General features: G+C 36.1%; 1 protein-coding gene across 4 annotated transcripts; it reads right to left on the minus strand.

The window, feature by feature from the left end:
- Positions 1-3,159: 3,159 nt before the first annotated feature.
- TSC22D2 (TSC22 domain family member 2) lies at positions 3,160-51,614 on the minus strand. 4 transcript variants are annotated; one of them, XM_046002163.1, is made up of 4 exons: positions 49,470-51,614; positions 37,731-37,802; positions 5,677-5,728; positions 3,160-4,706 (listed from the first exon to the last, which is right to left on the minus strand). In XM_046002163.1, the coding sequence occupies exons 1-4, from the start codon at positions 51,449-51,451 to the stop codon at positions 4,446-4,448; spliced, it is 2,367 nt and encodes a 788-aa protein (XP_045858119.1). In that variant the 5' UTR covers positions 51,452-51,614; the 3' UTR covers positions 3,160-4,445. The 4 variants fall into 4 exon arrangements, 2 of the variants coding, with proteins under 2 accessions (XP_045858119.1, XP_045858120.1); XR_006818017.1 differs by lacking the exon at positions 37,731-37,802 and adding an exon at positions 16,619-16,740 and having other exon boundaries at positions 4,631-4,706; XR_006818018.1 differs by lacking the exon at positions 37,731-37,802 and adding an exon at positions 25,496-25,654 and having other exon boundaries at positions 4,645-4,706.
- Positions 51,615-72,089: the final 20,475 nt, after the last annotated feature.

Below are 72,089 nucleotides of genomic sequence, written 5' to 3' on the forward strand. Positions count from 1 at the left end.
CTGAATTGAACTGTGTCAAAGAATGAAGAAAAGTTGAAGCCAGCAAAACCATTTTGACTTGGGTTTCAGTATCTGCAATGGAGCCAGAACCCCTGTTGTCTTTTCTGGGGAGGGATAGACCTGAAAGACAGGCTTTGGACTCATGCTTCTGGGCTCTTCTAATCCTAGTCACCATAAAAGGACAAAATTTGGTTTACCTATAGGGCTGAATTTATAGAGGCGTAAATGTGATAGCCAGGGCTCCTCCGATTCTCTTACCCTTTTGCCGAATTTGTGAAATTAATTAATTGAACAAAGACTTTCATTTCATAGAGGTATATGGCTGTTGGAAGTAAAAGTTTTGACTAAAACATTGTTAAGACTTGGGGTTTCAGATCTTTCTTTGGAAGCAGAAAAATAGGCACCTGACATTGGGAATGGTACAGAAAGATCCAAGACAAACTTCCTAATGAGCATCACAAACCTGCCTATCTATCATTTTGTAATTCTGCCTGTTCATTTCTGGATTATTGTCTCTCCTAAATTACTTCTCCACTTCCAGTTTCAGCTCACCCATCTATTGCCCATCATTGATAACTAGAACGATTAATTTTTCTAAAACACTTATCTGATCACAATCCCACTGCCTAAAATTATTCAATAAATTATTTTTGCTCTAGATGCCAACCTACTAAGGTGGGTGAGTCAGTCTGCCTGTTTGTCTCCTGGGAAACAATTTTGTGGCTATCCAAAGAGCTTTGTTTATGCTCTCCTCTAAGCCTTTGAGCACCTTTCTTACCAGGTGTCTCCTCTTCCTTAACAAAGCCATCCTTGACTGTTTTTATTATTGCATTGTACATGTTGGTTTGTCTATGCACTCAAACTGAATCTTTAGAGCTGGGGTTTGTCCTTTTAACAAAATTACTGAAGAGAATTGAGTCATGTCACAAAGTGCCTACTACTGGAAACTCCTTTAAAAAAAAACTCATGCCTTCAGATCATCTTAAAAATTTATTCCCCCCAAATCAACTGGTAAGTTATTTCTGGTTCTACAGAGATAAGTTCCCATGAAGAACAGGTATTTTTGTTACTCTAATTTTAAGTATTTCCCCTCGCTCTTTTTAAAAAGGTCTAGGAGTGACTATAGAGTTTCTAACTTGGAGAAACATCATAATCTCTTACCTGTGAAAATTCTTTGTGAATAAAAGCAGTTATGATTACCCCTCTCTGGGGACTTGATGGTAAAACAGTCTGTTTTAATACTTCTACTCAACTCGTAATTTAACAGAATTGGAAATATTCAGTTATTTTGAATATACAGCAAGTTAAAGTAACTGCATACTTAATATCTTATAACCTTTTGGGGGGGGAGGGGATATAGCAAGCTGTAAAATCTCATTTTCTTTAGGGAAAATTAGGTATGTATTGCAGACACATAGCCATTACCAAAAACAAAATTTTCACCTATGATTTTCTGGTTGGCTAGAGTAAACCAACAGAAAATTTACATGGCACCTTGGTCTATGGGCATTACACTGAGAGAATTATAGATGGCATTCCTATTAGACGGTGCCCCCAAACTGGCATCTCAATAAATATTCCAATTATGTGGAGCAAGAGACCTTAAATCTCCCGAGGTCACACTTAAAATTTACTTACATTTCTAAACAAACTAGCCACTTGGGGGAATGTCTGATGTTGTTTCCAAAAGTGTATCTGATTCTGAAAAACAGTAGCTCTTGGACCTCTAAGTCTGTCCCTGACGTTAGAGTGGGGGCATGCCGCATGAGAGTAGGTTTGGACGTGAAGACTTCCTTTCACAGCTGTTTTCAGGGGTAGATACTGGGAAGGGAGATCCACAGGGAAGTGGGGGAGATGGGAGAGCAAAGGACAAGCCCTATGGTAATTTTGTATTTTTTGAACACTGCACCATGAGTTATCTTCTTCTATTATTAAACTGAAAAGTTTATTAATATTTAAGGCTCTTGATACATATTGCCAAATTACTTTCTAGAAGTATGCAAGAAAGCTTGCCTTTTCTACATTAGGTCCTGCTATTTAAAAGACAAATGATAATTTGTTAACTATTGATTTGCATTTCTAAGGTTACTAGAGGCTGAAACTTGAGAAACTGCCATTTAGTTCTTCTGTGAACTACCCATATTTTCTGTCATGGTGGTCTTTTTAAAATGTAGAAGTAGTAAAAATTGTTTTTAATTACCATTTAAAATTAACGTTATCATTTCGTGATTACTATAAAGTGTTTTCCTATCCCAAGAACCAAAACTTATATTTTCACAAAAATCCCAACCTTTCCTAATAACTAATTTTTCTTTGCCTGTATTAAATACCCCACTGTTTACATTTAAGCGGCATACCTGGTGAGCCTTCTGGTTAACATTCCAACATTCCATGTTGGAAATTTCATTTTCTAACGTATCTGTGGAGGACTCTACTTAAAAATCTCACTCCACATCTATAGGACTGCTGCTTCAAGCATATGTCGTTAGTTCCTTAGTTACTTCTAGTGTTATTCATTAAAATTTTGTTTCTATTCGATATATCTTCCAGCACAACAGCAATATAAAATATCTGGTGATCCCACATACGCCCCAATTTATGCATTTAGGCTAAATCTAATGAAGTTTTAATTTTAAATAGTAAAGAACACTTATTTATCCTCTTTTAACAACACGGAGAGCTATTGGTTCTTGTTAACTCCTGATTAACTAGCTGGCTATAGACACAAAGCATGTTAATTTTCTACAGGCACCTTTCTGAATTCAAGTAAAAGTTTTGGTAGACAAGGATTTTACTTAAATGTCACTGACATAATATGAATCTTGAGTACAAATATTGCTCACCATTCTTGCATTCTTTAAGTTATTTTACTTTGAAAATTTAAGAACTATCATTAAGTCATTAATAACACAGGTTTTCATTTAAGGAATATCTTGAACTGTGAAAATACAAATCTAGTCAAATTAAATTTTGAACACATATAGAGCCAAATATTTCAACAAAACTGCAGTTTAATTTCAGAAAATGTGTTAAAATATATATTTATACATCAATTTCTGACATACACTTAATGTGTTAGTATACACAAAATGATGCTTTCTCTTGAAACTGTATTTATGAAATGTACATTTTAATTTAAATACTCAGTATACACTGCACTTAATCTGCATGTTGCATTTATTAAATACATTAAAATCTGCAATGTAACAAAACGTTTTCTGCATACGAAATTCAAAACACCATTTTAAATGAACAAAAGATGGCTCACTTCATTTTTTTTTTTTTTTTTACAACTAGTGTATACTACACTAGCTCAGCTCCACCATACTACCTGTTCGTTCTTTTTTATTTGACATTGTTCACAGACTAGTACATATTACAATAAGAGTGCTGGATAAAAACATGAGGTACGAAAGTGGTTCAAAGATTATAGGTCATGCAGATCATGCTAGACAGCAAAGAAAATTGTGACCGAGAAAACACTAAATAAAAATACATAAAGAATGTGCATTATAAAAAAAACTCCATTACACAGCTTTGCTTCTTTGGTTACAAAGTAGGTTGAACAATTTCACAGCTTTTTATTCCCACCCGAAAAAAGAAAGTCATACGAAATGTCAAAAAGCAGAGGAATCGTGGCAATTTCTCTATTAGAAAGTAGAAACAAATGAACAAAGTTTTCTTCATCAAAATAGCCCAATTATTTATTATATCACAATAACTGGTGACTACCTGTACAGTTGCACTATGTTCTTCATACTTACACTATACAAAATTTACATTCAAGCTGGGTCTTTACTACTGAAAATAAATACCGAAGGTAAATTGCCATTAGTGTTAGAAATATGCCAGGATTCTTTTGTTCAATTATTGCCCAAATGTTTTATCTATTAAATGCAATCCTGTCTTTCAAATCCTTTACTGACACTTACAATTATTCAAAAAAAAAAAATTAAAAAAGTTCTGTGACATTGTTCATGTACATTATGAAAATAGCAGCCCTGTAATAAATAAAACACAAATAAATGAAAACTTACGTAGGCAAATGTTACTGGTATTGAAAGAAAAGTGGCTCTTTAGATGAACTGTTATTTAGAATGTGATAGGAAGGCTCAGGGTAAATCCATGGATGATAGGAAAAACGAGAGAGCCACCAAAGCTCTTAAAAGACCCCACTCATGCGCACCAGGTAAAATGCAGACTTTGCTTGCTTTAATAAACCCCATCTAGTATACTCGTGTACTGATGACATAAAACTGGACACCAACAGCGCTGCATGACATCTCAAAGGGAGGAAAAGCTCCTGAAGAATGATTGTCTAATACTGAAAAGGCCAAACACACAACCGAAGCATGGCTACTTGCTTTCGTATAAAGTGGAAAGAATACCAGTGGCACACAAGGATAGATTGCTTTCAGTTTTTTTCTTAATGAGGCAAGAAAGCTTTATGCTGAGGAGACATTCGGCTGCTGTGGAGGTTGCGCTGGCTGCGGAGGCTGTGCTATCACTGCTTGCTGTTGAGAAGTGCTACCAGGATTGGCCTGTTGGGCTGGGAGCTGGGATAATTGATCATTGTTGGAAAGAGATTTTAACAGTGCATTTTCTCGTTCAAGTAAAGAGTTTCTTTCAACTAATTCTTTTATTTGTTCCTTTAGAACTTCCACTTCTTCTCTTACTGCATACATCAAATGGCTTTTCACCAGATCCTGTGAAAAACAAAATTAGCAATGTCAAAAAGAGTGAAAAGAGAAAGGTGCTGCTATCCGGTTCTGGCCTATCTGGGGCTTTCTTAAATATGAAGCATTTTTATATTGGTTTTCCTGCTCTTCTTGCTTTAATGTTTCTACTGTATCTTGCCTGGCCCTAAGGGAGGGAAGGATGGAAAAAAATCCTGTTTCCAACTAGGCAGCAAGCCCAGGATTTCTTTTCAAAGCTGGAGTGATTTCCTAAAATACTAGGTTCCTTAAACTGTCAATTAGAAGCTTAAAATTAGAAAAAAAAAGTTTAAAATCACATGCTTAGAGGTTAGACCAAGACAGCAAAGGATATTAAATTAATATTAAACTAGTTACAGCATTTCTTTAAGAGATAAAGCAACCTATAATTTCCAACTCTAAAACTTTAAAGAAAAATAGTTTGAGACTAATGGTCCTTACTCATAGTCCATAGTTTTAATATGCCTCAATCAAAATATTTTATATAATGTGAACAGAGTATATTTAAGGGAACAAAAAAATTGATAGTATAGCAGAAATCAGAAACAGATTCAACAAGTTCTATTTATTAGAGCTGACTAAAATAGCATTTATAAAAAGGAAGCCTTCCAGCTAAAGTTTTCATTTTAATACTCTTTGATTATAAACTATTGTTAATGCTGAAATATTTGAAGGCACATAATGCATTCTGATTATACGCCCCTCAAAATGGCCCTGATTTATATCAATGGTAATGCACGAAATGTGAGATGCTCAAATGGGAGGAAATAATTAACTCCACTGGTATTACCAGACTAAAAATTCTCCATGTTCTAGCATCTATAATTAAATCTGATTATCAAAAAATATATTTTGGTTATCTTATTTTAAAGAAATTAGGTGTTTTTTAAGAACTGAAAAAACCAACTGCTTCCTAAAACCAACAACCAATGAAATGAGAGAACTATAAACTTTTACTTACCATTGCTTGTTCTATTTTGTTGTCAATGGCTACACCACCTCCCCCAGATGCACTGGAAAAAATTAGAATATTTCATTAAATTATTCTAAAAATGTAAAATTCTTTCCAACTCTTCAAATAATTAAAAACATTTGTTTTACTTAAAACCAAAAACAGTAACTTAAAATAGCTTATTAAAGCCTATTCTCATAATTTCAGTATACTCAAAGCTCTCATTTTAAAGATGAGGGATCTCAGTTAATAGACGACTTCCAAAAATCCTTTGTGGCTCCAACATTTCTATTTCCTTATGACATACATATGCTTTTTAAAAAATAACTCCCAATTCTATTCAGGAGCTTTTAACTCCATGAACTTTTAGAGATACCCTTTGAATGACCAGTATACTCTTCCCCATCTTTTAAACTTCTTCATTTACCAATTTTGTATTCTAATTGACTTTCATGTGGAAATTCCAGTGTTCACTTATTGCATTAAAATTCAGATGATGACTTTCCTTCTATAGATTTTACTTCTGGGTTAAAAATTTCTAGAACCAGCTTCTAAAGGGCCTTTGCGCAAATGATACTGGCAGGGTTGGTTAACACCAATCTCAACATTCTGGCAAATCTTCATACTCTCAGTGTGGGTTACTGGCAAATATTGCCTACAAAGGTATGTGGTTTAGACCAGTTTTTCCTGGAAATATTTGGAAGCAGTCTAGCTAGTAAGTATGTCCCAAGTTCAACTATCACCTTAGCATCTGTATGATAATAACCAAAGGTTAATTGTCCTCTTAAATAGTAAGAATAACAAATATCTATATCCTTTTCTTGGTATTTTTGTAAATTTTGAATAGTTATTAGATTTTCTTATAAAGATAAACCTGACAATTTTAATCTACTTTATCAATACAAAAAAGAGGTCTTTAAATAACTGATATAAAACTGCAAAATACTCTTCATAAAGTATATTCCAAGAAAACTTAGATGCTAATATATTTGAAGACTATTCTATTTTAGATGATGCAGGGCCTCAGACTGATATCATATTGAGGGATAGGAATATACTGTCTTATGTAGTGATGCCTTTTATACTGTAATCTAAGTAGATTAGGTTATAATCCTGGTTCCGTTACTCACTACCTGGGTGACCATCACCAGATCAAGTCTTTAAAACCAGTTTCCTCACGTGTAAAATGAAGGGGTCAATGCCTCAGTGGATTTCCTACTTCTAAATCCTTGAATCAATACACAGAGGACACAAGCTTGTTTATGTGAGCATTAGTCACATTAATTACAGCATATACCTTTACTTCTTGCTGCTATTTCTAAGATGCAAACAGATTTTATATACCTAGTAACTAGAAAGGATATACAGATCGTTAATACATACTTATATATGTTAGGCTTTAAATAGCTGTAGAGGTGTGTAAAACAAAGTATGGCTATGTGTAACTATAAACTGTAGAACAACTACATAAACCATAATGCTCTGGTGTAAAGTTCAGTTCAGACACCACGTGGATATGTTACCAAATACTGGCTGCAATTTGTAAAAAGACAGTGCCAAGCATTCAGAGTTTGTCTGACCATCCTATATTATACTCTCAATATTTTTTATTTCTATGTCAATAAGGAAATTAGTTTTAGTCATTTGATGTAAATACATTAAACTTTTTGAACACATCTGTTTTAAACAGAACACCTTAAATGCTAAACAGTTTTATATATTAATGAGCAACTGAAACAAAGCCCACTAACCCCTAAAAAGGGTTTATTACTCTTTTTTATGATTAAAATAAGATTAGTAAGTTTGCAAACCATTCCCTTAGGCTAAGGAACATTAATCAGCACCCTATTCTTGGCTGATATAATAAACTCTACCTGACTCAGACCTCTTTTACAGCAATGCAGGAATAGGTTTGCAAAGTGTAAATAGATCATACTGAAGATATGTGTCCCTTAAATAGTATTAATAACCCAATTTTATTAAGCATTGTACTTAAACAACTGAATCAGTCAGATGCAATTACTATCACCACAGCGATTTCTGGCAAGTCTGAAGGCTGTTTTTAAACAATTCTATATAACCTATGGCAGTAGTTCTCAAACTTTAGTATGTACCATGCAGTCATCTAGAGGTCTTCTAAAAACAGATGGCTGGGTTTCACCTCTGGGTTTCTGATTTAGAAGGTATGGGGTGGGGCCCAGGAATTTGCATTTCTAACATATTTCCCATGATGCTGATTCTGCCACCTGACAGATCATACTTTGAGAACCAATGGCTTACAAAGATAAAAGCTCTAAGAGGAAAGAATAAAAAAACTTAATCCTCTTTTAAAAATTTCTTAACCCAGAATGCAAAACTTTTTACCCTTCATGACTTTGACCCCCGCCGTCTATGGTCTCCTTTCTTCTCACATTCCATCTGGCCTACTATGTTATTACATTATTGTGTGTCCTACATTAACTATTTACAGTCTGAAACATAGATTGTCTCAGGTTTCCATGGCTTTGCAGACCAGCTCCCTCAGCTCCAAATGTTCATGGTTCCAGTTCATCTGGCTTTTACTCGTTCCTTAAGATGGCTCCAGTGCCACGTCTGCTGTAATGCCTTCGGATTTCCTAAGGCAGAACCAGTTATTCCATCTCTCCTGTGGTTCACTAACCTTCACAAACTTTTTATACTGCATAACCAGGAAAGGAGAAAAGCAATTCCAGCTCCTCCATGTACTCACTGCGTGAATTCTGGAAAACTATTTAACCATTCTAGACCTCAGGTTTTCATCTAAAATTAGGGTTATATACCCCAATTCATAAAACTCCTGTGAGGATTAAATGAGTTTAAATACTACTACTATGGTTAACTCTATCAGACTGAGTTCCTTGAGAGAGGTTCCTTATCTCCCCCTCTGTGAAGAAGTGAACACAGTGCTTGGCAAGTAAGATCTCAAAAGCATACTGAAAGAGTCAGAAAGAGTCAATATGACAGCAATTTGATCTGAAAAAAATACTGGTTTATATTAGAAAGCCATGAAAATATTTTGAGTTTGAATAAATTCATAGTTCTCAAAGTATGGTCACTGGACCAGCAGTATCAGCATCACCTGAGGACTTGTTAGAAATGTAAACATTTGGGTCCACCCCAGACCTAATGAATCATATACTTTTGAGGTGGGACGCTGGAAATCTATTAGTAACTTCTCCAGATGACTGTAATAGAAACTAAAGATTGAGAAAGCAATTTATAATAAAGGTATCAATCTGGCAGTCTTAAATAAGCAAGTAAGAGGGTATGCTATTTCAGGATCCTTGAACATAGTTTAAGAATATTATTTCAATGAGGGTAACAAGTTGTTTTCTATTGTGTTCAAAGTCAACATAGTGGTTTGGGCTTCACATTTTTAAAAATGAGAATGATCAACTGAAGCAGAATGAAAAATTTTCCTTTGCTTCCTTGACCTAATGGTAAAGATTTATACCTTGTTTTCTTTTTTACTATTGCATTCATTACCCTATAACTTGATGTTAACTTAAGTTCCAAACTTCAGTTCCTAAGACTCTAACTATTCTGGTAAACTCTAAGTGCTATATAAAGGCAGGGGATAATTTGTGAAATGAAACATTCTGTTTGATATGGGTCACTCGTTTAGAATAAAAACATACCATGGTTAGTGTTTACTAGATGAATTAAAAATTGTGGGTATGGAGGAAATGGACAGAAATATAGAATTTTGGGGAAAAAAGACAAGCAGAGCTATAGTGTTACCTTTTATATGGTGAGTTTGTTTTTTTTTTTTTTTAACTAGAATTAGTTAAGAACCAAATGAGCTTGAATTTAGTGGTTTCTTTTTTTAAAGATTTTTTTTTTTTTTTAAAGTAATCTCTACACCTATCACAGGGCTCAAACTCACAATCCCGAAATCAAGAGTCATACACACCACTGACTGAGCCAGCCAGGCATTAGGATTTAGTGTTTAATTATAATCAAATCCACAGGAAAAATAAAACTCAATGAATCAAAGGTACAGAAAGATAGCCTGGCTTTCAATGATGTTCATTTTAAAATTCATCCCAGCTGGCTCCCCACACCATAGTTTTTCTTCCCATACCTTCCTCTTATCTCAACAGATCACTTGGCAACCTCACTGAGAAGAGGCCAGATATGAACCTCTGGCTTCAGAAATTCCTACATTTTCATCTTTCTTGAGAGACTGTTTCATTCATGCTATCAGCTCAAGGACTTTGTACAAAACATCTCCAATCTCTCCTCTCTAAAAATCAAAATCCATGAAGGTGAGGTTAGGCTAACTTGATCTCACTTAAAAACAAAAAACAAAAAACACCTCTTTATGAGAAATCAACTTTTTTTTATCTTCTTTAATGTGGACAGAGGCATCATGGCTCCTTATTTAAAATAAAAATAGAGCAAATTTCTTCTCTTACATTTTGACTATTTTGTCTTCTGTTCTGCCCTTAGCACAAATGCTAATTAATAAAGCAACAAGGTAGAAGAGCAATTAAATGATTGCCCACTTTTGCAGGTAATATTACTTTAGTGAGTTCTTACTGCAAGCTTGAGAAACAATCTCATCTTGCAGTTGAGGAAACTGAAGCCAAGTAACTGACTCAAAGCATAATGCTAGAAACAGTACTGAAACCTAGACTTAATGGCAAAACACTTGCTTTTTCTACCTTAACAGTAAGACTGCGTGAAAGCAATAAGCAACTATCTAACCTAACCTAAGAGAAAGGCAGACTTATGTATATTATGAAGAGTCCTTTAACTATGTACCAAATGTCATTTGTGAAACCGTAGCATGGATCCAAAATTAAATTATGTGCCTAATATGCCATTTATCTTATCTAGCACATTCCTAGAAGATGGTGAGCTCTGAGAACAAGGGAGGTAACTTCTTGGAAAAGGCTCTGTGATCTTTAGACAGCCAATATAGTTTACCTATTTGCTAACAACTAAAATATTCTTCTGGTTTGTTAGAAAGCTGAAGATATTTTAAAATTATATGTATCTATATGCAGAATATTTAAAAAATTACCTTCTCTTGCCAAAGACCCTTCTAACTTTCCGTGTTGAGTCAAAAATCACAATTAAAAATCCACTACAGGAATTCCCCAAATTATAAAATCAAATCATTGATAATAAGAACTTCTTTGAGCTGGCAAATCTGATATACTTATGTTCAGGCCCCCTTATCCAAAGAAGGTAAAAATGATTCTTCATAAACTCACAAGTAGAAGCTACAGCCTTTCTAAAAAAAAGAAGCTATAATCTTAGATGCCAGACTTCAGGGGCGCCTGGGTGGCTCAGTGGGTTAAAGCCTCTGCTTTTGGCTCAAGTCATGGTCCCAGAGTCCTGGGATCGAGCCCCGCATCCGGCTCTCTGCTCAGCAGGGAGGCTGCTTCCTCCTCTCTCTCTGCCTGCCTCTCTGCCTACTTGTGATCTCTATCTATCAAATAAATAAATAAATAAAATCTTAAAAAAAAAAAAAAAAAAAGAGGCCAGACTTCAGCATTCACATACTGTTTCTGATAAATAATGTACAACCTTCATTACCCACTCCCCTGCCAATAAACTCTAAAATAACATAATTACCACTAAAATGCATTAATTATAACCTAGGTAACATTTGGCCTCTTTTTCTTTCTTTTTTTTTTTTTTTTAAGATTTACTTAATCATTTTCAAGAGAGTTGGGGGGGGAGGGGCAGAGAGAGAGAGAGAGAGAGAGAGAATCTTAAGCAGACTCCTTGCCCAGGGCAAAGCAGACATGGGGCTTGATCCCACAACCCTGAAATCATGACCTGAGCAAAAATCAAGAGATGGACACTCAACCAACTGAGCTGCATAGGCGTTCCTACATTTGGCCTTTTTTCTAAGAAATACATATTTTTTTTTTAAAGAAACTATTAAGTCACTGATGGCAAAAAAATAAATCTAACGAATGTACAGCTCAGCAAGCCTAGAAAAGTTAAACAGAAAAAAATACATCTCTTCTTTAAGAGGAATTTTAAAAATATTTATAGCTTAACATTTAAGAGCAAATAACAGTTCTTCTTCTAAAAAGGAGCCAAAATAGATACAATTCAGGTAAACTTATTCTATGGCCAAAGGCAAACTTCTGTGTTTAGCAAAAAAGCTATCCAAGTTAACAGTAAATTAAGTTAAAAACTAAAAATTTTATGTATTCTAACTACTGACCTTAAGTTCTCTATGTAAAAACAAAAAATGTTTAATTTCATGATTAAATGCACAAAAAGCCCCATGAAGGTTTTTATTAATGACACAAAATAAGTGATTATTTGTGAATGATAAAAGCTATTATTCATGATAGGCAAGCAGGTAAAATGGCTACTCACAAAACTACAAATTATTATTTTCTCAAGTAACCAGTCTTACCATGGTGCGCAAAAGAAAAAACAAAAAACAAACCGAGTTAAATATTTACATAATGACTGATAATTGTTTTTTCATCTACAGAAACCAATTATGTCCTTAGCATATTTTACATTCATCTAATTAATTTAAGGTAAAAATCCTGGCCAGAAAAGAGTATTTAAAGAGTAAAAAAAGATACATGCATGGATTATACCAATGTCAATTTCCTGGCTTTGGATCTTTCCCTATAGCCATGTAAGAGGTTACTACTGCAGGAAGGGGCCAGGGGACAAGACACACATACAACTGGGTGAAGGGCTACATGAAGCCTCCCTATTTATTTATTATTTTAACTTCTTATGAATCAAGTTATTTCAAGATAAAAGTTAAAGAAGATACATGCACGTGGTAAAAAGTTAAAACAAAAAGTATACATAAAAAGGTATACAGTTAATACAAAGTCCCTCTCCTACCTCAGACCCCTTTTGTCCAGTGTCAACCATATCATCTGTATTAATGGCCCTTTAAAAAGTCCAATTAGGAAGAATTTCTGTAATATTTTGGAGGAGCTTAACTAGGTGCCTCAAAATACAGAAAAATAAAAATCTCCTTTAATAATTACACTAAAATACAAAATACTTCTAGAAACCTATTAAGATTAGAACCCCAATGAGAAAAATGGGTAGGTTTCACATGGATAAATCACAAGACACACACAAAAAAACCCAGGATCTCATTCATAACAAAAATACAGATTCAAACTATAATGTAATACCATTTCCCTAAACAGACTGGCAAACATACTAAAATGTAATACACTGTTAGTAAGGCTGTGGGAAATGGGCCTTCTCATAAGGTGCTAATTTAAGCTGTATACTGGTATAACCATTATACAGAGCAATTTGGTTTTATCACAGTTTTACACATACATACATTCACACTCACTCTTATTTACTCTTTGACTCAGCAATCCTACATGTGGGAATTTATCCTATATTTCTACATACAAGGGAAATAATATACAATGCTACTCATTATAGCACTGTTTATAACAGCAAGATTTCTAGTAATCAACAGGGAACTGATCAAATAAATCATGGTATAGCCATCTATTCAACTGAATACTACCCATCTATAAAAAAAGACCCCACAAAGATGCTTTTCTGTGTACTGAGATAGGAACAATATACCCTGAAGATCTTTAAAAGTAAAGGTGCAGTTGTATGTATACTGCCACTGTGTGGGGGTGATACAAATACAGTATTTGCTTGCATACGCATAACGAAACTGGAAGAATACACACATACAAACTAAGAAAGTGGTTATCTGTCTGGGAAGTCAGGCAGATGGGGGACAGAGATAGAATACTTCCACTGCACTTTGGAGAATACTAAAAAACAAACCAAAACCAAAACCAAAACAAAACAAAACTACATTCCAAAATGAAAATGACTCACAAAAGAGTTATAACCCTGTACAGTGTGAACTTAAGAACAAATGGCAGACAGGAAACAGAAAAGAAAGAAAGGAGGGAAGAGGAGCCAACAACTCCATTTTCCTTAAGAACTACTTCATTTTAGAAGATCGGCACTTTGCTTAACATTCAAAACAACAATATAAGTAATGTTTGTGATTTGTAAAATTTACTTCTTTGGCTTAGGGTGAATTATAATCACTTAAAGTATCATGTAAGTAATGTTTGTAACTCCTAATATAGCTATTTCCGTTAAAAATGATTCTGGTAAGAAAAAGAAAAGTCTGTGATAAACATCTTTGATAATAGGTTTATAACTTTATATATAAAAATGTTACATTCCAGAGAATGTATTCCAGAGAAGGTATTGGTAAGATTAATACTAACTTTGCCTTTTTTTTTCTTGATTTCTTTATATTTCCAAATGAGGATATCTTGAGGGAGTAATCTTAGTATTAGGCAGTGAAATTCTGACAGTTTTTTCCTCAGAGAATCATTCTAAGGAAACAATTTAAAAACTAGCTGAACTAAAATTCTATTAAAACACTCAAGATGGAAGTAAAAATTCAGTCTTGAAAAACTGAGCAGTAATACAAAAGCGAAATACGTACAGCAATTTTACCATTACAAACCAAATAAACTAGTTTAATATTCTTATTTCAAGTTAAATATTTAAATATAAAAAAATATGCACCAGCTAGTTATTTTTTATTAGACTAACATTAGGCAAGGTTTGACAGGATGAAAAAGTTATTTTCTTCCTTTAAGTCAGGACTGAAATAAGAAAGGGTGTGAGAAAGGGGTAGGAGAAGAATGGCATTTTCCCGAATGCTGGAGTGCTTACATTTAGAGCAGGCTCTCTTGAAAGAGAGTGCATTGTACTACTTACACAGCAGCAATATATAATTTGATGATAGCATAATTCATTACTGACTGAAGTGAAGGATGAGTGTCAAGGGGCTTAAGCCCAAATTAAAAATTTGACATTACAGTCCTTATTACTTTAATTTACTTCCTGGAGACTGGGACAACAGTATATGATTGACAATTACCTAGACTGAGATGTACACTAGCACCTTAAGAGTAAAAAAGGAGAGAGAGATTAGAAAGGATTTCAAATGTTGCCAACTGATGTCTAGCTCAGAATACCTTACAAAAATAATGTAACTATTCTGAAAGGGAATAAAGTGGATGTAATCCTATATACTCATTCTAGATATTCTAAAACCATTCTTTTAATCTGCTGGAATAGAAGCTGATGATTAACCAACTTCTAAAAACATTAGAATAACAAAGTATACCTTAATCTAGCAAAAGGTTTATGTTTTTCAGTACTGACGTGAAGGACCACCTTTCATAGAAAGATGGGAAATTTAAATAGAAAAAGAAAAACAATAAAAATTCTTAATGTGAATGAAGATATTAAAAACACAGAAGAGTTCAAATGACCTCAGCTGTGCTAAGAAAAGGATAAAGATTAATAAAAGGCCTGTGAGCAAAGGGACTATATTTAACAGTCATTTTGGAGTAAAGATCAATTCTCCTTCAAAAGGTTAATAATAGCATTCCTTTCTTTTGACTATGAAGAAATAACAGCACTTTCATCACCTAAGGATATTTTCATGGTGTTAAGTATATGAAAATGAACAAAACTGAAGAAAGAACATGAGAGAAAAGAATGTCAAGGGAAATCAAAACTAAAACTTAACACTCTTAAGATTTGCATTTCATTTCAGAGACCAACAACAAGTATTGAATTAACTTCACCCAGCAGTGGGCCTATTATAAAAACAACCTTTTTATATAGCTAAATCCACCTAACATCTTTTTTTAAAAATCCAACCAACATTTCTAAAAGTAATTCAGAATTCTTTAGCAATGACATAAAAATGGGTCAAAAGGAAAAAAAAAATCAGAACTAGCTTACTAATTTATTTCTAATGCCAATATTTACATTATTCCCTCCCATTCCAAATGCCTGTTCACAACTTTTAAATTGGATATCCTAAACTCCTTGAGACTCTGTGTAGTTTATTCTCACTCTCTTTGCTCATTTGCTCTAAATATTTCTTTGGAAATTCTACCATTCTTTCATAGATTTCAGTTCAAATATTTTCTTTTCTGTAAAGGTTAGTTTTCCTACCCTTCCAGAAGTAGTATAATAAGTCATGCCGCACACTACCATTACAGCTCTAACCATGTATCTATCATAGGCTGTGTTTTAAGGCCGCATCTATCTCCTACCAGACAAAACTCTATGTGCTATAAAAAACCTAACATGGGGCCAGCAGCTACCTAGTAAAGGATGCTGCAGAAGCCTGGATTCACAAATTGTATAGTTGGAATTTGAGTCCTAAATTAATACCTTTGTCTCTCTAGGGCCTCTTTCTCCAGCTAAACATAAGCTAGCTGTACTAGAACACCTCCAAAGCCATTTCCCATGCCTAATGGCAAAACCGACTTTTCCCAAAACAGTCCTTGGTATCTAACGGACATGGGTAATACTATCGTTTTGTTTTATTTTAAAGATTTTATTTGAGAGAGAGAGAGTATGAGAGCGAACATGAGAGGGGAGAAGGTCAGAGAGAGAAGCAGACTTCCCACGGAGCCGGAAGCCGGGAGCCCATTGCGGGACTCGATCCTGGAACTCCAGGATCATGACCTAAGCTGAAGGCAGTCGCCCAACCAACTAAGCCACCCAGGCACCCAATGCTAGCATTTTAGTGAAACTCAAAACAAATAATTGGGGAAATAGTTCTTAATCTCATTCCTCATTTTCAGTCAAACTAAACTTGCCATATCTTCTTGCTGCCTAATATCTAATTCATATATCTGGGTAATCCAAATTCCTTTATAGAGGCAGTAGGGCATGCATCCTGAGCAAACTTTGCCTCTAATTTCCTATAGAGCCAAATCTCAGGAACATTTATCTATGATACTAATAAAAAAGGATAAATTCTCATCTGTCTCCTCTGCACAATGCCCAATGCTCAATGAACACTGGCTGGAAGAATATGAAGTTAGATGATGTCCATCAGTGGGGAGATCACTAGATATGGAATTATCAAATACATGTTGCAGCTTGGCCTCACCTCAGATTTGCTGTGTCCTGAGGCAAGTTACTCTCCCTGGGCTTTTTTCCTTCATCATTTAGTTTCAAAGGCTTTTGTGGAACTTAGTGTAACCCGAATGCGAGCTTTTTGGGGGCATGTACCTGTGGAAGGCATGGGGGTTGGCGAGAAGGAAAGACAGTAACATTCAATACCGGTTTAAAAAAAAAATTACCCAAACAAGCAAGGAAGGGGGTAGATTATCAGGACATTGCAACATGCTTGGTCACAAGCATTAAGCAAAGAAAAATGAAATAGTGTGTACAATTGAAATAGAGAATCTATGAGAGATCAGAGGAATGATAAAGGAAAAGGGACTCACCTACAACAAAGAAAATACCAAGGATGGCTGGACTTTGTTTTTTAGCTTAAAGTAATTGGGATTGGGGAGATGGTTTATGTGTCACAGGAAGGCGGCTAGATTTTAGGGTGCAGGGAGTAGGGAGTGGAAGAAGAACCTAAGAATAAAGGAGAGAAAATGAGAAATGTAAGTTTCACTTGGGGGACTGCTGAATTTTGAGACATCTGGGATGCAGACTCTGGTGGAGAAATATAGAAAGAAGGTTGTTGGAAATAGGTATCTAGAACTATAGAGTAATCTCTGTCCTAGAAGTCTAGATCTGAGATCTTTTGGAATGCGGGAGGTAAAGCAAAACTGGAGAGATGAGCTTGGTTAGGTAGAAAGGAGACAAATGGGGCCAAAACAATGGAGGACACTAACATTCGAAGAGTTAATGAAAGATGGGCTCAGGAAGAAACTACCCATCTTGGGAAAGTTAATTATTTCTTTCACGGAATGGCCTCACATTTGCCTCTTATCTCCAGCATTCTGGGTTTTTTTTTCCCCCAACTAAACAGTTCTTCTTGAAAAAAATCCTTTCAATCCCATTTCCACAATGAGGCCTAACTAAATGAGTGAAAATGACACAATCCCCTTGAATGCCAAATGCGAAATACCAGCGCAGAGCACAGAGACCATTTTGTTCATCTAAAGCTTATTTTTTCACTTATCCCCAATCCTTGAAGATACAGAGATATTATTCATACACAGTTGTATGGACAAAGTAAATTTGTAAAATTGTATCAGGCTAACCCTTAAGATTATCTGACCAAGACTGAACTTCTGTTTCTAGGTGATTAACTAGTCTTTATTACCTTATGTCTCTTCCTAATCTGTCCCCAAAGTCCAGGGACAGTAATAAAAAGGAAGGTTACCAAAGAAGTGCTTCAGAAGAGGGTATAAACCCAGAAGAACAAAAGTATCATGAGGTTTTTAAAGAGATAGTTGCTTCACTCTGGTTTAGACTAAAGGAAGAGTGATCACCCCTTAATAAAATGAAGAGAATATTATACCAGGGAAAAACTCTGTTCTATTTTACTTTTAATAAATCAGTATACATGTTTTACAATTGGGGTACTTAAAAATTTTGTATTGGCTTGGGTTTGAGCAAAAAAACCTGCTCATCTTTGACAAATATAAAATACTGTTATATTCTGGCATATAAAACATATGCCCAGAAGAGTTCAAACTGTCAAGGTTATCGAGTTTACTACCACTTGCTTAACTCTCTTTTGCTCTCTCTTTCATTCTGGGGCAAGACATCTTACCTCTTAGCCATTGCTTATGCAAAAGAATAAATTCTCAAAGAACAATAAAGTGGTTTTAAGAGCACAGGCTTCAGGGGTGCCTGGGTGACTTAGTTAAGCGTCTTGATTCTTGATTTCAGCTCAGGTCATGATATCAGGGTCATGAGATGGAGCCTGGAGCCCATGCTGAGTGTGGAACCTTCTTTAAGATGCTCTCTCTCCCTGTCCTCCCCGTCCCTCTAGCTCAAGCTATCTGGGGCGGGGGGGGGGCACAGGCTTCAGAATTAGATAAACTTGTTTTAAATCTCAACTTTACTACTTACTAGTGGGATGATCAAAACATACCAAAACCAGTCTCCTTGTCTGTAAAATGGGATCATAGTTACACCTACCCTAAAGGATTGCTGTGATGATTATGATTTTTTTTACATAGTAAACACCAAAGAAAGAAAAATAGTTCCTGGATCAATTTGGACTGACACTGTGTAAGTCTTGGTATCCTAGTGTATCTTAGATTGCAAATGAAGTAGTGAGGTACAAATAAAAATCAGTTATGATTAGTATTAAGAAACAGTCTTTGTATGTACACCTCACTCAAAGAATGAAATAATCCTAGTTATGCCTTACATTTACTTGATTCCTTTCTACTCAATTAGTCAAATGTTAAGGCAGTCACAACATATACGCTAATAAAAATTGTTTGACTTGAGATTTAAACTTACATCAGTATTTATTAAGCACAGCATTCCTGTGGATTGAACATTAATGACTGCTTAGAATAAAAAGCCTTAATTTACTGTGGGAAATTTTTCCAAAAGCCACTGACACATTATATTGAATTTATTTCAACTAAGAATTTCCAAAAAAGTATTTAACTAAACATCTCCCATGCCTTCCTTTAGTGTTATATGAAATTCCAACAATTAAATATTAAAAACAAATCAAAAGAGTGGGACAAGTACTGCTTTGCTTCTACACTATATATTATTCTAGTTGAGAATCACTGCCTTAGAATTACTTAATTCAAAAAGAGATTCTGGTATAGACAATGAAGAAAGTATAAAGTAGCACTACTATAAAATCTAAAGGGTTATAAATGGTTTTATCACTCAAGCAGAACTATACTCAATAGGTAGATTTTCAGTTGTTGCTTTTTCTCACTTCATTGTAGATCCAAGTTCTTGAATTCTTCTAGGTAATAACAATACTGTAAAATAAATATGTAAATGACAGAACTTTACAATCATTTGTAGACCTCAATTTGTATAAAATCACTTACGATGAATTCCAGACTTACAACATGACCTGAAATTTGTTAAATCATCTTAGATTCTGGAACTAAGACTGTCATCTGAAACGGAATGCTTCACCCACACTCTGCTCTCTTCCTTTCTTGATTCTTTCATATACAATTGGTTTTGTTGTCTCTATTTAATGTTCTTCACCCTTGAGTTAAACCGCAAAGGGAGGAACTATGTCCATCCAGAGGGTCTACTAATTATAACACTTTGCATAAAGTTGATAGCAAACATTTAATTAAAGAAAAAGACAGAATAAAATAGTATTTAATATGTTATCTAATTACATTTTTTAAGTCAGCGTAAGTTTATGCTATGTGAGGCTAACCATGCAAGGAGAAAGAACTAAGAAATCAACCAGCTATTTAGATATTAGAAACTAATGAAAAGAGTAGCCCTGGAACATAGTAAAAATGGGGAGACCTCCTAAAAATTATTCTCCTTGACAGAGACAGCTTAAATAAAAAGCCAATAAACCTTTTCTTGTGATATTCCTTGCATCTGGTTGTTACTCATTAAAGAGGAAGAAAGTATAGTAGTTTCTGAAGTAACTAAGTAGAAAAATGGTTTAAATTTGAGGAACAGCATAGCTAGAATTCCATGGACTTTCAGGTTACTTCTGACAAAATTATGCCAGTGAAACTTATCAGTTTCATATACAGATCACGGAAATGACAAAACTCATAGAAGACCTTGTGGAAAGTAAAGTAGACTTTAAAGACTCTTATCTTTGGATAAAAACCCTGACAAAGATCTTTTTACATTAGACTCATGGATTTAGGGAAAATAATTTTGTGAACCCAGTGAAAGGTTTAATTGTATAATCATACATCCTAACTATCTGTGGGTTCTCTCAATTGCTTGATCTCATTCTCTATGGACAATTAATTAGAACTGATCTAAAGAGAAGAAGTAAAAAAAAAAAAAAAAAAAAAAAGCTATCCTGAAGGTGGAAAGAGACCAAAGGTTTACTAGTTTAGTCAGGTAAGATAAAGAAGACAATTTATATCACCATGCCTTTAAGCATGTCTCATAGCAAGTGGAAGTTCTAAGTGAGTTAGATCTAGGAATGTGAGGAAATTCAGATGTATAGTACTTTACTCTTTTGACACATTGCTGGATCAGAACAGTATACAGGAGTCCTGTAAAATCCTTGCATCATCACTAGAATCAATGGTTACAAAGTGGAAAAACATCCTTATGATCTCTAAGATATTAAGCAATGTCTCCTTTGCCATTTTTGAAAAAGAACTTTAGAGCTGCATTTATATTAATACCAATAACTTTTGGCCACAAACTGGAACCCACATTCTTGATTATAGCAGCTATGAAAACAATGAACTACAGAATGTCCTCAGTTGAACGTTGACAGAATGTGCAGTGCAGCTTATATTTTTACATGAACCTAATTTCTTTACTTGAATGCTTTCAGTGATGGCAATCATCTGATTTTTCTGCTCTACATTTTAGATTCTCGTTGTACATCAAGAATTTCAAAAAGGTTTAAATATGAAATGTAAAAAGACCAGGCTGCCAAGATAAACATCACTGGAGGTGTTCAAAGGCTAGACAACAACTGAGAAGGTGTGTTATAAACATTAGACAAAATGAGACAAATGGCTGGAATAAATGACCACTAAATTCCCTTCCAACTCAGATTTATAATTCCCAACTCAGAAAGATAAAAAGCCTTGGTTCTGGATTCATACCCAGGTTTGAATCCCAACTCTATCCCTTTTATAATGTAATGTCACACAAGTTATTTATCCTCTCCAAAAAGAATAATAATAGGACCAGACAAGAGGATTCAGTGAGATAATGCATTATTGTCTGGCACATATTAAACATTTAATATATTAACTATACAGTCTGTACTAGTAAGGTGTAACAGTCAAAATCTAAGTATCATGAAATACACAGGGAACACTAACTTATGAGTGAGGTGATGAGGTTTCGACATTTGATTCTTGCCTCTAACTGTATATGATAATTTCTAACATTTTTTCTAGTTACTACATTTTATGATGCCACATTCTAGGGGGGATTTTAATGTATTTAAACATTTATCAGATGCTGGTTATGTGGACACATCATCAAATAAACCATACACTAGAATTTATGAGTATAGTAGGAGATAGATTAGAGGTGTGATAAATGCTAAGACAAAGTAAGATTTTAGAGGGTGTTTTGGGGAAATATAATCAAGATCAAGGGTCCGGAAAGAATATTTTTTAAAGGAAGTGCCACAATTGGGTGGAGAATCTAAAAGGACAGAAGTCTACACACAAATGTTCTAAGTAAAAGGAACAGCATGTACAGTTAGCCATGTTAGAAAACTCAAATAATGAAGATCAGTTAGAAGGTTTTTGCATTTCCACACAAGAAAGAACAGTGTCCTGAATGGGCATTAAAGAGATGGTAGGCTTAAGAAAAACTCACAGAAACAGACATGGCAGTATTTTGCAATTAACTGGCTATGGGAGATCACAGAAGTGTGAATGTTAAGGAGAGATGCCTAGGTAACAAGTTTGAGCACCTAGAGCATACAGATGACACTCAGAACCATCTGTCTACATATTCTTAACATGATGAATAATGTGAGAAGAGGGTCTCAACAGCATCCTAAGAACACCAGCAACATTTAAAAGAAAAAAACAGAAAGAAAAAACCTGCCAGGGGACTGAGAAGTAATGAGAGATAGAAAAAAAACTGGAAGGGATGGTATCCTAGATACCAAAATTATCAGCCCCAAATTTAAAACTTATGACATGTATCAGCTTTGTACAAATCAGAAAAATATTTGGAACACTAAAAACTATTTAAAAGCTGTTTAACTATGATTGCAATTGTTAATATCCATGCATATGTATGGAATATATGAACACTGAGATAGTCATTGTGTTAAAAACTTGAGTTAGGTGTAACTGTTTATTTTATTTCCCAAACATTACAAAGTTTTAATTTTGAAAAGGCAAACAGTTATTAATAAAGAAGCTGGGGTACAAATGTCTTATCTAAAAAAGACTTTAAATATAGTATTTTCATGGTTTTTTTTTTAAGATTTTATTTATTTATTTGTCAGAGAGAGTGAGCAGAGAGGGAGAAGCAGGCTCCCTGCTGAGCAAGGAGCCCAATGTCGGACTCGATCCCAGGATGCTGGGATCATGACCTGAGCCGAAGGCAGCCGCTTAACCAACTGAGCCACCCAGGCGTCCTGGTTTTTTTTTTTTTTTTTAAGATTTTACTTATTTATTTGACAAAGACAGACACAGCAAGAGAGGGAACAAAAGCAGGGGGAGTGGGAGAGGGAGAAGCAGGCTCCCTACTCAGGGAGGACCCTAATCATGGGATAGTGACCTGAGCTGAAGCAGATGCTTAATGATCGAGCCCCAGTATTTCCATGTTCTGATGACCTATCAAGTTATTGTACACTTTAAACCATGATCTTGAAGAAATTAAGTTAATGCCTGATAGGCAGACTATTTCTACTAAACTGAAGAATAAACAAATTCTTACAGTTTTACTTGTTTTTGCTTTAAGCAGTACTATTATTGTGGATTTAACTTTAAGTCCTATTTAGACATAGGAACTTTATTATAAACACTTAAAATAAGAGAGGTTCTACACAAAGTAGGTGCTCGATTAAAAAAATCCATGTATCTAAAATATAAATTTTGTTGCATATATGTTTTAAAAGTAAACATAGAAAAGGTATCTTTATAGAATTATTCACAATTAAGGGCAAATGGGAAACTGACACAGCACTTAGTAGGAGGTTTTACATGTGATTAATTCCCCTACTCCAAGAAACATCTGCAGCTCAAAGCAGATTTTTAAACTGCTTCCCCCGAATGTCTGCTATTAATAAATCCTAAATATTAAAGGGTGAGTTCCTTAATCATTACACTTGGCACAATACTATTCTAGTAAGTACTAAAACTTTTCTAACACATATATATTTGCTTACAATCACAAGCATTAAATCTGAATAGAAGGTATTTCTAATGTAATAAATAATTATAAGCAACTTATCAAATTTATTTTTTTGACAGGTGCTTTAAAAAATGGTTTTATAATAAAGGATGACCCACTGCTACTTAAGTTCAAAGGAAATCTAATTTATGTATTCACATCTTCACTCAATATAAAGTTCATCCTTATCCTTTAAGTTCCCCAGAGCTACTCTTGGCATACCAGCATACAACTGAGAGCCATGGTTCCAGTTAGAAAGCCAGATGTGAATCCTAGCTCCACCACTAAATGGCTATGTGACCTGAGCAAGTTATGTAATCTAAGCATTCAATTTCCTTCTCTGTAAACTGAGGGTACTAGTATCTATATAATACAGCTGTTGGGAAGTTAAACAACATGCCCCCAATACTCAGCATAGTGTATGACACAGAGTAACCACTAGGTAGCAAAAATAAAACTATTCTGTGGAGAAATCCAATGAACATTTGAGCAGAGATTGACAGTATGAAATTCCTAAGCTAAAAGTGGGTAAGCTCTGATTTGTTCCATCAGTCTCTCACTTACATTAAACTAGCCTTGGATAAGTCATTAAGAGTTACAGAATCAGTGTACTCATTATTAAAAATTTCTTTCCTATATCATGTAAGTTGCATATATAATAAGGCTTGTCTCTCTTAGATACGTTCATTAGCAATGTTATTCAAATGCTTTAAAAAATCTGACAAATGCTCTGAACCTTTCACCAAAAACTGAACATATATTAAATTCCACCCTGTATTTCACAGGGCTCATGATCTCCTGAGGCCCACCCATTCACTGACAATTAAAGATGAATATCCTAAAGAAACTAGAAATTATTTTCCTAATTACCACAGTTATGGAGTTATTGTAGTAAATGAAAAAATAAAGTTTATAGGATGCAAGACAACTGTTATTAGTTTGTTGCATTTCCTCCCAAGTTACTGACTGCAATTACTGTTTTACAAAACTTAAGTTTATAGAATATGATCAAAGTCATGGAATACCACATCAGAAACAATTTAGAATATCACTCAAAAGATAGGATGTATGTGTGTAAGGGAGAGACTGACTAAACCCAGAGGGTTAAGGATAAAGTTAGAAATAAATATGGTAGCCTAATTCGATAATTTCAAATAATTTGTGATACACTTACAGAATACGTACACCATACTTTATAAAAATATTAATTCTACAACTGTATGACTTTGGACATACAACTTAACCCAAGTTGTTCTTCATCTGCAAAATACAATGATTTCGGACTGAAGACTAGGACTTTATCTTAGTCTGAACTGTATTATTCCAAGAGTCCCCTACAAAATACAGCTGTGTAACAGAAAGCAAAATAAGAAGCTATATAAAACAAGTTTTAAAATTTTTGTTTTCCAAGCAGAATACAATGCTGAAAGGAAATCTTTCATTTTCAGGGCATACAAAAAGTATATTATTGACTTCTAGTATACTATTTTCATTTGATATTGGTTCTCAAGATAAGAACTGAGAAAGCTTTACTGGCTTTATTTTTGCAGACATTTAGAAGAAAAATAAAATCCCAAAAGCAAAGTAATTTAAACGATATTTTATGAAGAAAATGGATGTAAGGTCTTTCTTTTTAAAAACAAAAGATTAATATAAGTTCTCAAAAATCTCCTGTGATAATAACCAGGAAGTACTTGGGGCCCTTAACTACACTGTAAGCATCTAGAGCAGATGCCATAGCAGTATTTAAGTAATGTTTACATAATACAGGATGGCACTTTATTTTTTAAACTGATTATTAAACACCACTGCAAAGATATGGCCCTCAGCCTCATGAAATTTTGAAAGGATTACATACTCCCAAGTATTTAAAATTCCAAGTTTGAACTTATATTTAATACTATACTCTTAGTTATACAATGTGCTCATTTTGTTCATAAATATTCATCTCAATACAATAACATCAGGTATAATACATAAAATCTAATCCATTAAGTCTTACCAATTTATGACCTGATGAGACACTCTTGTGGACAACATTCAGTCCTTAGAAGCTAGAATAACCCTCCAACCATGTGAGGGCATCACAACTTTTAAACTTTCGGCTTTCGATCATTATTATGTCACATTCCTCCTCCGATGCTGAATTCTAAAAAAAATTCTAGCAAAGAGTTTAAGTAAATAAGTGTTTTAATCAAATAGCCTTTAAAAATCTTTTATAGCAAAGTTTTATTTTTTACCATGATTACACAACTGATATTTTGTACTTAAGTATTTTTTAAATGTAAAATAATTTTATATTTAATCTGGATACTTCAAACTATAAATTTCAACATGGACTTTCAGGCCATCAAGAATACTTGTTAGTAAAGAGTCAAGAAGAAATGGAACCAATTAAAGGTTTAAGATCATGATCCAGAAATTACGATTTAACACCATAACTTGCTACAGACAGTTTTGAGGTCCTACAGAATGGCACTTGAGTCTATTATCTGGTTCATATCCATATGAATTTCTAGACTTCTAACACAGGTGAATGGATCAGTAATAATCCATACCAATCATTTAAATGCTCAAGACAGCATTCAATTTTTATAACTATATCCTAGTCTGTCTCTATCACCCCCCAATTTTAAAATTAGTCAACATGGTGGAAAGAATAAATTTTATTATGCATTTTATGTAACAGACATAACAATGTATCCTTTTCAGAAGTGGTCCTATAGCTCATCTGTGTATGAGCAAAGAACAAATTAGGGGTAGGAATATTTAATAATGGTAAAAATTACTTAAGATTAATGTTACACTTATTAAATTTTTTACAAGAAGGCTTTCAATTAGGCATCTATTTTAATTGATGAAGGGTAATATTACCAACATTTTCTGTGCAGTATGAATACTCATTTCTATTTTTAGTTGTCAGTAATCCACAGAAAAGGCAACCCACAAATTTATGGGCATATTTTTGCCTAAATTAACTCCCTAAATAAAATGACATAATGGGGCAAGGGAGAGGGGGGAAAGGAAGCCATCACTGAGGAAGATCAAAATATGCAAAGCCATAGAAAACTCAAAGACAGCATTGTAAGGAAACTCTGCAGCAATCTCCAGAAATATGTAACCCAAATATAGGGGGTTGGAGTTGTGCTGTTACAGATTTTAACTTTTAATGGAATTTTTCTATTATACATGGTCTTTAAAAGTCTCCCACACAATCTGAAGATCAGGATTTTTTTCCAATTTACAAATATAATCTTTCCAAATGTAATCTCACAACACATTTGACTTCAATAAAATCATACTTTACTATCTTTTGTCAAAGCACAGCCTTATGATGTAATCACCTGGTGAAGGCAAAAACCCATACCATGAGGATAAGTAGTAGTTTAAAGTTGTGGTCATCTCATCAACGTATTACCAAAACATTTTTAGCAAGCTTTTATGCAACTCTTGTCTCCTATCAACCAAAATACTACCATAATTTTAAAAAAGTTCTTTGGATTATTTACTCTTTCATGGGACAAGTCCCATGAGAAGATACAATACCTGGCCATATGTAGCAAAGTATATCCTTCCTGAAATATATGTATTTGTAATGCTAGTATTTTGGCTTGTATGTGAAGGCTTTGATGGACTGGCCATTTGAGGGGCAGACTACCTGACCCTCTGTTAAAGGGCCTGTCAACAACAAGCACTGTTATGACAAATGCCTGGAAAGCCTCTGGAATATATAATTAAAACCAGTCATATAAAGCCAATTTAGTTATTTTCCTATGACATTTGTAGAGAAAAATTTTAAAGGGTGTGTGCATTATATAAATATAGGGCAAATTAAGGACTTAAGAGCTGTATTACATTTAAAAATACAAAAATACAAAACTTCCATTATCAGATTTTTCTCCATTATGCATTTTCAAAATTAGCGGCTACCAGTTACCTTTGAAGGGTTTCAATGACCAAATTCCAACATGTAGGAAATCCTTATTAAAAATTTGAAATAAAACTGGGTAACTGAAATGTTTGTAGATGAACACAGTTAGGATTAATTAGATATTCTTAAAAAGTCAATTTAAAATTAGAATCTGTCCCAAAATTAGTATTTAGAAACTTATTCCGATATATCAATCATAATCTCCAATCTCTGGCAAGACTGCTATCAAAAACAAATCCCAAACATTTCCCATATTTATCATTTCATTTTTTTTTTTTTAATTTGTGAGGAGGAAAAAGTCCCACTTAACTGAGAGTGAGCTACTAAGTCATATAGTATAGTCCAGCAAAAACTAGGTTTAAGTTTATTATTATTTAGCTAATATTATGACAAATTTATATTGATAGAACAAAGAGAGCACAGGGTAAGAAGGAGGATGACCTGCGATTTCCAAGTCACCTGAAAACTGATACGGGAAAGCAAACAAACATATAAGAGTTCCTAATGGAACTTGCTATTTGAATAAATGTCCTTAGCTTTGACACAAAATTTCACTTTCAAGTGTACACCACATTCTTCAAAAAGTTCACTATACTGTTTTGAGAAATCTTAGACACAATAAATAAATGCTTGCTTCCCTAAATGTCAGAAGTGCGTATTTTTTAAACGGAGACAAAGGGGAAATGGGACCACCCTGTATGCTCCCAATAAATTACATATAGTCCTTCCACAGATTTAAGTATTGGGGAAATGAGGCTAGGAATATCAAAGATAAGCTTATGAAAAAAAATTAGTCCAAAGATATCTAATAGAATTAGAACACTGCAAAGACAGTGTGTTCTAAGAAATTCACATATAAAAAGACATACACAATTAGAGAGAACCTCATGTATCTGTGGATCAGCCAAGATATAATTTAAGATGATTAGCTACGTTAAAAACTAAGTATGAGAAATTTAAGAAAATGTGTTTAGCAAGCTATGCATCATATTAAATGTACCTATTAGTGGAAGAAATGCAAAATACATGGCTTAAAAAAATTCATACAGCTTCGGAAAATACCCCTAACAAGATAGGTTATTGATATTTTGATATTTTAATAGAGCATGTTCATTCACAAATGTTTATACTCCTTATTCTTTCAAAAGGAGCAGAAATAGCCTAAAGAGGACTAAAAGAAACAGAAATTGGGGGTTGGGACAGAAGATAAAAATGGAAAAAACAGAGTAGATGGAAGCCAGTTATGTATTATTCAAATACATATGTGATAAGGAGTAACAGGCTTTGTTAATAGAAAGCGGGATATCTGACTGAGCTTTTACTACAATAGCTAACATTAGGAATTACAGCTACTCTTAAAATTTAAGATAGCATGACATATTATGCTTTTAAGAGTAATTATCGCCTTTCTTGAAACAAAGCATGTATGACTATTCCAAACATACGTTTAGCAATATTTTCTGAACTAAGTTAGCAATATCTAAAACAGAAGTAGATGCTGCAAATAAATTTTTTGAAGATGAATAGTTAACAGTCACTCTGAACAGAAGGAGTGGGGATTAGTCACACTAAACAACTCCTTTCCCTTCTTGTTACCCTTCAAATAGTGTGTAGATGTAGGAAAGAATACGTTCTTTATCTTGCTATACCACCAGGTAGATATGCAGTAAGATACATTTCTGGCTTCCAAGACACAAGTTACATATACCACTATTTCTGAGCCAAATACCACAATTAAAAACTGAAAAAAAAAAAAAAAATACCATGAGCAGTCCAAACCTTTTAGTATTTATAACCAAGATCTTTAAACTCTGAAACCAACCAGGAAACAAAATGGCATAAAAATGCTATTTCTTAAAGATATATATCACTGAATACATGTTCTAAATTACTACTACCTATTTAAATTTATTTCTGTCAAATATGAAAAATGTTTTAAAAGCAGTCAGCTGAAACCTAAACACAGAAGCTAATTTTGGGTAAACGAATGCATTTGAATACTTTATATGATCATCACAAAAATCTAATATATATCTTGATTTGGTGATTTAGAATGTTAGTACAAGTTCGCACATGCACACACAAAGAGAATGCCAAATAGAATACAGTCATTTCTCTCATTTAACTATGTATGAACCCAAATTAATGAAACAAAAATATAAAATAATTCCACTTAATATTTTTCTTCCCAAAAGGTTGCAAAACTATTTGTAGGTTTAAATACACTGAAAGAAGTATGAGTTTTAATTTTTTTCATTGTTGAAGACTGGAAGGAAAATAAAATAAAACAGATGTTAGATTTGTTCTGATTCAACAACTTCAGGCCACATATTTAAATGTCCGTCTCATCTGAACAAGTTCAGTAAGTTTTTTTTTTCTTAAAAAGCTTTTTTACAGAGTTCTAGATTCTGCAGAAAAAAATAAATCGGGTTTAGCAAATTCGTTTACACACTAATTCACACATACAAGTTTCTGTTCTAGTCAAAGCTTTTGGTTTACTTAAAATCATTCTGGTGAAAAGTAAAAATAAATTAACAACACCACCACAACCGTACCAACTATTTTCACCTATTTCAACTGTTTCTCAAATTTCACCCTGAAAATAATTACTGATTTTTCAGAGTAGGCTGTGATGACTTATGTTAAGAAAATTCACTAACTAAAGAAAGTGGTAAACACATGAGCAGAAGCACATAATAATGGATAAGCTGTCAATAATTTCCCATCACCAATTTTGACGTCTGGTTATATGATGAAAATAATGTCAGCATGGCAGGTATCCCATTTCAGCTAGTCATAGCAAAGCTAAAAGAAGAGAAGAAATGCTTAGGATCCACTGAAACACCGTATCAAGCAATGAGATGTAGATCTGTGGTTAAAAATCTGGCAGTAGACAATTAACCTTAGACAACTATCAGAATAAAACTAGGAAGACACAACAGAATATAAAGGATAGCAAATACATAATCTATAAACCAAAGAGGTGACTAAAATGTCTTCAAATTACACTATTTTTTCCAATATTTTCCAGATAATTAGAATCCCAACTTAATAGATGTGTGTGTGTGTGTGTATAAATCATGATATAGACAATAACTGGTACATGAATATACTTCAATTTGTTCTAAGACACACACCCACATTAATGTCTACATGGTCTCCTTCTCTTGCCATCACCCCCCAAACCCCCCCCCCCAAACTCTGAGAAACAAAAGACATCCTCTTATAACATTTTTTGAGTCCCAGTAGCTGTTTCAGCTGAATTTTAGGCATCGTACCTATCTCTCCTTCCCACTCCTTATAATATGGACTTCTTTTAGGCTACTCTAATTTAAACGGTCCTACAGAAGACTAATGTAAGAAAAGAATTTATTTATACAAGAGAGAAGGAAAAAAGACAGGTGTTTGATAATTAAATGTAATCTGTGATCTTGGACTGGCTCTTGGATCAGGTAAAAAATAGTCATGAAAGACCCTGGGACAACTGTAAAATCTGAATATAAACTCTATATTACATATTAGATAACAGTACATCAAACCTGAATTTGCTAATTAAACTGCTGTTACATAACAGAATCTTCTTAAGCAACATATGCTCAAAGTATTTTTAGGTCAAATGGACAGGATATCTGAATCTTATTCTTAAATGGTTCCTAGATAATATGTTAGGATAATAAAGCAAGTATGACAAAATGTTAATGTTTAATCTCGGTAAGATTGCTGGAGCTTTTTATTACTCTTATAATTTTTCTATAAAATTGAAATTTTTTCAAAATAGAGAATCAAATACTTTCCCTTCTTTTTGGTTAGTAAATAATAGTCTCAGAATCTTCCAGTCTCTTAAGATCACTTATCCTCTTCAGAGCTTCTCCTGTTCTCTAAAGTAGGCAGTGTTTCCCAATGACCTGGCTTGACCCTCTTACCCTACACTCTGCTTACTCCTGACAACCTCCACCTTTCCTAAAGCTCAAACTCTAAAATAATAATAATGAAACAAATAAATAAATGGTCTTCAATATCTTCTAGCCTTAGCTTCTCTAATAAGCTGTGTGTCTCACTCCAGTTGTTACTGAGTTTCCACCTTGACTTTCTACGAGCTCACTCAGCCAAAGCAGCTAAAACCAGAATCTCATTACTATTTTCACTTTTCCAAACCAATTCTTTTACTAATACTTTCTAATGGTACCACCATTCCCTCAATTAGATTTGAGACTTTGCAGTCAAATTTGTCTGCTTCCCTACCATGTCTCTTGAGTTGTAACATCGTCTAATTCCTACCTTCTGGTAACTATTCTTCCCTCATCTCCATAGCCTCATTCAGGCCTTCATTACCTTTCTATTACCTTTGGTTTCTGTCCAATCCAATATCTTTTCTCTATTGTCTTCAAATGATTTGTGCACCAAATTTAACTGTCCTTATCACATATGCTCTTTACTTTCATAGTAGTTCACTGTATTCCCCAAGCTGGAATTCTCCCTTTCCCTCAGGTCTTTCACTCTGTATGACCAAATTCTACCCACCTTTCAGATTCCAACTCAAAAGGTCACTTCCTAAAGAAGCTTTGACCAATACCTCCAGCTGTACTTGAGAGACAAAATGTTTGAATTTTAAATGACAGTTATCACTTTCAGTTATGTGATGATGTTCTTACCTATCTTTTCCCGTATCAAGACCCAGTTCATTGGTTTCTCTATTGTGATCACCACTTAACTGCCTCTGATATGGCATTCTTTCCTAAGGGTTTGCTAGTCTTCCATTCCTTAAGCAAATACACAGCTCTTGGAGGTTTTAAGTAGGCCAGTGTTAAGTCACAACCCTGAGATAAAGACCTGTGCCGAGACTTAGTCAGACACCCCTCTTTCATGTTTTCTGATAATCATGTCCAACAATGACAAAGCAGAAGTAACTCAATTCCAATGCTTTCCTTAACTCTTCTTTCCCATTTAGAACTAAGTGGGGGGAATAAAACTCTACAGAATAGGGATTTTTAAAAGTGGCTTTAAATCTCATTCAAGGTCAACACTGTTGACACAGCCAGGAAGAGAGTTATTAATTGTATTAATGTTATATATTTATAGTGATGGCAAGACTATTTTGCAGAGATGCATCTACTTGCAGAAAGTAAGCTCAAGCCTCTGTTGAAACACCCCCCTGTCTATCCAGGTAAAGTATAAAGAAAGTAGCTTCAAGTTTCCTTTGTATTTAGAATAACTATCCTATAGAAATGGAGTACAATAGGTCTGTAATCATCTCTTCCTGTTTTTTCTAGTTATAAAAAGATTACCTAAAATTACATTAGTTTTTGTGATGGATCTGTAACTTGCTAATCAATATTGTAAAACGCAGGCAACATCTAGGTATTTTTTACTCTACCTTCTAAACTGAGAAATCTCAACTTTCCTGAATTTACATAGAAGTTCTATCAATTTCTCAATTTCTTCACATGCTTCAGACTGTTTAATTTATAAATGCTATCATCCAATAATAGCTAAGACTTCCTGTTTTAATGTCTGAACATTTATCCTTAGGTTTTTATATAAATCTGAGATCAGTCCTAAAAGGTGTTAGGTCACTAAAACTTTGTCCTCTAATTTCATGTTTTTGATTATCCTCTATTGGTTATCCATAACTGAAATAGGTCGAAATGTAATCACATAATAAATCATGTAAGTACTAAGTACAAATTATTAGAGAATACATTTGGGGTGCTTACAAAATAGTTTAGGTTCATAGCCTCATCTAGTAAGTAGAGAATACCTCCTAATAAGGAGAGAATATTTGATTAGTAACAGTCTCCACAAGTAACTCACTATGGTGATTCTTCATAATTATGTACTGTTAACCCTTTAACAACATGGGTTTGAACTGCACAGGTACAGATAGATAAGGATCTTATTTATCTATGTTTATTGACACACAGTTGATATATTTAGTTTCATGCGTACAACATAGTCAATATAGTGATTAACATACATGATTTTTTACAGTACTTAAATGTATTTTTCTCTTATGATTTTAATAACATTTTTCTCTTAATTTGTAAGAAAACAATATATAATACATACAACATACAAAATATGTGTTAATTGATTGTTTATCAGTAAAACTTCCAGTCAACAGTAGGCTATAGGCAGTTAAGTGTTGGGGGAATCAAAAGTTGTACTTGGATTTTCAACTGCACAGGGGGAGGAGGGTGTTAGTGCCCTTAACCCCTGCATTGTTCAAGTCAACTTTAGTTCAGATCTACAACTGTGCAGAGCCATATAGATGTATATCAAGCATTAGGTGAAAGAAGAGAGACACAAAATAAGGAGCTTACAATATTTTGTGTCTTGATCTGGGTCCTGGTTACACAGGTTCGTTCAGTTTAAGCTGTACAAATTATGAATGGTGTACCTTTCTGATACAAATTATACTTCAATAAAAAGATTTTAAAAATGTCTTATTACTAAGCATTCAAAAACTAGATTAGCCAAGCTCTGAAACCTGAGTTTTACCATCTGGGTTAGCAAGTAGTGGTGGGTGTTAATCATGTACCCAAGCTTCTTGGAGAATAAAACAAAACAAATTATCTCATATAAGCAGCTTATTTCTGATCTACTCCTAACTTCAAAAATGAAATCTCATAGGGACAATGACAGGAAATACTGAATACCTGCTTTCTAACACAAAATATGTGATTTAAACAAGAACTTTTTAAATCGAGTAATTTTTAAACTAGATGCAAACAGATGTAAGTGAATAATCACTCTAAAAGACTAAACAAGACAATTTGACTGAAATCAGGTATCTAGTAAAAAGACCATAAACTTGGACATTCATTTTAAGTTAACATCCATGTGCACTACTGCTTTCCTTATTCATTTTTCTTTAAATATTGGTGCTATCATAAGAAAGGACAAGCCAGCTCATGGGGATAGTGCACCTAGCAACTGTTACTCTCATTTGTTAACTGCACTTGCGCATTTTCTTCATTAAAGCAGAAATACTGCATGTGTTTATCAATGAAGTTTAAATCCTGAAAAGTTACCCGATTTCTTCCTTTGGTCTACCTGGTAAAACTTTCTTCCTCCCTAGTGCTCCTTTACCTTACTGACCTGATATACACAAGAGGGTAAATGTGTTTGTTATAAATTCTTACCCTCAGCTTTTTTGCAGACAAAGGACTCCCAACAACAGCCTGTTCCCCAGAGATTAGAAAAATAAGTTTCTAAACTAGTTTTGTCAATGTAACAAAGCAATGCCAATAATTAAGTTCAGAACTGTTCTTTAAAGAAGAAAAGTATAAAGTCAAAATTTAAAGTTATTATTCTGAAATGCCAACAGGCTAGAGTACAACTAAGTATCACTATCACTCCAGTAAGATAATCTCCAGAAAGCTAATTACAGAAACTACGTTATTCATTTTAATAAAGTCAATGCAAACATTCTGCACTTCATAGGAAAGGTCTGTATTATTTTTGAGCTGTCAGTATCAATTGTCCTTATATTTGGTGATGGTTTTAGCTTGATTCCTTGAGTACTCTGCAAATGACAAAGTGGGGGAAGACAGAGAACAATGATAGCACCTACAGTAAAAAGGAAAGGAAGTCTTGGCAGTAGCTTAAACTTTAGTACAATAACTGAATAAGGCACGGGCTATCAGTGGCAAGAGAATTTATAAATACAGGCAGAGGCAAATGGGTGAAAAGCTTCTCAATTTGGTAATTCTAATTTAAATAGAGAAGGAAACAAAGGGGCCATTAGGGAACTCTGAGTCAATGTGAGGCAAGGTATATTAATTACTTGTATTTTGATTAAAAGATACTCTGCTAAAAAGAATCCTGGGGAGAAAAAAAAAAAAAAAGATTCCAGACTTTCAAGTAAGGCAAAACCAAGATCTTCAGCTACTTAGGGCAGGTTTAATGAAAACTGGCAAAGGGCTTAAATTTTAAAGCGGTCTCTAGTGAAAATGAGTTCCAAGATTTCATAAACAAGAACCTGAAATATGGTTATCTGTCAATACCAATAAGCAATTTTATACCTCAAACTAAGTAATGTAAGGGATTTACAGTCCCATTAAACTCCTGAATAGTTCTGTTTAACAGAATCATCCCTGCAAAATACTTATTTGCCAAATTAGTAAAATTGTTTTAAAAATCTGTAATTTGTAACAGTAAAAAAATGAACAAGGCAATTTGGTGAAATCTAAAACAAACATGGTCAGGAGAAGTTATATTTACTATTTTTTAAAGTTTAACACACATAAATCTTCAACTCCATCTGCAATGAAAAAGAATGTATATTCCCATAATACTTTATTTGCTAATATACCTATTAAAAAGTCTGTAGATATTTGCCAACGGAGGTCATATAGTTAGAACTAATAAAGCTAGGCTACTGCTCTTATCAACTGAAACAATTTTTTTCAGGTTTTATTTTATTTAAGTAATCACTACACCCAACACTGGGCTTAAACTCATGACCCCGAGATCAAGAGCCACATGCTCCAACTGAGCTAGCCAGGCCCCTCAATTAAAAATTTCATAAGCTAGTTGCAAAGTTAAAAGGAAGCCACTAGTATTGGGTTGGACCTGTCACTTTAGTACCAAAGGGCCAACTTACAGTGAAGACCAGCTGATCTAGAATATAAATTCTGATTATACTTTGGCATTAACATACTACTAACACACTATTAACTTCTTGGCTTTGGATGACAGGCTTCAAAGAGAAGAACAGAAAATACTTTCAACCCATGAGTAACTACAGATAAATCAACTTGCCTTATTTTGATACCTTAAATATTTCTGTATCTAAAAAAGAAAACAGGTAAGAAGTATTTAGCTGTAACAACAAATGATGAGTAGGCAACTTCCATGGTTGTTTTATAAGGAAACAAAAGAAAACTTTTAATATTAAGTCAAAATTATAAAAAAATAAAGTTCACACATTTCTACATTGTTCTGATGAAAATAACAGCTCTTATTCATATTGATATCACAGTAGCTTACAAAATTTAGCTATTTGAAATAAATTACCATATGACTATCTCTATTCTTATTACATCTCTAAACAGAATGCTATTTTTCCTTTTTCTAATGGAAAAGAATAAAGCACAACCCAAAGTACTCACCCTGGCTACATCAGATAAGCCGTTTGAATGAGCATTCATGTTTGCTTCATGCCACAATTTACATTTGTCTTAATTTACATTGATACAGCCGTACAATTTCAAAATTGAAATTATAAACACTGTACTATAAAATTTTAGAATTTCTTGCTCTACAAGTAACTATTTTAAAACATTTTCAGTTAAGGAACATATCACTGAAAAGATACTGTTAGAAAATCTCTTTAGAGTGACACACAAACAAATCAAGCCTAAGAATTAAAAGACTGTTACCACTTGTAGGCAGTGTAAATCATGTCTTAACATGACATGTACATGCACTTAGCAATACTCTTTTCTAATGAAAGAGATGGAGTTAAGTCCATGAGTAGTATCCAAACTATGCCAGAGGACACAAATGCGTTGCCAGGCAGAGTTAAAAGAATCTAACACAGCTTTGTGTGAATTTTTAAAACAGCATTTGTGCTTGTTCTAGTAATTAAACACAGAATGATGGAGCGCTAATATTCAGCAAAATAACTGAACACAGCATATACTACTTAAAATGTGTGTTAAGCAGAAAGATAAACCAAATTATCTTTTGCTATAAATGATTGCTTAAGACTTCATTCTATATTTTAGAAAATTAAAAACAAAGTTTATATAACATTTCTATGAGAAAAACTGTTTTAGGAGTTTACAAAACAGTAATGCAGGCAGGTCTAGGGACTCTAACAAACAAGCTTGATGTTAAGTTTCTCAACAGGATTCTTTGATACCTTGGTCTTATCCCTTTTCCAATTTCTTAATATGAAGTGACATTTCGCTTTAAGTTACTAAGGCATTCACAGAGAAATCATATAAAATAGGACAAAAGTAAACTAACTGTAGTTAATTTTATAGAATATATTTTTAAAATATACAAGGGTAAGTGGATATTCCATATAGTAAGATTTAATAGAATATGTAAGTCCTTCAAGAAAGTAAATAACTTAGAAGTGAAGTAAAAAATAAAGTATATTTATATTCTATTTAAAATATAGATTGCTCTTTTGGTTTATTTTGCTGCTTTGTCCCATGCTAGATACCATGTGATTCCCCCCCGCCCCTAAAATGACACATAAAGTTTAGGTTTAATGATGAGAAACCAGTACAGTGCAAAGCAATTCATGCATACACTTTTGCATGTATGCATTCCATATGTTAAGTATTCATACCTATCCCAGAGGTTCTTTGATTCCTGAAACGTGTTCAAATGGAACGCTTGGTAGAAAGCAGTTGAAGGATTCCTGTGAGATCCAAGAATCAAATGGAAATGAGGTTGAGAAAGTACAGTAAAATCACTACTTTTCAAAAAAAAAAAAATGGAAGATTTTAGATTTGTAATATAGTGTAACGGCTTTAATAAAAAGAAAAAAACACAACATAAGCTTACTTAAAAACATTTTGGAAGAAATTAAAAAACTGGATGACATCCAGCAGACCCTGACAACAATTCAGGATCACAGTTCTAAAAGAAAGGGGGTAATACGGATAAAAGAGCATCCAATGTGTGTGCGCATATGTTTAAACACATATGAATGTGACCAGTTCACAGCCTAATCAACACTACTCTATATGAGATGCCTTTATAAGTTTCTCAACATTTAGCAGTTTAGCAAAGCTGTTCCCAGGTACAGGATTCATGTAAAATAAATTAAGCTACACCTTCATAATACAAAAAAATTTTTTTAAGATTTTATTTATTTAGTTGACAGAGAGAGACACAGCAAGAGAGGGAACACAAGCAGGGGGAGTGGGAGAGGGAGAAGCAGGGAGCCCGCCCAAGGCGCAGGGCTCAATCCCAGGACCTTGGGACCATGACCTGAGACAAAGGCAGATGCCTAACGACTGAACTACCCAAGTACTCCCATAATATAAAAATTCTTAACAGGATCTATTTGGATAGAGTTTGATGATGAACAACTGAGTCCTTTTCGGGGTTGGACTGGACATGATTTCTACCTTCATAATCCATTTATTTATGTGTGGTTTCTCTGGATTAGGGTAAAACATGGTGCAGCAATTACATGGCAGCTTTCAAATTTCTTATATTAGTATAGTGGGCCTTTAAGAGTTAAGAGCTCCCACACCTTAATCACCATCCATTTCTACCATTCCCTGGAGCTATGTTCCCTAGGGCTATCTATAACCATAGAATCTTAACTGATGGGCTCATCCTGGCGAGCTCCCAGCCTACCTGATTCACCTCACATCTCTGGAGTGGTTTCTTAGGGGACTATTTAAACTTTTGACAAATCTGCTAATAGCTCCCTCTCTACCTCTCAGCATTTTCCCATAGTTTCCCCAACCCCAACCTGTATATTAGGGAGCTAGCAAAAACTTGTCACATTACCTCTAAAATCCTTGACCCATGCTGCAGCAGAATAACAGCAAGCTAAGAACATTAAGTACTTATTACACACCAGACACAATTCTGAATGTTTTACATTTATTAACACAATTCTACAACAACCCTAAGAGGTAGGTGTTATTATTATTCCTATCCCACCAATAAGGAAATGGGTCAGAGAGAAGTAACTTGCTTGATGTCACAGAGCTAGTAGGTAACAATCTGGTCCTAGAGTTTATGCTCTTAAATCACTATGCTAAACATATAGTGAAGTTCAATTTTAACCTCTCTAGGTCTGTCTCTTTATCAGTTAAATGGTGATAGACTTGCAAAAAATAAATAAATAATAAATAAATAAATAAATAAATGGCAATATGACTTAGCCTTGCAGGGTGGTTAAGGAACTTAGACTATATATAAAGCTCTTTGTATATACAGTCAATGGTCAATAAATAATAGCTATTATTTTATCATCAAAATGAAGTTCAAATACAACATGGCAATTCTGAGACCCTCATAAGCACCTTAAGAGAGTCTCTACAGTATTACTAGTACCATAAAAAAATTATTTCCAAATTCTACTGGAATAGCAATCAAATATCAATGATCAATAAGCAAAACAAATACTCAACAGAATTCCATGATTTCAAAATTCAGATTAAGACTCAGTCTTAATACCTACTGAATTTACTTTAACCACTAGGGTACCTCTTAGATGATCCAAAATTAGGAAAGGCAGACAGACACTAGATGCCAGACTATTTGATTAATTGGCAACTTCAGTATATGTACTTCTCTTTGTCTGCTCTACCTACTTTAACTCTTTTCTATGCTTTTAACCCTTTCTCTATTTTTCTCTAGAGGCTGGGTCCAAGGTAATCAAGCATATTGATTAGATCTGCTAATATCAAGGATTAAGAGGCTGCTAACCACTATTTATTTAACAGCTTATATCCTCTCAAGATACATTTGGCAGGGGCTTTTTTCACTGTACTTGGAATCAGTCTACCAATTTAAATGAAAGTCAACTGAACCAACTGAAGACTTGATTGGCTTTTTTTTTTTTAAACCAGGCTTACCCAGGATCATATGGGGACAGGTTTGCTATTCACACACAGGTCTGTCTGGATTTAAAAGAGAATGACTCAAAGAGGAAAGGAATAAATATGAGACAACAACAAAAGGTAAACCTGGAGGTTATTCTGCAAGTCTGGAATTTAAAATTCATTAAAAAGTATTTACAATATATTTATAAGGATGACATTCTTTAAAAAAAAACTTCAAATCCCCTGACTTTGGAAAAATACACACGTATATATTTAATTTGAATCGAATTCATATGCCAAATAAATTGGTTTTAAATGAAATCATATGACTTAAGATATGAGATTCCAGCATTTTTACAGCACAGACTCTAAAAATGAAATGATTCTCATAAGTCAAATGTAGAAGTGAAAAAAGAATGTATCTACAGTTAGTTGTGTATCTTGGGGCAAAAAAGGAACCTATGAAATAAAATACCATAAATGTACCTAAAGTCTTCAACATGTCAGAACAAATACACTTAGGTTGCAAAAGCTGGCACTGAATCACTTTGTACATACATTTAAAATGAAGAAACCATATGGAGTAATACAATCTATGTACTCTAGAAAAATTTAAAAGAGTCTAGATTCCAAGGATAAACATTTAGACAGGCTTATAAAATATGACACTTTTCATTTCTCTAATACTTCAGCAGGGATGTGTCTTCCATAAACTTGAGGGATTTTTAGTAAATAGCAACAATTAGTCTCAAAATATTGCTTAACAGGCATATATTTAAAAAGTCTGTGAAAACTAGCTGATCAAGAACTTCAAAAGAGCCATTTGCAAATACTGAGGGGCTTGATCATCTGTTTTGGGATGACGTAAAATTGAGGAAATTGATAGCCCAAGGAAAACACTGTTAATAGAGATCATTTCAAGGCTATATAGTCTATGTAATCTGAAGGCACCAAGTTGCAACCGAGGACATTAAAATTATTAGAAAGAAATACTGAATTTTATGCAACTTTGGTCTCAAATTCTCTTCTGCCCAAGAAATAAAATTTGAAACCAGTTTTCTAATATTTGATGCCAATGTTAACTATTAATCTAAATATAAAGCCAACAAAGCGCTTCTTAGGGAGACTGAGGCGTGGTTTATTCTGAATTTCAGCCACCGAAATGAAAATGCTGTTTTCCCATTTGTGGACATTTTTCAAAACCAATGAACAAAAATATCCTTTTCCTCCTGACTTTATATACTAAATAACCTATCCTATTAATTTCTAAGTACATGAAAGTAGTACATCACAGAGTGACTCAAATATGACATACATCGACCTGCTTTGCTAAGATACTATCTTTGTAGGGTAACTGTAACAGAGAGGAAAAACATTCCACACCTCAAAACTAAGCTAAGAAAATTGCTGAATGTTGAAGGACGAGGTACATGAGCCCTGAACTCAGCAAATACTTTCTTCCCTTATGTCAAAACTCAACTTTAGCGATCTCTAAATAGAAACCAGGGAAGCACAACAGGCCATCTCCAATATTATTATCTAAGGATTTAAAATGATTAAAAATATCCTTTAGGTAAGGGGTTACAACACAACAGATCAGTAGCCACAGTAGCTTTCCTTCCTCCTATCTTATATAGTAAGCAAATTAATAAAATAAAACTAACTCTGGAAATATCCAAGAGCACTGGGTTTGGTGTCAGAAGGCCTAAGTCTAAATATATGCTGTTACTTAATAACTATGTGATTCAAACCCTCAAGGCCTCAGTTTCCTTAATCCATAAAAAAGGGAGAAACACTTCCTTACAGTTGCTGAAAAACTCAATGAGATTATGCATATATAAGGCCTTACAAAATTAAGCTTGGTTTGTCTTTAATATAGGATTACACTTTCCAAATCATGCTATATAAAAACCAACTTTTAGTAGAGTACCTCAACATATACTCAATATTTCATCATTATTAAGGTAATATTCGGGCAAACAGAACTTAAACTTAGAGCTGGGTATACCAAACTATTTAGTATATTTCATTGGATAAGAATCCTGACTTCTGGGACTCAGAGCTCCCACAGGATCTCCTTATTATGCAACTTTTTCGGAAAATTTTAATTAAAAATACAATAATCACTGAAAAGCGTACTGAAATGGTTCTAAGGTACATACTACTTTAACAATAAAAGCCTCAAGAAACACCTTTAACAGCAACCCAAATCTTCTGATTAAAAAAATCACAATTTCTCACCATGACATTTAAGCCCTTCACTCTGGTTGCTTTCAAAATTAATCACATCATTTCCTAAAACTGACATCTCTTTCTTCCACACTGTTACACAAACTGCCATCCTCTTCTATTCAGAAATTCATCCCTTTCTCTTAACAGTGACCTAGCCTAAGTCACCCTTTTAAGATTCAGTCCAACAGTTAGCCTCAGAAGAATGCACAAGTAATAATAGGTTGATGCTGAGGACAGAAACTGGGTGGCTGATAGAAGTGCAGAGAGACTTTCAGTTTATATTCCTGTATATTTAGAACCATATAAACATATTACCTATGCAGATAATAAATTAATTTTAAGCAGAAACCAGTCTATCTCCTCCCCATACCACGTCTAACTATGTCCTAAATTGTTCCAATAATACCTTATATTTTACTCCATCACAACCTATGATATATATGAAAGCATATAGTTGATAATTATCTTCATATAATCTGAGTTCTTGGGAGGGCAGGATAGTCTTTTTTTCTGTATCCCAGTACTTACTATTCAGAGAACATAAAAAAAAGTTGAATGACTGACATACTGTCACTTTAAATGTTTTCTTGGGTATTCAAACTACTTGATGAGTATCTGCAAGCTTTGTTTTTGTTTTGTTTTGTTTTTTTGTCACATGATAGTCTGGTGGCAGGAAGGTTTAAGTTGGCAGCTATCTTATGAAACATGTTTAAATGTATCAAGTAATACACAGGGAATCTTAAAGTCTGACCAAGTCTCAAATTCTAGCTTTACCAATGAGGAATACTGAGATAAGTTAAAAGACTTAACTAAAGAAATTAAGTGGTAAAAAAGCCAGGATTAGAACCCAACTGCTATATGTTTTACAACGTCATGACTTTTCTGGCCTAAAACACTGTTTCCCTTTCTGTTATTACATCCATACACCATGTAATTACACTTTCAGATCAAAACTGAAAACTCTTGGTATGATTTATAGCACATTAAGGTGTGATCTGGGAAAAGTTTGTGGACAATGAAATACTAACATTTCTGTAATGTATGCTTGCCATACATATTATATATGGACTGTTTATAAACTACCTGCATACCTCATTTAATACTCTCAAAACTGTGCAATACAGGTATTATCCCCATTTTTCATATGGGGAAACAAGAGGCCTATTAGAACTAAGTAACTGCCTGAAGGTCAAATGCCTCAGGTATGCAGCACAGTTGGGATTTCAGCCCAGGCATGTCTAACTCCACTGTCTGTAATGGTCATTCACACCATATGCTAATACATAATTAAGCACACTACTGATTTTATTTGACTAAGAGCCTCTATCTCCTTTTTTGTTTTTGTTTTGTTTTCAAAGGTTAGGTAGACCAAATACATAGCAAGGATGGGTTTCGGATTAACTTACATAACTATTTAGTAAAACTTAATTCTAACTCTCCCTTAGAAACTAGTTGGGTTTTTTTTTTTTTTTTAAGATTTTATTTATTTGACAGACAGAGATCACAAGTAGGCAGAGAGACAGGCAGAGAGAGAGGGAAGCAGGCTCCCCACTGAGCAGAGAGCCCGGTGCCCCAAAACTAGTTGGTTTTAAACTTCGCTTTAGGTATCTTTCATTCAAAGTTTAAACAATTTTCTTGTTTAATAATGAAGAGGAACTGCCCACGTTTAACACACACCAGCATTATTTATAATAAATGGCCCATTAATTACAGTTTCTCTTCCATATTTAGTATTCTTTCATCAAATTTTAGTGAAAGCTTATGGGGAAAGGAAGCTCTAAGTAATTTAACATTCAGATGTCACTTATTTGTCTTGCTTACTCCAATTAGCAAGGCATATACTAACAGTCCACATCCTAAGTGAACACTATTAAAATTATTACTCAATGATCTTCAGAATTTTCACATAACCATCACTTATAAATGTATAACTTAATGAGAGTTCATTCTTTTAAACAAATGTTAGTTGTGTATGAAGAAATAAAACTAAATACTGAAATCTAATTTGGGGCTTTAAATTTGAGAGGTAAGCAATCCAGAGAAGCATGGATGAAATTTAATTCACCTGACTTAAAAACATATTAGGTTCATACTTTTCAGAGATAAAAGCAGATAATGTATCCTTACTATTAGCAGCCAAATTTGAAATGCATACATTAAAATATATTAAGAAAGTCACATAATGATATATAGGACGGATATAAATTGGTTACTGTTCTTAAATCTTTATGGAGGAGTTTTTGCCCTAAACCATGCCAGATTAAGAATGTAACAAATATTGAGTAATTTGGTATGTTCAAGAATTGCCGTGGGAAAAACCCAAATTATACCACTAATTCAGGTATGCACATTCTTTGTGGATACCATAATTTGATTATACTATATTAAAAAAAACAGCTTCAAATCACAAGTCCACTTGGTTTGGTATAAAGAACTAATTTAAGGGATATATTCCAATTCAGGAATTTTGGTGCACATACCCCTTAAATACTGTCAACTATTAAGGTTTTTTCTTAAAAATCTGCTCTTCCCATTAATAAGAAATTACTTAGGGAACATCATCATTTGGGCTACATTTAACCAGGTAAATCCGTTTTTATAAACCCTCTCCTCTTCATTCAAGAGTAATGCAATTAAGAAATAAACAGTATCTGTTCAAAAAGTAAATACATACTGGTCTAAAACAATTATTTAAAAAAGGAATTAGATGCCTTTTCTTCACTAGTAAGAAGTATTCCTATTCCTTCTGAGACTGTATTCCGTGTCATTTTACTCTCTGTTTTTCTGTCTTGGTTATCGGCCACCACTCTCTACCTCTCCCCACCCTGCCCAACTTCTGTTGTTTTAAGAAAGAAAAGTCAAGATCTTTTTATACTCCCCTATCAACCATTCCTCAGTAAAGACTAATTTTGGTTTCTTTACCATCTGATTGTTGGGGGTGCTCTTTGTTACTAGAACACTAAAGTACATGACTACTTCTAATCTCTTCTGATGCACAGAAGGACTGTTAGCAAGTACCAGATCCATAAATCCAGTGTCACGTTTTACTATTTCCAAATTAGTGCTATCAGAATTCTCCAAGAACAGATTACTATTACCCTTTTTCTCAGGAAACAGAAAATACATATACCACAGTATCAGTACTATAAAAAAATGACATCTCATAAAAGCAATTTAGTTCAAGATACCGTACTTCCCCTACAAGGAAAAAACAGTGTTACTAACATAGAGTGTGTCTTACCCACACACATAGAAGCCCTTGTGTTTACTAAAGGTTATCCAATGTTCAGCCTATAGAATTTAGTTCACACATGATTTTGAACAATATATATGTCATTGTTAATTTAAAAAAAAGTACCATACTGCCTACTGATATGCTTTTGAAACATTAATCTTCCTGAAAATCTATGGTAATTTCCTTTACTTAGAGCCATGGTTATGACTAAAGTATATTTTGGTAATCAGCATGGCACTCTGATGAATCCATCAATTATTAGTTTTTATACTAAATAATAATGTCACTCATACAAAGGATTTCACACTTTGATTACAAAATTCTTGGTAAGAGTACCTAAGATAATATGTAGTGTTTGATTTAAATGTCAACTGTAAAGCTGGATGGGCAAAATTACCTCCATAATTCAATATTGATAAAGAAACATAAGCTCATAACACATAAAGATTCAACTAAGGAGCTTTCATTTGTAAAGACTAAATGCAGTGAGACTTTTAGAGCTCTCATAAGTACCTATAGATTTTATAATAAAGGTAAGAGTGACAGTTCTGTCTCTTTATATACAATTACATAATCTTCTCACTTAACCATCAAGTTAAAAAAACCTGCACAAGTATGTGTGTGTATATCTGAGATACATATATAACTGTACAAAAAAAAAATTTGTGTATTTATAGCACATACCAGGATACACCGCTTAAAATTCACAATTTATAATACATCGTCACTAGACATTAGCAAACTACACAAATAAAACCATTAGTAAGATATAGACATCTGCCACTAAGGGATCCTTACAATCAGGTTTCCAACAATCTTTTGGTTGTAGCTGACAGTTCACAATTGCAGCCATTCATAGCAGTTCCTGGAATGTGCCCTACAAGAGTTCACATTGGTCAGCTATCTGTGGAAAACGATCTGTACTGTGTTCCCTTTCCAAAAGTGCCAGTAATGTTTTGCACCTCTCCCCATTTATCAAAAAGGAGTCTGTTAAGTGTGTTGGTAATTTAAACAAATTTTGTAACTTTTACCGTAAAAGTGGCTTTTTGTGCACTATATTTTCAACCATTATTATATTCTCCAGTTTATACAAAATCAGTTTGAGAGAATCAACAACTGACTATAAGTCTTTCCAACGAGAAAGGCTAGAATATTTAACTTTACGGCAATTAGTAATGTAGAGTCAATAGGCAGTGTTAACAACTTTAAAACATTTCCCTGCTTTCTATATATAACTGTCAGCCCTTCTAAAGGCACATTATTAAAATGTATTAATATATAAGTCCTCTTTTTAAAAAACAAATAAGTCTTAAAATGAAGCTTTGTAAAAGGTAATGGAGCCAAAAACACCACAAGATAGTTTTCAATATATCAGACGAAAACCTCAATCATTTCTGTTAATCTTACATTTTCCTTCCTTTTCTCAAAGAACGAGACTATGTTTACTAACACATTAACTTTAAAAAAAAAAAAGTGAACTGTTTACAAAATTTTAGGATCTGAAATTTGTCAAGCTATTCACAAAGTTAAAGTCATAATTACTCAAAACCTCTCACTCCAATGTTTGTATCTAAATGGCTGCAACTAAAATTGTATGCAGATTTTAATTTAAGAAGGCAACCCCAAATCACCATATTAAAATTATGATTTTTGTTGGTATGGTTTCCTCAAAAATAGTTCTCAGTAATTTAAACATATACCTAGATAAACTGTGTTATTTAATTTCAAGCATATAATTTAAAATGCCCTCTTTCATAAAGACTTTCCATTAAAAACAAAAACAAAACAAAAAACTATTTCTACTTAATGGATTTATTCCTTCACCAGGTGTGTTGATCCAGTGACAAAATAGTCAAATGTGTAAGATTACATCTTGAAAACTAGCATGTTAAATTAAAAACCAGTGAAAGATTATAACAAAAATTAGAAATGCAACATTGGTAAGCAATGCAGATTTTAAAAGACTGGGTGGGGGAGGGAAATACCATATTTAATATATGACTGCATACACATCAAAACCCCTGCACTGGATTATCTATTGCCAATTGATAGGAACAGATATAGTAGTAGCTGTAGCTCATTCACCTTCTGAAATAAAGTCTTAAAATTATTAACATGTTTAATAAAGTAAGAGGATAAATAATTGCATCTTTGAGGTCATACCCTAAAGAGTACATTCCAGAGTTTCCATTTGTCAACAGATCTCTCTGCTTCATGCCACATCATCATATTAAAATTCTGGGGAATGTAACTGCATATGCTTTAAACTGAGAGGTACGAAGAGGAGAGAAAAATACATTCTTCATTCATAGATGCGCATGTGTTTTACAAGGAGGGGGGGTGTGGTTTGGGAAACCACTCATCATTTCTTGAGATATGGAGGCAATGTACTTCAGGAACAGAGAGGCAAGTAAATGGTTATTTACGAACCCATCAGAAAAAACTGGCTTCTGGCAGCTAGAAAAGGGAAGATATCTGCTACCTCTTATAAAAGGTGAACAAATAAACTCAATCTGCATTTTAGGTGTGTCCCTATGTGTGAAAAGTGAAATATGGGAGCAGATGTAAAGAGGGATTTTTCTGAATGGCTTGTGGAATCAGTTTCTTTACTTGGTAGTCCCATCCATATAAAATTTCTCAATGACTAGCTAGCTGAGCTCACTTATGGACACGTGGTATTCTCTAAGAATTCTCAAATGGAAGAAAGACTCCCAACAAGCAAGTCACCTACAAAAAAAGATGAACTTTGAATTACAAAAAGCAGAGATGATTTCATGAGTATTTTTCAAACCAACAGAAGTATGTAACAAAAATACAAGGCTAGTTGAAACTGAAAAGTTAAGAAAAGAATGCGAAGGAACTCAGAAGAAACAGAAGAAAAAAGCTTTAACAGATCTCATTGTTCTATACACCAATTACTCTAGAAATCCATAAAGATATCTTTAAACACATCTAAAATCAACCTCGCTCAAAATAAAAAACCCAACAAATAAATGCCTAACTGTAAAGTACCTAAAACCTTCTCTGTAATTTTTAAATGTAATTCTAAAGCTTGTAACAAGTCGGTTTTTAAAAATTTGCAATACATGTCAAATTTTCCTGTGATATTTCCTGAAAATCACTTAAAATCCTCACTGAACTATAACCAAACTTCAACTGTTGTAGAATTGGTATGGCAATACACCAATTTTCACTTAAACCATTAAAAAAAGCATCCCTTAAGTATAAAGAGGGAGCAAATTGGTGACAACTCTTAACACTTTTACTATAAAATTACTCTAATTTCAAGAACTGTAGCTTTTACTACTGTCAAGAGTCTCATTTCATACTTCCCATTCTGTAGTTTTAAAAAAAAAACTGATGGAAGATAACACCTTTCCAATACACCGTTTTACTTAAAAAAATAAAGAAAAGAAAAAGAGAAAAAAGAATCTTAACAAAGTCACCGGGAAGCCTCCTGACCTTCTATGTTCTTGTATTTAAAAGGCTGGAGGACGATAGGATCTTCAAAGCCAGACTTGACATTTCACCATTCTCTCTCCAGCCTTTGCAGATACACTGGAGGAGATTCCTTACTTACATGGATCTTTCCCTACTAGTGCACCTCTGGTTTTCCAGAATGGGATACTTCTAATTTTATGTTAGTCTCCAAACTCACACTGACAAAGTGTCCAAGTATAACTGTTACCTAAGAAAAGGACAGTCCTAGGGGAGCATAATATACTAGGTGCCACCTGTAAACCGAGAGAATTAAGCTTAAATCCACCTTTCTGAATGAAAAAATGTTGTGTCCTTATCCAGTTGTGCTTTTAAATGAATGTGACAAGACCAATTCTCTCATTACACCTTCACATTAGCAATCTAAAACTATGCCTTTTCAAGAACTGACAAATCAACCTTACTAGACACAAACTAACTTTTATACTTAAAAACACTAAGGGACTCAAAGTTTAAAAAAAAAAAAAAAAAAAGAACTTTTCTTAAGTTGCATTCTAAACTACAATGTTTGGTCAAGCATTCCTATCAAATATTTTAAGTAAGATTTCCATACCTGTCTTCATCACCATCAACAGGAATAGCTATGCTGAATACAGAGGTGGCCAGACTGTTCATAGGTGTTAACTGAAGGGGGTTTGCCAGGGCATCTGCAACAGGAGGCTTCACAACAGGCTTATTTTCAGCAATGAGAGAAAGTGGTGGTTGAGGTAGGGGTTCTGATTTTCTTCTAGTATCGTCAACTTGCCCGACTGAAGGTTGGGTCTGAGTCTGAAACTGGCTTAGTTCAGACTGTGGTAGACTTGTTGGTGCACTGGGTGTGCCTTGCGCTAAGGGCAGCCCAACATGCTGGATTATGCTGCTGCTCCTGCTGACTGGCGTATGGCTGCTCAGCTGCTGCGGCTGGACCAGAGGCGCGGGTACATTTGGCATAGTAACAGAGGTGGTAGACACACTAGGCACGCTTGGAGCGGGCACGGCTGCAGGCACGTTTGGAACTCCGGGCAGCACGGCGTGGGGGCCGCCAGGCACGGCTGACGGCGCACCACTGCCACCCATCTGCGGCGGAGGCACGGACTGGGGCTGCCCGGTCCCAGAGGGAACGAGGCCTGGCGGCACGGCGCATCCCACAGCAGCCAAGGGCACTCCGGCCGGCTGACCAGGCGCGCCCTGTCCGCCTGGCGCGGGTCCCGGCCCGGGGGCCACAGCTTCACTGGGCAAGGAAGACACGCCCATTATTTGCGCTCCCACCAAGGAGGCATTCTGGCCGGTGCCCACTGGAAGGCTGGCAGCGGTGGCAAGGCTCGCTCCGGCGCCGGTGGACGAGGGCTGCGCGGGGCTAGGCGGCTGCAGGCCGGCCACGTGCTGCGGTAGGTACTCACTCTGACCCGCGGGCTGGACTGGCAGCAAATGTCCGGGCGGTAGCTGAGGCTGGGGGTACGCGAACGGCTGGGGCTGCTGCGTCGCAGGGGCGCTGACGGCCGGGCCCGGCTGCTGCGGCAGGGCCACGCCGGGCTGCGTCAGGGTTACATTCGTCAGCGGCAGCCCCTGTCCGTTGGGTCCCTGCGGGAGGACGCCGGGGCCGGTTCCCTGGGGCTGGCTCGGCTGCGGGGCTGCCATCATTTGCTGCGGCCCGGCCGCGGCTCCCGGGAACGGCGGCACTGGAGCCGCGCTTTGAACCACAGCCCCACCTACGGGCGGCGGTGGCTGCGGCTGTGGCTGCCCAACGCCAAAACTCTGCGGCTGGGCCGGGGCGAGCTGGCTCATTTTCTCCGACGGGGGTAGCTGTGACACAGCAGTCAAGGAACTGTCAGTTCCCGAGTCGGGCCCATGCGCCCCCTGCATGGAAGCCACCACCACCACCACCGACCCTCCGGTGGCACCCAGGCCGCTGTCCCGTTCCGCAGTCTGGTCAAAAGTATTGCTGTGCCTAATGCAATCCCCCGACCTGGTCAGGACGCTGCTGTCTGAATCCCGCTCATAGTATTCCATACACGTCCATCGGCCGCGGCGGTAGGGCTCCCCGCTCCCGTGGTCCAGCTTGATCACGCGAAAACGGGAACTACAAGTGGTGGGGGGCTGTGATGCGGCTGCGGTCCCTGGCCCGGCAGACGAGCCCGCGACCGGCGGGGCGCCAGGTGCCCCGGAGGAAGGGGCCGAGGTGGCGGCCGCCACCAGGGTACTGGGCAGCGCCCCAGCCACGCTCCGGGCCGAAACGGCTCCTCCTCCATTGGCGGGAGCAGCCGCCGCGGCCGCCAGCTGCCCGTCCAGGAGGAGGTTTGGGGAGACGGTCCCGGGAGTCTCCGCATCCCCAACATTGTTGAGCGTCTCTTCGGAGGAGCTGCGCTCGCAGACCTCCTCAGGGCCATAATCCGTAGCCCGAGAAACGTCGAATATCTCGGAGGAGACGTCCTCTGTACGTGACTCGTCCGGGTCGTCCAGGCTCTCAGTGTCCTCGGTGATGCTAGTGGCCACCTGGGCCGTGGTGACACTAGTGATCTGGAAGCAGCTCTTCTTCTTGGCCGGCATCTTGGACATGGTGAGGAAAGCTGGAGGGCAGAGAGGCTCGCTGGCTCCTCTGCAATCTTGCCGGAAACCAGGAAGGGCAGAGCAGGGCCCCCAAAGACAAAGTCCGAGTCCGCGCTGGGGTCTGAGGCCCGCCGCTGTTAAGAGTCACTGGCTGATCCGGACGCTGGCCGCTCTGTGAGACATCCTCCTCCCCGTTTCCTTCTGAGTCGATCTCTACGGTTCTGCCCCCGTCGCACTCGCGCGGCGGCTCCTCCTTCCTTTTCGCCTCCCGCAGTAGCGGCGCCTCAATTCAATCCCCTCAGCGGCGGCGCGAGCGCGATCCCAGGGGCGGGCCGCCTGCTTTCTCCTCCAGTCTCCGGGGCCGCCGTGGTCAGTCCAGCTCGGCGCTCGGCGCGGTCAGCAGGCCTTGGCTGGGGGTGGGAGTGGGAGGGCGCAGGGGAGGAGGCGGCGGCAGCGGCGTGAGGGGCGGTGCTGCCCCGTTCAGGCTCCTCAGGCCAGTGCCGGCGTCAGCTCTGGGTTCTCGGACGCTGAGGGAAGAAGAGGAAGGAGTGGCGAATCTGGAGCCGGGGATTCCTGATTCAGCCAGGAGCGGCGGGCCGGGGGTGGCTGAAGGTCCGCGGGCGGGCGGCGGAGCTTGGCGCGGGCGGGCGGCCCCCTCCCCGGCTTTAGCCGGAGCTCAGCCCCAGGGACATGTCGACTGTCTCTGGCGGAAACCCGCTCCGGGGGAGGGGAAGCCGGCTCGGTCCTCCCCTTACAGGGGGAGCCACCCCGCGGGCGGCGGCGGTCTCGGCCTCCCCTCGCGGCTCCTGAGAAGAGTGAGGGGCGGCGGCGGTGGTGGTGGCGGCGGCCGACTGATTGGCCCTCGAGCTGAGGCGCTCCGGCTGTGTGAGGTAGCGGTGGTAGCTTTTTCGGCTCCTCCTCGGTGCGCCCGGTTCGCAGACCCTGGAGAAACTGAAATTCAAACTGCTGAAGCGGCGGCTGCAGCTCCCTCCCCTCGGCCAAGATGGGGCTGAAATGGCCGCGCCAGGGATGCTGGGAGGAGCAGCAGCCCCGCTGCCGCCGCCGCTGTCGACTAAAATGCCGCCGCTGCCGCAGCCACCGCCAGCGCCGCAGCCGCCGCCGTTCCGTGACGCACCGGCGTCGTGACGTCACTGCCCCGCCCCCTCCGGTTTCCTGCAGTTTCGCGTGGAGGCTTGAGGAGGAGGCGGTGGGAGGGACTAAAGGTTAAAAAAGGGGAGCGTTTTTTTTTTTAATTTAAAAATTTTTAAATTTAAAATATACGCTGTAGGTCTTTTAGAGTTGAAGGGCTGAAGACTCTTAAATTCCAAGCCTAGAGAAGCTTACAACCGCGCCAGTCGATTTTGTTACGAGACGCTGGAAGACTGGATGGAGGTCATGTGCTGTGTCTAATGTTTAGCAAAATCTTACAGAAACAAGGGCGATAGAAATGGGGGTTAGGGAGATTTAGTCAGGATAAAGAGGGAGACCAATGGAGGAAGCGAATCACTTAAAAAAGGTCTTCTGGAAATAAATGTTGACCACTGCAGTAAGAGGAGTGAAATGTTGAGAGAAATGGGGATGATTAACCAAGAATAGCAAGCCAGATTGAGTCAGAAAACTGATCCTTCAGCCAGAAATTCTGTCTCCAACCATGGCATCAGGAGATGGTTACTTGCCCAGGGTGAGGTCAGTTTAAAAAAAGATTAGGGGTTACCAACATATCCCTAATTTTCCTGAGTTTTGCTGTGATTTCAGCATCGAAGAGTTCATTTAAACTCTTCAGACTGTTTTTACTTTCAGCACGAAATCAGCTTATGGGCTCCATAAATGTAGAACCTACTGTGTTAAATGGTTATAGTTCTTTCTTTTGTTTATTCTAAAACTTATTTGGAGCCAGAATCTTACATGATTTGAATTGGGCCAGGAACAACCAGAACAAGTCAGTTCAGAGAGCAGCTATAAAGCACTGGAGATTTTATCATCTTTTAGCTACTTTCTGGCAAAAGAAAGTGGTATGGCCATTCTCTTAAACAGTTTTTTTAAAAATGGGGAAGGTGGCCCTTGAACTTTGACACACTAATACATCATCTAAGTGAAATACAAGAAATCTTATGGGAAGGGGGCGGGGGATCAAGATTTCATATCACAGCTTTAGCAGTCATTATCGTTATGACTTACATAAATCAGTTAATCATTATACTGAGTTCTCTAATCTTTGAAGAGTAGAAATACTTTTTATGCCTAAGGATATTTTGATAATGATAGTTTACAGAAAAAGTTTAGGTCGTTAGTTGTAAATAGCATACAGACACATGGCTTCTAACCTTAGTAAAAACCATGTCCTCCAAACCCAAGTGAAGGACAGGATGTGAAATAAGACCACATGATAACATCCCTGTTTCTTAAGAAGATGGGAGAGAATAAAGGAACAAAGTGTAATATTATGCTGCTATTGTGGCAGAGGTAGCTAATGGAATGTTTTATTTCTAAATCTGTAATTTTGGTAATTGAGATATTTTCCATTAATAAGTTAGATCAACTGGTTAAATCAAATATAAACTTACAAGAGCTCAATTTATCTTCGGATTGATTTACTGTATTAAATGGTGGTCAATTTTGGAAAAATAAGTATCAGATGCCTGCTTGTCTCATTACATTATCTTATTACATAAACTTCTTGATTACTTGTTGTGATTATCTTTAATCACACAAAGGAAAAATCTAAGTCATCTGTAAGATGATTTCTCCTTAACACATTAAGGATTTATTATGAAATGCAAGTAATAATTTAGAAGAGATCAGTAAGGGGCTATATTGTTGGGAAGGATGGGGTTAAAGATGTTAAAAGACATCTTAGCCTAAAATAAGATGTATAAAGTTAAAATGTTTTATTTATATGCTTAAGAATTTCTGTATGAATAAAATAGTTCTTTCGAAAGTAAGCTTTCCAAAAGTCTTTTTTTTTTTTTTTTAGATTATTTATTTATTTATTTATTTGACAGACAGAGAATACAAGTAGGCAGAGAGGCAGGCAGAGAAAGAGGAGGAAGCAGGCTCCCCGCTGAGCAGAGAGCCCGATGTGGGGCCTGGGATCATGACCTGAGCTGAAGGCAGAGGCTTTAATCCACTGAGCCACACAGGCGCCCCAGCTTTCCAAAAGTCTTAAAGGCTCTAGCTTTTTTATACATTTGCTGCTTAGAAATGTAGAGAATTTATTCCATAAAATTGCTATGAAGAAATGATAAAGATTCTGGTTGTTACAAATGGGTTCGAAAACATTTTTTGGAGGAAAGAAAAACATAGAACTGTCATCAGACTACACAGCTATGTAATTCATGGTTGGCCCACAAAGGATAAAAGGCTCCACATAACTAATTAAAATTTTAGGAAACCAGATGTACCAGTCAGTATATACGCTCTGGGTGTGTTTGGAAAGTTGACAGTAGGTAACGTGGTAGCCTAACTCACTGGAACAGGAGAGATCTCTGGAGTCCTTGAAACCTCGAGACCAAGGGTCTTTTTTTTTTTTTTTTTTTTTTTAAACATTTATTTGACAGAGACAGATCACAAGTAGATAGAGAGGCAGGCAGAGAGAGAGAGAGAGAGGGAAGCAGGCTCCCTTCTGAGCAGAGAGCCCTATGTGGGACTTGATCCCAGGACCCCGAGATCATGACCTGAGCCGAAGGCAGCGGCTTAACCCACTGAGCCACCCAGGCGCCCAGAGACCAAGGGTCTTAATGTAATTGTCCTGGCTTCATGCTTACACCCAAAAGCCACATGTGGAAACTATGGAAATCCTTGATTACTGCTCCAGAGCACCCAACTTGACTGTCCTACATCTGGTACTTCCCTCAAAGACTTACTTTATTTTTTATTTTTTTAAAGATTTTATTTATTTGACAGAGAGAGATCACTAGTAGGCAGAGAGGCAGGCAGAGAGAGAGGGGGAAGCAGGCTCTCCACCGAGCAGAGAGCCTGACGCGGGGCTCGATCCCAGGACCCTGAGATCATGACCTGAGCCGAAGGCAGTGGCTTAATCCACTGAGCCACCCAAGCGCCCCTCAAAGACTTACTTTAAAGCCATGTATGGGGGGTATGTTTAGGAAGAACAGTGCAGAGGGGAAGAAAAAAACAATTGCAATAACTTAAAAACTAAGGATGGTTTCCACCAATGACCAAGAAAACCAAAACCAAACCAAACACCACAACTACTATAGCAAGATTTCTTTTCAGAGTATCATACTCCAAATTCTACTAGGTTATTATCTAGCCATATCAGTACCAGATGGCAAATTGTTTCATAGTCACAAGATCCTAGAATGTGAACTGTAGATACTCAAGAAAATCTTTTTTATTTTTTTCAACAAGTACATAATACATTTAAAATAGTAACAGTACATTATCTAAATACTTTGGGGTAGAGAAAAGAAACCCACATTTTTAGGAAAACTTAAGCAACTACTTAGCTAAGAGAAGTAATCCTTTAGAGTTAATACTATCAGTCAGTGACATTTATTGAGCCCTCCATATGTGCATTAAGAATTGGACAGCCTGGGGCGCCTGGGTGGCTCAGTGGGTTAAAGCCTCTGCCTTCGGCTCAGGTCATGATCCCAGAGTCCTGGGATCGAGCCCCACGTCCGGCTCTCTGCTCCGCAGGGAGCCTGCCTCTCTGCCTAGTTGTGATTTCTCTCTGTCAAATAAATAAAAAAAGAAAAAAAGATAAAAAAAAAAAAAGAATTGGACAGCCTGTATCCTAGCCAACAACTTTTTCTGGGATTTAGAAATAGTTTATGTTTACATTCTATGTTTTTTTATCACTGAATTGTTAGAAAAATACAAAATGGAGGACTAGTTTTCAGATTCCAACTGAGCCACGCAGGTGCCCCCACTAGTTTTCAGATTCCAAAAAGCATTTGCTGGAAATAAATATCAGTTCTCTAAACAAGTAGCACTTGATTTATTACTATGATTTTCCTGGGGTTCCATTTCTGGAATCATATCTTACTAATAACCCCTTGCAGTTAGGCCATTGCATAATATTATCTGAAAAGTCACAAACAAAAACAAAACAACAACAAAAAAAACTGCAATGAAAGAAGACTAAACCTAGTATTCCATAAATACTTTTATGAAAGAAAGCATAATCTCATTGAAATGCACAATATCTGCATCATTTCAGAGCAAATGAAGTGTGTATAATTTTCACATTTAGGAGAAGTTCTATTAGATAGTCTTCTAACATTCAATATACTATGAAACAATAGTGTCTTTTTTAACACTGACAATTCCCTTGAGTCCCAAAGATCTTTGACGCTCAGGCAAAATATAGCAATCCGATGGAAGAAAATGGTACATTTTGAACTAATAATAAATAGAATGTCCTATTAAAGCCTGTTTTCTTCTATTATGGCACTTAATTTAGAATCTAAAATATTATGTGGTTCTGAAATCTAGCTTTATACTGCAATGTGATTTCAATAGCAAATCTATTAGTAATTATATTACCTTTAAATATATATATATTTTTAAATATATACAGGCTTTATATAATATATATAATGTATATGTATATTATACACACACACACACATACTTTATTTGTGACCAGTTGGGATAAAATTAAATAAATCTACATTGCCTTTTGGAGAAAACTTGAGATCAAGAGTAGCTTCAGTTTTTGGGGAGGGGAGGCAAACCATAAGAGACTATGTACTCTGAAAAACAACCTGAGGGTTTTGAAGGGTCAGGGGTGGGAGGTTGGGGCAACCTGAGGGTTTTGAAGGGTCAGGGGTGGAAGGTTGGGGGAACAGGTGGTGGGTAATGGGGAGGGCACGTTTTGCATGGAGCACTGGGTGTTGTGCAAAAAGAATGAATACTGTTACACTGAAAAAATAAATAAAATGAAAAAAAAAATAAAGAGTAGCTTCAGTTTTGTCGTAAACTTGTTTTGTGGCTGTTGACTTGTCTATTAATGCCTCAATTTCACATCACTAAAAAGAAGTAGCATTGTGGTGATGAGATGTTAAACTCTCAATCCCACTGAGAGAGGAGAAAGAGAAAGATAACACATATGGCAGTGTTTTGGTGTCTTTAGAAGAAAAGATGGCAACTAATGTGATACTTTTGGCAGTAATATTTTCAATGTCATTGTTAATTAAAATAGAATTACTTGGGGCACCTTGCTGGCTTAGTGGGTAGAGCATGCAACTCTTGGTCTCAAGATTGTAAATTTGAGCCCCAAGATGGATGTAGAGATTACTTAAAAAAAATAAAATAAAATAGAGATGCTGGGTGGCTCACTTGGTTAAGTGTCCAACTCTCGGTTTTGGTTCAGTTCATGAACTCGTGGCTTGTGGGTTGGAGCCCTGAGTCCGGCTCTGCCTTCAGAGGGGAGTCTGCTTGAGGATTCTCTCCTTCTGCCCTTCTCCCAACTCACACGCACACACTTGCTCTCTTTCCTCATCTCTCTCTCTCTCATATGCTCTCTCAAACAAATAAATCTTAAAAAAAAAATAGAATACAAGTCTTAAAAAAAAGTTACTAGGTATGTGTGATTTTATGAAGAACCCATGTTCTCTCATAGATGAGCTAATTATTTAAAGACATTTAATGGGATATCCTTTGTAAGGTGAACCATCACCATCTATTCTGCTTTTCTTGTACATGTGGATTTGGTGTAAGCACAGTGTGATTATGTATCGCTTCAAGTGGTAGTATACCTGTAATTTTAAGTTGTAACTTTAACACTCACAAAAGAGCATTGAAAGACATTGCCAATTTCTAGACTTCTAGGTTATAGTTCGTTCTGTATGTTACTATTATCAGCTTATAAAGTTGAAAAAAAATGTGGTTGAGTGTAGAAGCTTGTGTAAACTGGATTTAGACATGAAGGATGGTCTAAGTGTTGACTGATAATCTGATGGTCATTCTGACTTGGCTGATTGGACTAATTTTAATTCATAGGAACCAATGGTTGAAAGGCACAAATATAATCTTGACTACTTTGTATTAGCAGTTATATTTTAATTCCAAAATAACTAGCTCTTTAGTTATTGGAAACAAAACACTTTTAGCATTTAACTTTAGAATACTTGAAATCCTCCTTTGCAGGATTCATACTCATTAAAAGCTCAACCCATGATCCATGTTTGTACAAGGATTTAGGTGTTACTTAAAATGGTCGTGTAACAAGCTGCTTCTCTGCAAATTAATTTTAACTCCTTTCTCCCATCTGTAATCTGGGATCTTTGGAGAAGGAGGCTAGTAAGAAATAAGGAAATAGGGGGAAAATTCAAAATCAAGGTGAAATGCCAGTCATTCACCCATTGCAGTTTTGGCCATCAAATATCTAATGAATAATCGTAATAGTACTACCATGACAGCCGTTCTGTGATATTTACCTCTTTTTTAATTAAATTGACTAGATATAAATATATTTTCATCTTCAAATATTTAGACTATTTTCTCCATCTTTACCTTCTGAATTTTGATACTAATCGTTTTTGCACAATTGCATGTGTTTATTCAATAGCTGATTTACTTCTAGATTTTTAGTTTATGAATATTTCATTCATACTTGTTTTATAGGTTCTCCATCAATACAGTGGTTTTACCCTTTAGGGAAAAAAGATCAACCCTTTCACAAAACTGCATATTTTAAAGAAAGATAAATTATGTAATAATGATTCATTCACATTTTCCACGTATTCTCTGAGTTTCTTTAAGCTCAGCTACTGTGTTTAAAATAATTTCGTTTATTAATATTTCATTTGCAGCATTTTATTTTGATAAAAGAAAAAATTTCTTCTAGTAAAGTCAAGCTTCTATTTTGAACAAACAGCTCCAAGTATCTCCTTGTTCATTCATCTAACATGTATTTAGAAGACTGCTATGTGCTGGCCTCTTTTGATAGACTTGGGGAACAGTTGTGAACCAGACAAGAAAAGTAAAGTATTTGTTCTACTAGGTCTTATATTTCCACACAGGAACAGATGCTAAAGAAGTTAATGAATAATGTGGTAATTTCAGAGATTCGTGTGTTAAGAAGAAACAAAACAAAAATGGAAGGTGGGGGCAATGGCACCTTAGGCAGGTGGGCTCTTTTTCAGTAGTCAGGATTTAAAATAATAGTCAATAGTCAGAAAGAGAGGCAGATGCAGGTCACTGACCCTGGGGTGGAAACGAGTGTGTTATGGGGAGGGCACTGCAGGCATCTGAGGTTCAGGCAGGCACTGGATCTTACGGACCTTATTGGCCAAGTGAGGGAACCTGTAGTTTGTTTTAAATGTAATGGGAAGCCGCAGGAGGGTTACAAGCAGATGATTAACATGATCTGATTTGCATTTAAAAGGAAACCTCTCTGTTTTCTTAACCTCTCATAGTTTAGAATATGTTGTAAGTTTCTTCTTATATGGCTGTAATTATTTGTGTCATACCAAACTGGGAGAAATATTTAACAATCTCTATGTCATTTTTTATACAGAGATTTAACAAATTTGTAGCACCAGAACTCATTAAGTACCTATAAGACGGAAGTCTTTTTCTCAGCAAAACCTCAACTAACTTAAAGTCAGTGATTTTGATTACTCCAGAACTTGAAATGCCTTACTTAAAAAAAAAACAAACCACCACCCAACTCTGAACAACAACAAAAAGGAAAACATTTTATGTAAAGGTAATTCTTAGATGAGTATGAGGGAACGCCCGACAAAGAGAACTTCTAACAGGTAGAGCTAATTTTAGGAAGGCTCAGGGGTGAACCTCATTTTTCCAATGAGATAAAAATACACATAGATAAATCTAGGAACGATGTGAAACATTCTGTTAGTCATAAAAGAGCCACAAAGAAGGGACCTTTATGGAAAAGGTAGGAGGCAAGGCCACGCATTTCCGTGTTGGTGGATTGCATCTTCTTTCTTTCTTGTCAGGTACAATTGAACAGTGGATGATTTTTACTGTTTCATGGGCTATTTCTTTATCAGTAAGAGATGCTAGAGTAGCATCTTTTAACTAGGTTACACTCTGGTGCACTGGTGGTGACAACTGGTCTGGCCACTTACTCCTTCCTTTACCTTCTCCCAATTCCAGGTTTATGTGTGTGAATGTTAAATTTATTCTTACCATGGTAAGCTCCAAAGCAGGGCCAACATGTCTGAGAGCTTCAGCAGGGACAGATAGGCTATTGTTTTCTCCGAAGCATACATATTTATTTTCCTAGTGAAACATGGGAGAAGAAACACCTAGATGTTTTGTGCTACCAGCCCCAATGTAAATGTGAATGGGCTGGTATAAACGCCAAACAAAAAGGAAAAGAAAACGTGCTTATCTTATCTAATGCTTTTGAAATGCATTGTTTGCTGTTTGATGGAATTTGATATTTCTATGATTATAAAGCATCAAGACTAAAAAGAGAAAAGGGTAGCATGCCAAGGTTGTTCAAATTCATTAAAAGGGGTACACATATTCCCGTGTTGCATTTTTGTTAAATATCATTCCAAATCTCTTAAATTATTTTACAATTATGAAGCTTACAAGTATTGGTCATATTACTTTACAATAGTACCTTGTGATGGGCAGGCAAATGTTACTTTATACAAACTTTACAGTCCACCCAATTAATGAACTTTACAGGTTCATTTTCAAAAGATCAAATCATTTTATTTTTAAAGATTTTATTTATTTATTTGACAGAGATCACAAGTAGGCAGGCAGAGAGGCAGGCAGAGAGAGAGAGGGAAACAGGCTCTCTGCCCAGCAGGGAGCCAGATGTGGGGCTCCATCCCAGGACGCTGGGATCATGACCTGAGCTAAAGGCAGAGGCTTTAACCCACTGAGCCACCCAGGCACCCCAAGATCAAACCATTTTAAAGAGGAACATTTGTTATCATTTGATGATTTTTTTAAATGACAATTATGGTAGAATATTGAATTAAAAACATCAAACAAAACTGTATTTCGTCTTTGAAAGAAAATTACATGTATGCATAGGAAAAGAATTTGGGGGAAATTACATCAGAATTTAAATTGTGACTATCTCTGGGTGAAGAGGTTATTTATTAAACTTTCTCGCTTGATTTTTAAAAAGATTTTCCAGCTTTTCTACAACGATCACATACAATCTTTATCTTAATTACTTTTATATTAAAATTATTTTTATATTTAAAAAACTATTACTTTTATATTAAAAAAAAAAGGTGCCCCCATGCACCACCTAAACCTCATGTAACTTTGTAAAGGTGTAATGACAGATGAGATGACAATTTTAGTCATGTGATAAATAATACTTCATACCTGCTATCTAAAACTAAACTGCCCCTCAGGGATAGTATATATTTGAATCCCATCAAATATTCCTATAAATATTCCATCAAAAATTCCTATAACATTAGGAACCATTAGTGCTTTTCAGTTGGACTGAATTAATGCAAAGATGCTTTAAATAGTTAATTAATGAAATTAAAAAGGAATTTAAAAAGAAATTAGAAAGACATAAATGGCAGAAATATAATGAAAGTATGAAGTAAAATTGAGCAAAAATGGGGTGTTAGGAAACTTTTGGAGGCTCCGCAGTATTCTGTGCAGCTATGTGTCTGAGAACAGGTCATGACCTCTCTGGATCTCATATTCTTTATCTGTAAAATAAGGAGGTTGACTGAAAGGATGACTATTTTTGGTTCTAATATTTTATGAACCTAGACTCCCAAAGGCCAAGTTTGGAGTCTTGGTGTTGCATGCAACAGCCAACAAATAAATGGGTCAGAATATTTTTGCTTCAGTAGGTAACACTCAAATATGCTAATTATTGCCTGATTCCCCCAAAGTCACTGTCTGCCTCAGGACGTTTGCATTTCCTGTACCTTCTGCTTATTCCCTGAGAGATTTGCATGTTTACTTCCCTTACCTCCTTCAAGTCTTTGCTCAAATGTTACCTTCTCAGTGAGGCCTGCCCTGACTACACTATTTAAAACTGTTAAGCTCTCTCATTCCCATCTTTCCTGTTTTATTTTTCACTCTAGCACTTATTACGTTTTAATACACTGTCATTTCCTTATTTGTTTGTTGTCTATCTTCCCACACTAGAAAGGCTTGCTCCTTGGAGGGCAAGGGCTTTCATCTGTCGTGTTCATTCTTTTTTTTTTTTTTAAGATTTATTTATTTGAGAGAGAGAGAGAGGGAGTGGGGAGGAGGAGCAGAGTGAGAGAATCTTAAGCAGACTCCCCAGCGAGAATGGAGCCTGAGGTGGGGCTCAGTCCCACGACCCTGAGATCATGACCTGAGCAGGAACTAAGAGTCAGATGCCTAACCGACTGAACCAACCAGGTGCCCCTCTTGTTCATTCTTACATTCTCAAGGACTTTAATAGAGCCTCACACATATTCGATTTTTAATAAATATTATATAAATGAATTTTCCATTTTTACAACATCCTACATTTTCACTCAATATTATGGAAGTAAAGCAATAAATATTCAAAAATCGTGGAAGATTGGCACAGTGGGAAATTCTCTGCAAAAATAGGTACTTCTATAAACATGTATCTTTAAGAGGGAATAAAAGAATTCAGCTTAATTATTAGACAAGTTTTCCAACCTTTTATTGAATCAATTTTAATATTTGCAGAAAGTTGAGAAAACATGCAAGCTATACATCAGATCATATGCAGAAGTCCTTAAGAATACAGCATCTTTAGTATTTCGTAGTAAGCACAGATTGAAATTTTGATCACAAATACACATTCCTTTGACACTAGCCATTCGTAATCATATTAATTTAAGGCAAATTGAAATGTTTTCAATATTTGGTATAATAGCCTAGTTTAAATAACATTTCATTTTCATAGGAAAATTTAATAAATACTCTATGGGTAAAAAGTTCTTCCCATATGGTTTTTTATTTTTATTTTTTTAAGAGATTTTATTTATTTATTTGTGTGAGAGACAGCGTGCACACAAGCAGGGGGAGCGACAGTAAGAGGGAGAAGCAGGCTCCTTGCTAACCAAGGAGCCTGATGCGGGCCTGATCCCAAGATCCTGACCTAAGCTTAAGGCAGACTCTTAACTGACTGAGCCATCCAGGCATCCCTCATACAGTTTTTATAATGTAGATCTATAGATAGGTCACGATAGTAGCAAACTATTGGAAAGAAGTCTCTATTTTTAATTTAGAGAGTCTAAACGCTATGGGTTAATGAATACCTAGGCTGAAAAAATGTCTTTTATATACTCCTTAGGCTTTGTTTTCTTCGTCTGTTTAGTTTGGCTCCTCTCATTTACATACTTGTGCTCATTAGGGTTTGAATTTCAGAGCTGGCCTCACTCTGCAATGGGAACAAATGTCTTGCCATGTGATACTAACTTTCCATTACATCCTGAATTATTTGCAGTCCCAGAGGCAAAGAATTTATGGTTGATACATGAGAGATGGAACCATCACATAAAAGAAGCCAAATTTGAAAACATATTTTTTTCTTGGTACCAATATAGTTTCAAGATAATGAGAACTTAGAATAATCAGCTAACGACCAAAAATGAGTCATTGTTAAAACACTGTTTGGGGGGCATAAAATAGCTAATGTTTCTAGCTGGTTGATAATTTTCATAGCAACCATGGTATTTGGCACGTCCTAAACACCTTTCATTAGAAGCCCTCATACGCCTTTGAAGCAGCTCATTATACTCTGAAACAGTTCTGAGAATAAGGAAAACTAATACACAAGTTTTTCTGGTATTCTGTAGGTGGGTAGAGGGCATCATGTAGCAAGTACTTAGAATGCATTACAAGATTTCTCAATAATTCTCCAGCCAAGTAGGAAATTGAGTAGATGCAGCAAGAGAGATTTGAAGTATTGAAAGTCAATCCCCAAGTTAGAGTTTGTTCAGAATTCCAAACCTAATTGTTTTATTCCTAAAAAAAATAACTAAATGAAATTGGAGGCTATTTCAATAACAGAGTCACGATTAATATCCATAAAAATAACATGACATCCTATTTTCAAGGAGTTCTGTATACTTCCCAGCTGCTCCTTACTCCTCACTATGCTCTATGAGGTTTTAGTGGCAAGTTTTATTTTAGTTTTGGCCAGAAAGTCAAGAGAAAAGAGTATTAAGAATAGTATTCAATAAATGTAAGAACTCATCATAGCTCTATTCATATTTCTGGTCATACTTTGAATTTGTGTGGTACTTTACGGCTGTGAAACTTTTACCATGTGTCATATCATTTGGTTGTTATAACCCTAAGTCTGTGTGACCTTGGACAAGTCGTTCAGCCACAGCTATGGTTCCCATTAGGTCAGCTAAGTTTAACAGATGCCTTCTACTAAGCCTAAGAAATGCTTCAGAATTAATAACAAAATAGTTCAACACATTATGAACCCTCTAAAAGAAAGGTATTATTATAAATATATTTATATCCATCTAATTTGGGAAACTGAAATTTAGAGAGACCAAGTGAGTTGGCCCTAAGTATTTAACCATGTTAGTCCCAAGAAACATATAGAACCATGGATTAAAATGTTCATAGTTTAGAATAAAAATGGCATGAAAAAATTTTTTTTTAAGATTTTATTTATTTATTTGACAGAGAGAGATCACAAGTAGATAGGCAGGCAGAGAGAGAGAGAGGGAAGCAGGCTCCCTGCTGAGCAGAGAGCCGGATGCGGGACCCAATTCCAGGACCCTGAGATCATGACCTGAGCTGAAGGCAGTGGCTTAAACCACTGAGCCACCCAGGCGCCCGGCATGAAATTTTTTAAAAAAGATTTTATTTATTTATTTGACAGAGAGCGATATCACAAGTAGGCAGAGCAGCAGACGGGGCGGGGGGGGGGGGGGAGGGAAGCAGGCTTCCCGCTGAGCAGAGAACCTGATGTGGGGCTCTATCCCAGAACCCTGAGATCATGACCTGAGCTGTGGGCAGAGACTTAACCCACTGAGCCAACCAGGTGCCCCCCCCAAAAATGGCATGAAATTTTATCACAAAGGACAAAATATTGCTTCAAGTGGAGAATAGTACTTTCTACAAAATATAAGGAACTATTCATTCTGAACCATGAACTCAGTAATTTTACTTAAATGCATTAAACTGAATATGATTTCATCAGTTGTTGATCAGCATTCAGGCTACATAAGACAGCTGATGATAAAATTGTTTGAAAAGTTACGCAATTTGGCAGTTATTAATTCCATAATTATTATGAATTATATGAACTGAAAAGAGAAATAGGTAATATTTTTGATAAAATGTTTTCCATATATGTAATATAACATATATGTACATATATATAATCAGAATAGCATTTCATAAGCAATAGCTTAAGTGGTCAGTTGCTATAGCTTTGTCATGTAACTTACATTTTAGAATAAAACCTCCTTAGAAATTATTCTATGAGATATCTCAACATGTATAAAATGACATTCTTTAGCTTCTAAAGTATTGCTTGTTAAAAATATATCACTCAAATCTGCATGATTGAAAGATTATTTGTATTTATTAAACATTGCTAACATTAGGAAATGATACTTTTTAATTATTTTATTTTGAAAAATTTTATAATGGAAAATTCCAAATGTATAGAAAAGTAGAATTATATGGTAAACGACAATACATAGCGCCTGCGTGGCTCAGTCGTTAGGTAGCTGCCTTTGGCTCAGGTCATGATCCTAGGGTCCTGGGATGGAGGCCCATATCCGGCTCCCTGCTCAGCCGGAAGCCTGCCTCTCCCTCTTCCCCTCCCCTGCTTGTTCTCCCTCTCTCACTGTGTTTCTCTCTGTCAACAAATAAATAAAATCTTAAAAAAAAAAGACAATACATGCATATTCAACAAGGTTCCTAGAAAATGGAGAAAAAGTGAGCAGCAGCGAGAACAGAAAAGAATTATTTCTTAGTGTGTGCCAGGCTATGTGGTAACTATTTAAATGTGTCTTCATTTAATTTCTATAGCAACTCTATGGTATAAACATTAGCCTCTCCATTTTAAGAGATGAAGAAATTAAGCCTCAGAGAGATTGAGGACTTCCTCAAGAGTTCAGAATCAGAACCATATCTGAACTGGGTCTGCATGCTCTTCAGGTCCACATTCTCTCCATTTATTAGCCAGCAGATTAGATGTTTCCAAACTTGTGAAGACAAACGACTTTTCGGGTTTTTGTCTTGTTTTGTGACCTTATGATGGGGGGAGGAGAGGCCAAGAGAAAAGGGTTGAACCTGTTGGGGGTGAATTTGAGGAGAAGAACTGATAGTTTCTTAAGTGGAAGGAAGTGGGCAGGTGGTAGTTGCTTGCCATGTGAAAGGAGAGATGGACCAGTGCAGTTAATTAGGCGGTGTGCTGGGAACCACCGCTGTGGCTGGGTAAGGATCTCTGGAGAACTTTCTATTTATTTATATTAAGAAGTAGTAGAGCTTTTATAATATGAGATTAAAGAATTTTATTTTTCTGTTCTTAAAAAAAAACAAACAACTAGAGGTGTTGGTCCACCATTCTATTAAAATGAAGATGCATCTTTAGCTGGAATGTATGTGTAACTGTCTTGGAATTAGACTCTCCAAGGTCAGAGTATCTCCACACAGCAGACAAGCAAATTCCCAGGATACCAGGCAATGTTTTCAGCAGGCTGCTGCTGCTTCCTGTCCCAGAAAAGAGGAGACATTGGTTCTTATCCCAGCACTGGAACTGACAAATCATCTCACCTCTCTGGGCCTCTGTTTTCCCTCCCCTGAAAAATAAGGAGGCTGAAGTGGACAATTCCTAGACCCCCTTCCAGCTCTTCCGCTCTGTGGTTTCACGAGAACAGAAATCACAGCTATTCCTTAGATCCTCTGGGGGGGGAATAAAACCCAAACACGGCAAAACTCTTTGTCTGCTATACAAATTTTAGTGTCCAAAGATTTAAAGTCCATTTATCCTAGAGATTTGTCAGGAAGCAGGTTACTTGATATTTTCATACACTTATTTGGGTGTATTTAAGCATTGTTAGAAAATTTTCCTGTAGGCTGAAACTTTGCTGGGAGTTAATTCCATTTTTTTTTTTTGACATCTCATTTTGAAATTCAAAGTAATTGACTTGTTTTGGGTGTCCTATTTAGGGGCTTTCCAAATCTCAAATAATTTTGTCAAACACTCCAAAAATTATACTCCGCCCTCAGAAATTGCTTTAGGGACAATTGCTCATTATATGAAATGGGATAGATGAAAACTTAAATGTTATATACTATTTCAGTTACTCAAACACCCACACCTTAGCGATGAATGTGTGCTAAGTGGAAACATCTTACTATAGTATCACTTTATGCTTTTCTACTGCATAAGGTTCATTTGTTCATGAATGGATGGATAATCCTGGGGAGAAAAATGAAAAGACTTTTACATGTGGGAAAATATAGTCTCATCTTCTTTTGGCATTGTTGCTTGCTCAACACACATGTGTTGACTTCCTGCTACTAGACAAGCATGACTACTCGTTGAGGTTACACGGATGAGTAAGATATGCTCCCTGCCCCTGGAAAATCAAGGCTAGTAGAAGATGCTTGTAGTCTGTACAGAAAAAAAAGAGAGCTTAAAAAGTTTTTCTACTATATTACCTCGCTGGAACTCATGAGGTAGTATTATTATTTTCTTTATTTTACTCAGGGAAGCTGAGTCTCATTAAAATTAAGTTACTGTAATGGTCAACTTGTTATTACTTGTTCAGTATCTGTTGTCCTGTTGCACAACACCTGGGACCTTGTCTGTCTTTTCACTCTGTAGCCCCAGCACAGTACCTGGACCCTAATAGGTGCTCAATACATATTTGGCCTATTAGTAAGTACTAGATTAATAGTATATCCAACAAGTATTAGATCACAGAATGGCATTAGTAGAGTCAGTCTTCTCCCTCTTCAGGCAAGTGTTCTTTCACTATGCCTTGCTGACTCTTTAATTGTATCTGTTTAGTGTTAACAGAATGGATGCTTGCGGTCTGGAAAAAGAATGATGTACTACCTAATTTTATAAATAAGGAAAGTGTTTGCCTTCGAAAAGCAGAAACTGAGCACCCTTGCAAAGCACCATGATAAATCCCCCTAAACTCGGACTTTGAAACTCAACCGTCCAAGTACTCTTTTCTTCATAAAGAAACAATTATGTCGCCTGTATCAAGATTTCCAATTGTTTAATGGTTTCAAATAATTTTGAATTAGCCATTAAAAGAGATGGCAGCAAGTCTGAGAGTCTAGAAAAACTTGCGTGCTGTATTAGTAATTTGGATGATATTTATGAAGCTCAGTTTACGGTGGATGCTAAGATACAGGGCTGTTAACACTTTAGAATATAAGAATGGAATTCAAAATTACCTTGGCAAAACTGAGGGTTGTTAATCCTAAATAGGAACACATGTATGCAGGAAAGACAAATGTACAATAACCGTAATATGCAACTGTGGCAGAAAGGAATTTAGAGTTCCAAATTTGGTAATCACAAAGTAATTCTTGTATTGCATTCTTCAGACTGTTACTAGAATACTCTGGCCAGTTATGGGTCTACCTGTTAAAGAGATTTGTAACAAATCGTATGAGATTCAGAGGATACAGAAAATAATTGAAGGTTGGACATTTGGGAACATGAAAACATAGAAAATAAGTCAGATTTCAGTCATGTAAGGCTGCAAAAATTTTTACGTCTCATAACCCATGCTCAGAAGCTACTTTAGGATGCACTGCACCAAAAGCAGAGAATGAAGCAAGACAGAGGAAGGCGATGGAGATAGGATACAGGCCCGTGAGGGCCCAGGAGACAGGGAAGGGGAAGCAGGTGGCAAGTGTGCCCCAGGTGTCCAGAGCCGTCTGTCTGGTCAATGCACATTACAAGGCTCAAGGAGAGACGACTTTAAGAAGACGAAGTTAAAAGAATCCTGATATGTTTGAACATTTTAAGAAAAAGGTTAAATAATTGTTGGAGTGTTTGGAGTTAAATTAGTGATAATATATGGAATACTTCACCAAACAAACAGAAAGTAACCTCAGGGAGACAAAAGTCTGAGCCAAAAAGAATAGGAGAGATATGTATGACAGAGCTTAGCTATAAATAACATTTATATACTTACTATAATATGAGGACTCAGTGCTAATTGTGACCTAATGATACTGAGAACATGAAGAGGTGAGAAGGGCATCTGTGCCTGATGGGGACGGAGAGGAAGCTGGAAGGAAGATTTGTCCTTATCATCCACAGTGAGGAGTCATGTTAATCCAATTAACAATATAAACTAATGTAGTATACTTAGAATTGTGGGAGTTAACACTAAAAGCATCATTCAACCAATTAATCCAACAAAACGAATAGCTAAAAATGTTGGAAATTGTTGCCTCTGGAGTGGGGAGAAAGGTGCCAGGGGAGGTATGGAGGAGTGCTATTTTTCGCAATAGATCATTTAATTGTATTCCTTTTTTTTTTTAAGATTTATTTTATTTAGTTGAGAGGGAGAGAAAACATGAGTGGGGGAAGGGGCAGAGGGGGGAGGGAGAATATATAGTCCTCAAGCGGACTCCCCACTGAGCAAGAAGCCCCAGACAAGGCTGGATCCCAGGACCCAGGGCCATGAGATCATGACCCGAGCCAAAATCAAAGAGTTGGACGCTTAACCAACTGAGCCACCCAGATGCCCCTAATTTGCATTCTTTAAACTGTGTGCATGTATAGCTTTGATTAAAACACTAAAAAATCAAATTATTTAATGATCTAAAAATATATTTAAGACATGACCTAATGATATCCAAACTTGGAGAAATTTGTCTTTTCTCAGGGTGATAACTGCTTGTTGTATTTATGAAGTCAAGATTTTGCTCAATGCTGTGTTCAGTAAGGGCTGTTCTGTAGGAGTTTCTAAACAGATGAGGTATTTCCTTTCCTGGAACCGTGTGGCACTAACAGTTCACACTCAATAGCCTGGCATGGCTTGGCTTATATGCAGTTAAGGCCCCAGTGCATTGCCCTGGTTCATCTCCTGGGTTCCTTATAATTCTGTGGGCCTCTAGCAGGGGTGTGGTGTAAAGGACAGAGCGCTGGCTTTGTAGACATCCAGACCTGAGGTCAAACTCCAGCTCAATCATATGCCTTTCATGTGACCTCAGGAAAGTTACCTAACCTCTCTGCAGCACGATTTCATCATCTGTAAAATGGGGCAGTGCAATACCTACCTCATAGTGGTGCTGAGAGATTAAATGCAATTATAAAGCATTTGGAAGATTCTCGAAAAATACCCATTCCCTCCCCTCTGACATAGTAATCTTACAGGTTCAGAGAAGTAATCATTTGAATCATGTTGTGACGGTATTTGTTTAACTCTAACACAATCATGTGGAAAATTTAAAATATGTGCTTAAATACATGCTTGGTTTTATCTTTTACATGAAACAAAACAACCGGTTCTTCCATCCCAGATGGATATGCTTTAAAAATAATCGATTGGTTCAAATTAGGTAGCTATTTTGATGTCTTGTAGACATAATTTGAGCGTTTATGCATTACATGTGGTCTAGTAGCATGAAAAGACTCCAGAAATGCTCAAGCCCTGTAGGTGATGGAAGAGTCAAAACATGCCCCATCCAACCAGTCTCCCAAATTGCTACATAACCCCTTGAGACCCTGTGAATCATAGTTTATAAACATCTATTCATGGATCCAGGTATTTCCCCTAGGGTATTATTTATGTGAAGCTGCTAAAGAGAATTTTTTTTTTTTTTTTTTTTTTTTTTTTTGGCCTTGCTAAGTATTAACTCTAGTGCCTGGCTCACAAAGGCAAAGAGATGTGAGGGTGGAGAAGAATCCACTTAAGATGAGCTCAAGAGACATCTTGCAGAGAAAAGATGGACAAAAAACAACAACAACAACAACAACACAAAAGTCAGCCTTGGAAGACGTCTTCCTAAGGAACAAGAATCATGGGGTCCTAGGGTCCTCCATAATCCAGATGCCAAGAATAAATGATCTTGGTTGATGAAGAGCAACCTGCTACTCACTCAACTTCATAATTCTGCCCCAAATGGATTTTCAGATTAAAACAAACAAAACTCTCTGTTGCTGCCTCTCAAATCTGTGCAGATATTGACTGTTCAGTGCTTATTTTCCACATTGAGTTTCTGTCATTTGATAAAAGTATTTCATCTTATACATTTTTAAAAATGCACCCAGTAACCATTTTTATTTTTTCAGAATTTTTAGTAACCATTTTTATTTTTTGTACTGTCTATTTTCAGAAAAAATAGAGAAATCTATTTTTTCAGAAAATCTATTTCTGAAAAATAGATTTCCCACCTTTGATCGAGGTGAAAGAGCATTGAGTTCCTACTTTGTTATTCCCTTTTCTCTACCTCAGACAGAAACAACAATTCTTTCCATCATTCATCAATTGGATTAATCAGTTCCTTGAATGGAGCACCTGCAAGACTCTGGGGATACTAAATGACCATGATAGGGTAACCAACTGGGAGGTGCTCTCTTTCTATTTAGGGATAATGATGGAGGGAGAAGAACCTAGATTTGGAAATAGACAGTGATGATAAGAAGACAAAATAACAGTATGTACAAAGGTTAAGATAGCATAAAAGCTAGCAAGGCCAACCATGGGGTTTTCCAGAAAGGCTTCCAGAGATGAGGTGAAGTTTTGGCTTGGTC

This window comes from Meles meles, chromosome 4 (genome assembly GCF_922984935.1).
Source record: "Meles meles chromosome 4, mMelMel3.1 paternal haplotype, whole genome shotgun sequence".
Classification (NCBI taxonomy): domain Eukaryota; kingdom Metazoa; phylum Chordata; class Mammalia; order Carnivora; family Mustelidae; genus Meles; species Meles meles.

What these genes read in the sequence shown, in the direction of transcription:
- TSC22D2 (XM_046002163.1), bottom strand. Translation starts at nt 51,451, where the DNA reads ATGTCCAAGATGCCGGCCAAGAAGAAGAGCTGCTTCCAGATCACTAGT. An exon ending in TCAAAGAACCTCTGGGATAG is followed by an intron (nt 5,729 to 37,730) that starts GTATGAATACTT and finishes AATTTTTTCCAG; the next exon opens with TGCATCTGGGGGAGGTGGTG. An exon ending in ACAAAATAGAACAAGCAATG is followed by an intron (nt 4,707 to 5,676) that starts GTAAGTAAAAGT and finishes TGTTTTTCACAG; the next exon opens with GATCTGGTGAAAAGCCATTT.